This window comes from Hibiscus syriacus, unplaced genomic scaffold (assembly GCF_006381635.1).
Source record: "Hibiscus syriacus cultivar Baekdansim isolate YM2019G1 unplaced genomic scaffold, ASM638163v2 tig00110418_pilon, whole genome shotgun sequence".
Lineage (NCBI taxonomy): Eukaryota > Viridiplantae > Streptophyta > Magnoliopsida > Malvales > Malvaceae > Hibiscus > Hibiscus syriacus.
In genome coordinates, this window is record NW_024062730.1 from 1,442,359 (window position 1) to 1,513,081 (window position 70,723).

Below are 70,723 nucleotides of genomic sequence, written 5' to 3' on the forward strand. Positions count from 1 at the left end.
TGTAAGACAAAAACAAAGTGAGATATAAAACTTAGTGTCCCTTTAAGTACAAATAATTATTAATATAAAAATATAAAAGATCCAAACATGATATAATAAACAACATAGTAAATAGGCAATAGTAATAACATATACTTATCATTGAGAAATCATACAAAGTTTCTTACCACCTTACCTTAAGTTATAGATAAACATAATAGAGAACGATACCTTCTAAAAGGAATTGAGACATTCGAAGATGGATCTAGAACAGAAAATATAAATCGGGATGGGAACTTTACCTTCCGAAGAGGAACTCGAGTTAACCTCTAAAGAGGATGTAACACCCCCGACCTGTATCCGACCCAGATACAAATTCGAGGTGTCACAATGACTTTTCAAATCATTTACTTTTACAAGATAATTGAAAATTCAAACTTTCATTAAAATAAAATTGAATAATTTACATAAATATAATCAAAAAGGTTTACAAAACCGATCAAAGCATATTTGATTTAAACTTTTCATTTACATGCCAACAAAATAACATATAACAAAAGTACATACAACTTAAATCAATTCTGATATGATCTTTGGTTAATATATATTATCTCGCTGACTTGTCCTAGCTTGGATCTTCTTGTTTCTTTGAACCTACGTGTGAAACACTCACACGCTAAGTCACGGACTTAGTGAGACATATAAAGCAATAATGAAATAATGAAACATGCAATCACATACTTTCATAATGTACAGGAATCATCATATATCTAATCAACAAGAACATACATCATCATGTATTTAACCAATAATAACACATCCCATTATGCAATGTTAATTCATGTTATATCTTTTAATAGTGTAATATCCCAAATAATAGGTTAGTGGTTGAATTAAAAAGTTGGAGGACTGAATTGATTAATTTATAAAGATGAGAATAAATTGAGAATAGTAAGTTAGACTTAATTGTAGTGATGAAGGATTAAAAAGGGCATTTTGAGTAATTGGAGTAAAATGAATTAAAAATTTATTTCTTTACATGGTATATTAAGTAGAGAAATAAAGATAAATGGGAAAAGAAAAGTTAATACTCTCTTCTTTTTCCTCTTTCACGTGAAAAGCCTTCAACCCTAGCTAAAAGTAAGATCTCAATTTGATGGTTTGTTATTTTATGTTAGGTTGGTTATTGAAGATTGTAGTTTGATAGAAGTTTAAGGAATGATTAAATGAGATTAAAACTAACAAATGGTGGAAATAATTGAGATTTTAGAAAATGGGTTTTGAGATGATATGTTAATATAGGAGTGTTTATGGATGTTTTATAGTAAATTTGACTTGTCATAGAGGCCAATGAGAGATTAGAAGCATTGGATAGGATTAAAAACACATTAGAAGAAGTGGTGTGATTCTTAGAACTTAATGTTCTTGATAGATGTTGGATGTTTTATGAAACAAGATGAAGGGAAATTGGTATGGATAAGTAGAGAAGAGTTAAATATCATTGTGCGTGTAAATATAAAGGAATTTGGCCCCATTTGACTAATAATCGAGTTAAAAACTGGAAAATCTGGACAAGGGTATCGACACTGATAGAACAATATTGATACTATAGGCAAAAAAGGGACGGATTTGCTGTATAGTATCGATATTGATTCAATCAATATCGATACCGTTGAGGTAGTATTTATACCATTATAAGGGTATCGATACCAAGCAAACATCGAATCTAATTTTGGTATCGATACCGTAAGGGGGTACCGGTACCATAGTATAGTAGTATTGATACCATGGTAAGGGTATCGATACCATGCAACATCGAAGCTAATTTCGGTATCGATACCGAAAGATGGTATTGGTACTCTAGTATAGAAGTATCAGTACTAGGGTAGTAGTATCGATACTATGGAGCCTGTGTAATACCCTAATTTTGTCCGGGCCATTAAATTTTCTTGAAGATGTTCGATAATTAATTTGGCGATAATCATGCTTAAATGAAGATCTATTTCAAGTGATGAAGCGTGGAAGTTTGAGTTTGGAAGTTTTGGTGCTCAATTGGAATTGTAACCGTATATGGAAAATGAGACACAAATTGAGATCCAAAATCCAAATTAAATGTCTAGTGTCCCTTTACATCGAACCCAAACTAAATTAAAACACTAGACTAGCTAGACCCAAATAATTACGGTCCAAATTACATATAGCCCAGGACCCGACCTAAGTTTAAGGCCCGATTCAGCAGCTTGATCCAGACCCAGTTGCAACTCGACCCGGTCACCAGCAGCCTCACGTGAGGCTCCTTTGCCCATACGAGCACCAAGCCCGAGCTCCAGCAGCCCATGCTCCCATGTTTTATCCCCCACATGAATCACACAACCGAGACATCACTCTGCCCGAGCGCACAATACCCGCTGCTGTCTCTCGTGCGCCCATGTGGACCACTGCACCCGATCAGATAGAGCTCGGTTCCCCATTCCCACTAGCACCACGCCCGAGCATTCCTCGGCTCCCACATACTTGTGCACCCATGTGAAGCACTGCAACCGAGCATCCCTCGTGAAGACCCTTGCCATCAGCTGCCCATGCTTCACGAGCACACCAACCAGGGCTGTCACCCACGTTTTGCTGGCTCCACTCCCCGAGTGGCCATCATCCAGCAGTCAACAGACAAGGGGAGGGGACCGATGTTGTTGCCTCTGCCACCCATACTCTGCACCATCGAAGACATCAAATGGAACCATTAACGAGGAATATAAAAATAGTAATGAGGAATCAGGTATGAAAAATCCAGAGCAAAACAGGACAGAGGGTCACGGGCAGCGGGGGAGGACAGAACAAAAAAAAAACCAACAAGGGAGAGGGGGGCAGATTAAAGGCAACAATAGACAGCAAACACCGAGGCCCTTCGAAACAGAAATCATTAACAATAGGGGAATCTTCTTTTACAAAATGAAAAACAGAGAAACGAGGTAAAGATGAGGGTTTTGCTCCCAATTTTCGATTCAAGCAGTGTAAGCCAAGGGTATTATTCCCTTCATTTTTGAATGAACGAAAAGGAAATCAATAGAACCAATTCAAATCAGAGGTATCTCAATTAATCTTTTGTCTTTTTTTACATGCATGTTCTTAACTCTAAAAAGAAAAAAAATAAAAACAGTAAGGGGGACGAGACATTTTACCTCGTTGTTGGTCCCTCGTCGGAGCCCAGGTTACCGTTGAATCACGAGTCAGAGCGTCTAGAGGGAGCAGTGTTGGTTTGATTCCGAGAGAGGCTGGCTTAAGGTTATCTTGTTAGTAAGTTTTAGCCTTGGTCGAATAGAGAAGGGTTTAGGCTCAGTTCAGGGTTAGTTTTAGTAGGTTCCTCCCCCACGGTCTAGGTGGTTATCGGGTGAAGATGGCCACCAAGGCCTGGTGGCCAGCCGACGGTGTTGATTGATGAAGGCGATGTCTCGGTTGAACCATATGGAGAAAGAGAGTAGATATGGGATGAGAGGAGCGACTCCTTGGTGAGGGAGAAGAGAAGAGAACGGCTGATGGGGTAGATGAGGGTTAGGTTTAGTCAAAAGTAGGTTTTATATTAGGCTTTTAGGATTAATTCCTTTAAGGTCACTACGATTTTGCCCATATTTTCGTTTTGGTCATGGAATCGAGTCTTGTTTGTTAGTAATTTGGACTTCATCTTTTATGCACATTTGATTTTAGTCCCAAATGTTGGTGCATGTTAGTTTTTCGTATATTATTTATTAATTAGATAATTTTTAATATTGTATGTTAACCTCGTGTGCATGACCCGACGTCGTTACATAATCAGATTAAGGGTAATATTCTTTTAATTTAAAATTGTCGTAATGGCTTCTCCTAACTTACTAGAGAGTTGTTTTGGTAATTTTAAATTAAAATTGTATCCCATCAGTAACACCTAATTAAATTTGGATTAATCACTTTAAAATTTGGGAATGAAAGAAAAAAAAATATTCGATTATTTAAATTATTTGAGAAAAGATCGTTAGAACTCACCTAAATATCTGATCTCGATATTTCTAAATAATCGAATATCATTTATCTTTCTAATGACTTGGAAATTTTAAATCAACATATTTTGTTGCTTTTCAAAGTTACAAATTTGCATTTTTGTTGTTTAAAGGGATCATTAATCAAATTAAATTTGAACTTGTGAAATTCGTTGCAAAGACATTAATTAATCGACTAGGTACCGATTTAGGGCGTTGTGGGGGTGCTAATCCTTCCCCACACGTAACCGACTCCCGAACTCGGATTTTGGTAACGTAGACCGTAAATTTGTCGTTTTAATTAAAATTAATTTTTATTTAAAATGACAACGTTTTTGGGTGCCCAATCACACCCTAATCAAAGATTGGTGGCGACTCCTCGAACCATATGTTTTTATCGTAAAAGGAATTCCAAATTTTCGAAACGAGAGGTTTTCTAAAATTGCATTGTTTTTAATTAAAATTTAATTGAAAAGAGAATAATTAAAGATGATGCGGTTTTCAAAATCTCGCCCCCACCCCGTCCCATTAAAAATCGTTTCGACAGCTTGGCGACTCCGCTGGGGACTTTTTAGAGAGTCAGGCCTATAGTCGATTAATTAATTGTCTTTGCAAACGAAAGTTGTAAGTTCACTTTAATTTGATTTTTAATCCCTGATTTGTTTTAAATTGTTGTTTGCATTTTAATTTGCGTTTTAATTAACAAATAAATAGTTGTACTAACGTGTGATTTACATGTTTCAGTTTTTTGACCTTCACTTTAGTTTGTTGTGTTTCTTGGATCGAGGGAAAGGATTATAGGTTTCTCCTTTACTGTCGCAACAACCATTTTGATATTTAGAGCCTTCTAACTGTGCTCTGTCCCGTTAGGTAGGGGTGAACGCTACGCTTATGCGAGAAAAATTACTTTTCTCCGCATGGGCTTTAGCAAGTAACCTCTGGGGTGCATTCCTTATGTTTACGAGTGAAACATTGAGTTTCCTCGCATGGACATAGGGAAATGTATCCTCTTGAATTGAACTTGATCCGTTTTAAGCCTATAATGGGTGAGGATCGAGGGTCTGGCAAGCCCAAGGGGGCACCAGCAAAGGATAATTCGAGGACCCTTTTTAGTGATACCGAAACTCTACCCGTTTTATACTGAATCTCTGTCCGTGGTTCTTCAAAAGTCACAGAGGGGAAACTCATTCTATCCTTTTTCCTCAAATTTATTTATTTTTTTTGCAAGAAGTATGAGAACTAGAAAAACATGCGGTTAGGTTTCATATGAAGCCTGCGAACTAGATATCATGCGATTAGGATTTTCTGTGAATAACAAAACATGTGGGTAGATATCATGTTGGGTAGGATCTGTTAAAGCATGATTGGGTAGCCAGCATATGAGGGTAGGTTTTATTTGATGTTTACTTTACCTACTATTTTGTTGTTTATCTTATGTGTACTAACCTGTGTTTGTTCTATGTCTATTTTATTTTGATTTTATTGCATTTGCATCCTCATGTCATCAAGGGGTATTAATTCGCAAGTGATTGACAAAGAAGAAGGCTGAACATATTGTGGCAAGAAATTCTCCACTATGTAGTCAAAACCGGGAGATCCAGAGACGTTCAAACGATCCATGAAGGAGGACATCCGATGAACGAAGAGATCTGAAGCTGATTGAAGAATTCCTTTAAAGCTGCAAAGGCTAAGATGTTGACTCAAGGGATAGATACAATCATACCAAGGACGAGAAGACCCTTCATAACAACATGAAGACCACTTCACATTGGAGATCCAATGAAGAGTATGACTCAAGGAAATGAAGAGATGAAGAACCGCAGTTGAATTTTGACTATATGGTGTACTTACTGAATTCTTGTTGTCTAAGTGAACGGTTGTTCTTAAGTGGTCACTTTTGGAATTAACACCTCGTGCATTTGTATTTGCATTTGCATTTTGCATTGCATGTATTTGTTTAAGTATTTTACATGCATTAATTATGAAAACCTGGAAATAACTTGTGGGAGGTTATGTGACAGTAATAACAAGATCATTCATTCATACTAATTCAACATCATCATGGAAGCAATGGAGCAATCTAATCGGGAATCACAAGATCAACTGCAAGAACAGTTACTCGGGTTACAACAAGATAAGAGGAATCAAGCATCGGGTTATCTGCAAAGCGCATCGAATCAAATGATCCAGGTGCTGGAAACCAAGGCTGTTGGCAGAGAGAAAGTGGAGGATAAAGGAAATCAATCTCATCAGACTAATGCACCAAGAGTAATAATTCACCCTGGAGCATCTAACTCAAACCAAGGGAAGAGCCTCGTCAATTATGGGCAGTATGAGAACGAATTCAAGTGGTTGAATGAAGCCGTTAAAAATATGAAGGTTGTTAATGCCACTCACAAGGAGTTAGAAGCCAGAGAACTCAGTTTGGTCCCTGACTTGGTCATCCCACATGAATTTAGGGTGCCTAATTTTGAGAAATATGATGGCACCAGTTGCCCCCTAATTCATCTGAGGATGTTTTGTAGAAAGATAGAAGGGTACTTAAATGATGATAATTTGTTGATTCATTTCTTCCATGACAGTCTTGCTGGTCCAGCTGTAGTATGGTATAATTGTTTGAACAAAGAGCAGATCCAGACATGGGTCAACCTAGCTGATGCTTTTCTGGGGCAATATCAATATGTTAAAGGCTTAGCCCCAAAACGTCATCACCTTCAAAAGATAAGGATGAAAGCTACTGAGAGCTTTAAAGAGTATGCCCTAAGATGGAGGGGAGTGGCAGCACAAGTTCAACCTCCTTTGGTAAAAGAGGAAATATCACATATGTTTCACGATTCTCTTCCGGCTCCTTTTTTTGAGTTAATGTTGGGAAATTCGATGAATGACTTTAAGGATCTTATGCTGGCTGGAGAGTCAATTGAAGATGCAATCAGTAAGGGAAACTTGAAAGTCACTTCCAAAAGCTCAAGAAATGAAGAGCGAAGGGCTGGTGAGGTGAACGAATGTCACATCCAGAGCTCTCATAACCGTAAAAGAAAAAGGGCGGTGAGTTGCTCTAGTCGCCCAAAGAAGGTCCTACGATCAAAAGGTACTCTGAAGGTGTTCCAAATTCCTATCTCAGATTTGTACCCACCTTTGATTAAATATCAACATCTCAAACCGAAACCAATGAAATTACCACCAAACCCTTCTGGCCACAATTACGATCCAGATAGTGTCTGTAATTTCCACTTAGGGGCATTGGGGCATGCTACGGAGAATTGCAGGATGTTGTTCAAGGAGATAGAGATGCTCGTTGAAAATGGGACATTGACACAAGAATTGGTGGAACAATGGATGACGAGCTCGAGTGAAGCACCACAGCCCAATATGTAGCACCTGATCGAATCAAACACCACTGCATCAGAAGAATAATGGGGACATCCTGACTGCACAGAAATCATTTTGTTCATCGTGAAACTTTTTGTCATTTGCAACATCTTGTTTGAACATGTTTTTGTCATTTTTCTCAATTTTTTAAAAGGATTTTTAAATGAACTTACGTCATTTTCCAAAGGTCATGGGCAATGAATCAAGTTTTAATCTTGTAATTCTTTGAATATCAAATGAGTTAAAGGTTGTTTTGCTACTTCATTAATTATATGCTTTTGAAAAAAGGCAAAATTAGACCTTTCATGTCCCATCCAAAGCCAAAAGAACCATTAGTGGACTCTTTACCCGAAACAACACAGAGACTAATCATTGACATCAATTCCCCAACCTCAATAAATCCCAGGGGCATGACGAGGACCTTTCCTGCAAGAAAGACAAGATGGAGCGCAACAAATCAAGGGCATGCGAGGACTCCGAAGAAGAAGAAGAAATAAAGGGAATCATTGAAATAATTCTATCATGCATTAATTATATTGTTTTCATGTAGATAAGGTTAATCCTGAAAATTCGTCCCCCTGGGGATACCTCTTTTATGAAGACTTCCATGTATGAGATGATGAACGGCTTTGTTTCATTTATCCCTTCAAATATATGTATATATACCCCTTGTTGTCCCCTTTTGAGCCTATAGTAATTTTCTTCGGATTCAACCCAAACCAAGGATCACCCTCCACACTGGAGGGCAAAGGTGAATAACTTCTGCTCGCACGGGTGAAGATTATCAGTCCGGATTTTGCTACAGAAGAAAGTCATGACACCATGAGGCAGACCAAATACAAAGCGCTCTAAGATCAAATTGAGCTGACATCATAAAGAGAAAGAAGAGAAATATAGAAAGAGAAAAAGAAAAGATAAAAAAAATGAAATGAAAAAGAAAATAAAAAAGGAAAAGAAAGAGAAAATGAGAAAATGAGAAAAATGAAAAAAAGAATGAAAGAAAATCGATCAAACACCTCAAGAAGAGTGGTTCAAACATTTCAATTTTATTCACCCGAAGATCGTGAAACATTGAGAAAAAAGAAGAAGAAGAGAATATGCACGAGCAGATTCAAATCAGGCAGAGCAAGGTTGAAGACAGCAGAACAAATTGATCCTTGGTTTGATAACCCTTAAACACTTGTTTGAGCCTATTTATCCTTTTCTTTCATAACCGTGAGCCATAGCCTACGTTACGTGCCTGAAAAGTCCCTTCTAATCATACATGGATTTCTAAGTGGAGAGACTATCTTCAGATTTCAATCCGCCCCATCAGGGTTAATTTTATTTGTAAATAATTCTTTTAAAATCTTTAATGCATGATAGGAAGAACAATAAAATGAGGGTTCAAGACGTAAAATTTTAGATCAAGTCTTGAAACCAAAGGAGAATTCGAGTTGAAAACCTGAAAAGGCAACTCGAACACAAAGATTGTCGACCATTGTACAAAAGGATGATCTTATACATCTCTTGATAAAGCATCTCACAGTCCAAAAGCGCTCACGAAGACTGAGAACCAGTGAACATTTCCAGAAGAGAAGCAAAATGGTTGCCTCATCACATCAATAAAACACCAGGATCAAGGATGCAGGAAGCTAACCTGAAACACATTACCTTCCCAAGTTAGCCTAAGCCTTTTGTCAGTATTAATCTTTACTCTTTTCAAATGTATATAATTTTTGAAGGATTAAAAGAGAATTTGCCTTATTTGATATTTATTGAACTCTTGTTTTACAATTTGTTTTGATTGCGAGCCTGAAGAAAATGACAGTATTTTTGAAATTTCTTCATAATTTTTTTCACATTCCCTAAAAATAAGAGAAGGGATAAAAACATTTTCAAACAGGACAAGTTTCAAACGTGAAAAGTCCTTGCAGCTGGAGAGGCTCATTATGCCTCTATTGGAAGAAAGAGAATAAGCGGGGCCATAACATGAAGCATTCCGCGACCTTGAAGCAGAAGGTCTAAGAGAACAGAATGGATGAAGATAAGAGCTTTTAGCATTTCCAGATGACGTTGTCAATAACCCATCAAGGAGTAGATGCTCGCCATATTTGAAAGGGGCACATATCTCAGTCCGAATGAAAATGCAAGACATTTGTTAGAAGGGTTGATCACTTCTTAAGTAGCACGAAGAAATGCCCTCAAACTATTTGACAACACTACTGTGTAGTGACACCAGAATGAGAACATTCAAGTTGTGATATGTTGGGGCACGAATGAACCCACATAATTTTGAAATGACAAGATCCAGACGAAGAAGACATTGAGAATGAGCCTTACAAATTGAGGTGTTGGCATTTTGAAGGCCCGTATCAATATAAGATAATGTTGCGGCACAAGTGACAACATGTTTCAACTGGAGGTATTAATGTGGGGCATCTTTGGAAACCTATGAAGTCCTGTGGCAAGATCATTTAATTGGACAAATAGTTTCCAATGAGATAGAAAAATACGAAGAAGAAAAATGGATAAACTATGACAGTGGAGTTTACCATAAATGATCATTTTGTCCATTATCAATTGCATTATTCTGGTGATTGCACGTGCATTAAGGTTGGCGAGCCTAAGCATCCCACTTTAATCTCCATTGAATTTTGGTATCATTGTAATATCGTACGAAAACTCTGAATGCTATGAAGAGCTTCTCCAGTTGAAAGATATAAGCATAAGCCACATGAAAAGATGAATATGTTGTCAAATGTTTTACGAACCAGTAAATATGGTGTAGAACCAGTGTTGCGGTCATGTGTTGTTTCTGCTACCAAGATGAAGGTTGTTTTCTACAACAACCCCAAGGTTAAAAGGAGAAGTGAGGAAGTTTTCTTCCAGCTGAAAAGGCGATGGAATGTTAAACATCAAGAAACTAGTGGAGCCAACTAAGGTTCATTGATGAGTTGTTGTTAACCTCTCGGCAAGAAATAGTATAAACAAGCCTTATTTGATTAAATGTGAGGAACAGAAGATTTGATCTGATCCTCTTGGCGTCGTGTTTCAAGAGTCAAATCAGAATGGACGCAACTTTCCTTTTGATCTTTGTGGGGTTTGGCGCAGTCATATACATAGTCTCCGAGAATGGGGCAATACATTTATGCTTCTAACCATAGCAAGAAGTCGAGAGAGAAAATGATTTCTCCAAAATGAAGACAGAAGACAAAGGCGAAAAGAGGATAAAAGAAGATCAGATGGCTCTTCAAAGATGCAAGTTGGAAACTATGAGTTGTTACACGAGCATATGAAGTATACCCTTAACAGAATGATCAAATAGAAGAAGACCGAGCTCACCACTTTGGAGTCAAGTGAAGATTGATTCAACATTTATGCATTCATGATAACATCATTTGCATAAAAGAAAATGCATTACACTGATACGTTGAATTGCATTCGTGTTTCTTGCATAAATACATGATTTTGACAGATCTTCCGGCGCAAAGAGAAGATGCAGAATGTTAAAATCCCAATGATCGAAAGGAATATTTTAAACCTCAAATGCAAAGTGTTAAAGAGGCATACCCGGAAAAACAGAGAGGTCTAATCCATAGAAGGAGCATTGCTTTGAAGTGAAGGCCATCAGATGTAGAAGAAAAACGAAGATTTTCGTGTATGAAGAAAGACTTGCACACATGAGATTGGAGCAAAGTCAATCTTAAGCCTTCACCGAAGAGAAGTGAAGCAAACCATCTGAAGCCTTCACTGGAGAATAGTGAAGCAAACCATCCTAAGCCTTCACCGGAGAATAGTGAAGCAAACCATCTGAAGCCTTCACCGGAGAATAGTGAAGCAATCAATCTGAAGCCTTCACCGGAGAATAGTGAAGCAAACCATCATAAGTCTTCACCAGAGAGTAGTGAAGCAAACCATCTTAAGTCTTCACCAAAAAGTAGTGAAGCAGATCCATTTTAAGCCTTCTCAGAAGAGTGTTGGAACAAACCATCCGACCATCAGATGTAGGAGAAAAAGAAAAAGTTTTCAAGTACAAAGAAGCTGATCAAGTGATTAAAAGGAAACATGTTCGAGGAGTCATTAACCGATTCAAGGTCCCAGAAAGGGAGAGGTTCAAATGGCAGTCAAGTCAAGAAAGACTCTCGTATTCAATTGTGGCGAGACAAGCTCTCACAAGAGAAATGATTTCGAAAAGATTCTCTTAAATTCTAAATTTTTGAGTATAATGTTTTTCAAATCTTCAAGCATACATTAATGATTGATAATGTTTGATTTTCAGGTTCGACCTTTAAAGCAAATCAAACTCAAGCCTTCACAATAAAGTAGTGAAGCAAATGAAGATTATTTGAGTTCCATACTCCCTAGAGAAAGAGGGAGCGAACCCGTTTGAAGAGATGTCTGAGTTCCATACTCCCTAGAGAAAGAGGGAGCGAACCCGTATGAAGATATCCGAGTTCCATACTCCTTAATGAAAGAAGGAGCGAACCCGTTTGAAGATGTTCGAGTTCTATACTCTTTAAAGAGAGAAGGAGCGAACCCGTAAGAAGAAGATTTTTGAGTTCTATACTCCCTGAAGAAAGAGGGAGCGAACCCAGTTGAAGATGTTCGAGTTCTATACTCCCTAAAGAAAGAGGGAGCGAACCCGTTTGAAGATGTTCGAGTTCTATACTCCTTAAAGAAAGAAGGAGCGAACCCGTTTGAAGATGTTCGAGTTCTATACTCCTTAAAGAAAGAAGGAGCGAACTAGTTTGAAGAGATGTTCAAGTTCTATACTCCCTAGAGAAAGGGGGAGCGAACCCGTTTGAAGAATATGTCTGAGTTCCATACTCCCTAGAGAAATAGGGAGTGAACCCATTTGTTGAAGATTGTTCGAGTCTTATACTCTCTGAAGAAATAGGGGGCAGACGCGATCGTTGAAGATTGTTTGAGTCTTATACTCTTTGAAGATATAGGGGGCAGACACGATCGTTGAAGATTGTTCGAGTCTTATACTCTCTAAAGAAATAGGGGGCAGATGCGATTGATGAAGATTGTGGGTCTTATACTCTCTGAAGATATAGGGGGCAGACACGATCGTGGAAGCAATAGGGAGCGAACCTGTTTTTAGAAGATTCTTTTCAAGACTCACCCTGAAATAGCAGTGAAGCAAACCATCCATAAGACCTTCGGGTAGGATGTTTTCACAAGAATTTGAAAATGAAAAAATGATGTTTTAAGAAGATGAAATTTTTGAAAACAAAGAATGCGATTTTCAAAATTTCATGATTTGTAAGTCCTTCGGGCCATCAGTAAGTCTTTCGAGCGTGATGAATAAATCCTTCGGGTCATCCATAAGACCTTCGGGCAAGATGTTTTTCACCAGGATAATACGTTATCCGAGCCGTTTTTAGTTTATTTCATAATGGTGTCGGAGCAAACCATCAGATCATCAGATGTGGGATGAAATCGAAGATTCTCGGGTACGAAGCAACGGAGCAATCGATTAAAAGGGCTTATGCACGTGAGATGAAGACAAAAGTCAAGAAGAAGATTGAAAAAGGAAAAATGACGCTGCAATCGGACAAAATTAGGTCATTAATTGTCTTTGCTACATTCTTGTGTTTACAACAACGAGCAAAGAGGGGCAGCTGTAATACCCTAATTTTGTCCGGGCCATTAAATTTTCTTGAAGATGTTCGATAATTAATTTGGCGATAATCATGCTTAAATGAAGATCTATTTCAAGTGATGAAGCGTGGAAGTTTGAGTTTGGAAGTTTTGGTGCTCAATTGGAATTGTAACCGTATATGGAAAATGAGACACAAATTAAGATCCAAAATCCAAATTAAATGTCTAGTGTCCCTTTACATCGAACCCAAACTAAATTAAAACACTAGACTAGCTAGACCCAAATAATTACGGTCCAAATTACATATAGCCCAAGACCCAACCTAAGTTTAAGGCCCGATTCAGCAGCTTGATCCAGACCCAGTTGCAACTCGACCCGGTCACCAGCAGCCTCACGTGAGGCTCCTTTGCCCATACGAGCACCAAGCCCGAGCTCCAGCAGCCCATGCTCCCATGTTTTACCCCCCGCGTGAATCACACAACCGAGACATCACTCTGCCCGAGCGCACAACACCCGCTGCTGTCTCTCGTGCGCCCATGTAGACCACTGCACCCGATCAGATAGAGCTCGGTTCCTCATTCCCACTAGCACCACGCCCGAGCATTCCTCGGCTCCCACATACTTTTGCACCCATGTGAAGCACTGCAACCGAGCATCCCTCGTGAAGACCCTTGCCATCAGCTGCCCATGCTCCACGAGCACACCAACCAGGGCTGTCACCCATGTTTTGCTGGCTCCACTCCCCGAGTGGCCATCATCCAGCAGTCAACAGACAAGGGGAGGGGACCGATGTTGTTGCCTCTGCCACCCATACTCTGCACCATCGAAGACATCAAATGGAACCATTAACGAGGAATATAAAAATAGTAATGAGGAATCAGGTATGAAAAATCCAGAGCAAAACAGGACAGAGGGTCACGGGCAGCGGGGGAGGACAGAACGAAAAAAAAAACCAACAAGGGAGAGGGGGGCAGATTAAAGGCAACAATAGACAGCAAACACCGAGGCCCTTCGAAACAGAAATCATCAACAATAGGGGAATCTTCTTTTACAAAATGAAAAATAGAGAAACGAGGTAAAGATGAGAGTTTTGCTCCCAATTTTCGATTCAAGCAGTGTAAGCCAAGGGTATTATTCCCTTCATTTTTGAATGAACGAAAAGGAAATCAATAGAACCAATTCAAATCAGAGGTATCTCAATTAATCTTTTGTCTTTTTTTACATGCATGTTCTTAATTCTAAAAAGAAAAAAAATAAAAACAGTAGGGGGACGAGACATTTTACCTCGTTGTTGGTCCCTCGTCGGAGCCCAGGTTACCGTTGAATCACGAGTCAGAGCGTCTAGAGGGAACAGTGTTGGTTTGATTCCGAGAGAGGCTGGCTTAAGGTTATCTTGTTAGTAAGTTTTAGCCTTGGTCGAATAGAGAAGGGTTTAGGCTCAGTTCAGGGTTGGTTTTAGTAGGTTCCTCCCCCACGGTCTAGGTGGTTATCGGGGTGAAGATGGCCACCAAGGCCTGGTGGCCAGCCGACGGTGTTGATTGATGAAGGCGATGTCTCGGTTGAACCATATGGAGAAAGAGAGTAGATATGGGATGAGAGGAGCGACTCCTTGGTGAGGGAGAAGAGAAGAGAACGGCTGATGGGGTAGATGAGGGTTAGGTTTAGTCAAAAGTAGGTTTTATATTAGGCTTTTAGGATTAATTCCTTTAAGGTCACTACGATTTTGCCCATATTTTCGTTTTGGTCATGGAATCGAGTCTTGTTTGTTAGTAATTTGGACTTCATCTTTTATGCACATTTGATTTTAGTCCCAAATGTTAGTGCATGTTAGTTTTTCGTATATTATTTATTAATTAGATAATTTTTAATATTGTATGTTAACCTCGTGTGCATGACCCGATGTCGTTACATAATCAGATTAAGGGTAATATTCTTTTAATTTAAAATTGTCGTAATGGCTTCTCCTAACTTACTAGAGAGTTGTTTTGGTAATTTTAAATTAAAATTGTATCCCATCAGTAACACCTAATTAAATTTGGATTAATCACTTTAAAATTTGGGAATGAAAGAAAAAGAAATATTCGATTATTTAAATTATTTGAGAAAAGATCGTTAGAACTCACCTAAAGATCTGGTCTCAATATTTCTAAATAATCGAATATCATTTATCTTTCTAATGACTTGGAAATTTTAAATCAACATATTTTGTTGCTTTTCAATGTTACAAATTTGCATTTTTGTTGTTTAAAGGGATCATTAATCAAATTAAATTTGAACTTGTGAAATTCGTTGCAAAGACATTAATTAATCGACTAGGTACCGATTTAGGGCGTTGTGGGGGTGCTAATCCTTCCCCACACGTAACCGACTCCCGAACTCGGATTTTGGTAACGTAGACCGTAAATTTGTCGTTTTAATTAAAATTAATTTTTATTTAAAATGACAACGTTTTTGGGTGCCCAATCACACCCTAATCAAAGATTGGTGGCGACTCCTCGAACCATATGTTTTTATCGTAAAAGGAATTCCAAATTTTCGAAACGAGAGGTTTTCTAAAATTGCATTGTTTTTAATTAAAATTTAATTGAAAAGAGAATAATTAAAGATGATGCGGTTTTCAAAATCTCGCCCCCACCCCGTCCCATTAAAAATCGTTTCGACAGCCTGAAAAGACTAATTAGGTTGAAATTGTTATAGAAATTAAGATAATGATATTTTAAATATGTTAAAGTATAAGGTTAAGGAGTATACTAACATTTGTATGTTATGTCTACTTAATGGGTAATTTGTATATCGGAACCAAGTTCCTGAATCAAGTAAAGCCAAAGGCAAAGGCCAAGTTCTGGAGTAGCAAATTGTGAATTTGGAATATCAAAGCAAGGCAATCCAGGTGAGTCTTTTAATAGTAAGTATGCGAGATGAAGAACATTCAAATTAGAATGCTTTAAATTTTCATATGTTTTATATTGTTGATTATGTTATCTTAATATGAATGGAAAGAATATTATGAATGAGCTTTGGAGTATTAACTGCTCTAAATCGAAACATAATTAAAATGCATGAAAGGATGCATGAAGGCATTAACGGATGCCATAACTAAAATGCATGAAAGGATGCATGAAGGTATGAACGAATGCAATAACTAAAATACATGAAATGATGTATGAAGGCATGAACAGATACCATAACTAAAATGCATGAAATGATGCATGAAGGCATGAACGGATGCCATAACTAAAATGCATGAAATGATGCATTAAGGCATGAAAGGATGTGGGATATAATTAAAGTTAATGAACTAAAATGAAGTATGTGGGATATATTAAAGGTTTTTATGAGGATAATATGACCAAAATTTGGTCATAATAAGAAGGACTCAACTAGCTTCTATGGATGTTCTAATTTAGTTTGATGTCAAACAACTATGAGATACTTATATATCCATTAATGTTCTTTACTATATTGTATCTCACTAAGTAATTACTTAACGTGTGTTGTTTCTCACGCGTAGGAAAAAGTAAAGATTAGTCGAGTAAGGAGAGCTTTTGTAGCGGTGGTGATCATCAACTAAGGTGGACTTATCCGTGACACCAAGACAATCTTGTTTATTTTGGAAAAACTTTGTTGGCATGTAATCACGATATTTAAATGTTTTATCTTTAATCAAGTAGAACTTATAACAGTTGAAATCAATGGTTTGTTTTATGTTATAATATTATGGTTATATATATATAATGTGACACCTATATCTCGTGTACAGAAGGGTATACTGGGAATGAGTGTTACAAATAGCCCATGGTACATTACTGAGAACTTAAGGTATGTGAGTGCATTGAGGTTATGCACAAATGTTGTCACCACAGCTCATATAAATTGCACCAAAGTGCCGCGTAGAAACTGCACCGAAGTGCCACATAGAAATGTCTCGAAGGACCACATAGTATTGTCCTAAAGATCCGCATAGAAATGTCCCGAAGGACCACATAGAATTGTCCCGAAGGACCGCGTAGAACCTTTGACTCTTGGCATACCAATTATACCCTCAACTCGCTTTACCACTTATATCATTTATTGTATCTTATGTCACATAGACAAGTAATCACGTAGGTCATGTCATATGACTTATATCTTATTCTCATATATTCACATAGATCATATAACACATAGAATAATATATAACACATAGCTCATGTATAACAGTGCATATAACATATAAGTATACGCATGTACTCATGTACACATAGAAATCATATCAACAATAGACTTGTATTAATGAAATCATGCAATCACACATTGAAAATAGACTCATCGCAAGTCTTCTTTCCATTTGATCATATTTCTTAGTAGCATGCACTCATCTTAGCCTCACTTAGTCCAATCAACACTTATAACTCGTTATCTCTCTCTTGCTCAATCTTATCTTGTTGACTAGTCCAATACTTGCTTGTGTTCTATATCTACACAAATATACGATTGACATAAATATCAGAATTCATATCACTATAATCAATTCTTACTAATATAAGCTAAACAAAGCACTTAATTTCACAAATTCCATATGAATAGTATCGGTTCCTAAGGACAATACCGATACTTCTTTACTTATAGTATCGATACTATACTTCAGTATCGATACCCATTCTCGGTTCTGGAATTTTATCTCTGAAAATGGTATCGATACTTATAACCTGGTATTGATACCTTTGGTATGGATACTACTACTTCGGTATCGATACTCATTGAATAATTCCTCAACTTTTGACTTATGGTATCGATATTGTTCATCCAATATCGATACCCAGACCCAATTATCACACTTTCAATTTGAAGTATCAATACTATTCATCTAGTACCGATACCCTATGCCCATAACTTATTCGTTTCAACTCGAAATTTGACCAAAACTACCTAAAACCTTCCACTATGACTTCCTTTCAAGCCTTCAAACTTAACTACACTTATAACATTCAACTTATATTACTCTAACACACTTAATTATCCAAATTCCCATAATATCACTTGAAACTAAGAATCTTACCAAACTTTCAACATGCTCTAAATCTATTTCTAACACTTTAGATTTCTTATTTTAGCTTATGACAAGTCAAATTTTACTTCAAAATTCATTTACTAACTATTTCTCAACAATTCACTTAAAAACCCTTTATGTTTAATCCCTCATAACTTGTAATTCTCTCAGTTTCTATTTCTCTTTAAGCTTTCTTAAGCTTTCCTAATACTCCAAGAATCAAAACTACTCATAACTTACAAGAAATAACCAACTGAAAACATTCTTACCTTAGCTATGGAACTCACGGTGGGGGAAGGAAGAAATGATGAAGAATGATTCTAGATTCCTTTCATTTTTCTCCCTTTCCCCTACTCCACGTGTAATATAATATACCCTAAATGAATTTTAATCTCATTCTTACTAAAAGACCTTTTTGTCCTTCTATCTTTCCATCTTTGCTAATTAACCTACACCAATAATTTCAAATTAACTCCGTAAACTTTTCAATTTATCTAATTTGATCACAAAATATTAAAATCTTACAATTTGTTCACTAACCCAATTTTTGGGATGTTACAGGGGAACTCAATAGAAATCTAGAAACATGATAGGATGCTACCATCCGAAGAGGATCTAGAGTTAACCTACAAAAAGGAACTCAAACAAAAATTAGAAAACAGGATGGGGATATACCCTCCAAAAATGATCTTGAGACCTCCGTAGATAATCTTAATGCAAAAATTATACCAGCTAACATATAATGTATAATACAACAACATTTAGGAATTACATATGCTTGCACAATATATATAACAAAGAAACAAAACACAATATAAAAAGTAAGCATATAGTACATATTAAGGAACACACCTATACCAGTTAAATGATACTAGGTAAGCCCTAGGCATTTCTCGATTCATCATACTATGTATTGCGGAATGAGAACCTAACAACAAGGTACTACCTTGTAAGCACTAACAACATATCTCATAGGAATAAACAAGTAACTTATTTAACAACACTTATGCGTACCTCAAGTCGAATAAGTAGAGTTGAATTGAGTTGAACGGTGATTGTCCAGATCTACTAAAGAATGGTGCAAAGATACATTATCACCTTCAGAGCACAACATCAAAGGGTAAGTCCTTAAATTCTAGAGTTTACTTAACATAATTATAACATAGTGCAATAAATGACACAAAATGGGACTTTTGGATTAGAATTTGGTAAAACGGACTCAAGTAGTCTAAAAACATAAAAAAATATTCAATGAAAAAGCCAATGACCAACGATAAAAGTCAATGATAAATGATTAACAATCAATGGTCAAAGTCAACGAGTCAAAGTGGTTTGATCCAGTTTGAGTATACGGTTTGGTTCGGGTCAGGGGTTCATACCACTTCGATTGGTTAGTAGGAAATTCATTTTCACACGTGCAACGACGACACATATGGCATGTGAGACGACCTCTAATGGTCGAACTATTCTTTCCATATTTACATTTTAGAGTACCATGAATCTCTTATTGAGGTTGATTTAGGACCGAGAACAACTAAGAGGTGACAATAAATAAACAAAAAAAGACTATTTTTTCCTTCATAATGCTCAAACAACGTGACGGAAAGAGTGAGGCTAGACCCGATCGAACCAAAACAAGGTGGATAATGTATTGATGTCAACGGTGCACTCCACGACAGCTCGACGACGGGCAATTATAAGAATAACCGAAAATGAGAGGTGATGGAGAGATATGTCAAATGCAATTGAAATTTTAAAATAAGGAAAAGAAAACCAATTAAAAAAAGGATATTTAAATACCTTAACTTGGGATAATTATAGAAGAAGTCCCTGCACTTATAGGGACCTTAGAAAATGATCCCAAAATTTAAAATACTTACAATTAACTCTATTTTGGGGTGTGACAATTTAATTTATTTAAATATTTTCTCACGTACAAATTAAACGATTTTAGTAATTAAAATATAATTATTGTTATTCTTAGAAGTATTAAATTCTAGCATAACATCAACAAAATTATAGAGAATATTTCAAACAAATATCATCTGTAATAAATAACTATATTTTTTAATTAATTATAGATACAATATTTATTTATTTCAACAATTGGCAGCGTCGCCTTTTCTTTCGCTCATTTATCCTCCCAGACATTTTCTATTGAATATTTTCCCATCGACGACCTTCAGCCAAACCCTTATTTTCTCTCTGCCTTGCCACTGCTGCATTTCCTCTTATTTTGATCCCTTCTCTCCCCTCCTCTCTTCTCTCTTACTATTCTTTACCCATTTTACTCTTAGTATTATTATATAGATTTATGCTTTCCATTCAACTCCAGCGAATCCACACCTCTTGGTCAAATCGGTAAGTTTTTTCATCATTTTCTAAGTTAGTATTCAATGACCCAGATTTTATTACTTCCGATATTTTTCTCAATTGATAGGCTATTGGACTTTATGATATTCATGTAAGGCTTACCTTGGAATTATTTGTGAATATTTTGAGTCCATTGAAGATCATGTTTAATGTTGCTTATCATTATTTGTTTTTTCTTTTGCACGTATTTTTCATTGTTTAAATTGATTAAATCTTTTATAGATTATGAATTAATCTTGTACATGATTCATCGATATAGGGCTTTGTCGTTCAAGAAAATGGAACTTTAGATGAGAGGGATTGGTTCGATAAGTTCAATGCTGCTAGACTCTGGTGAATATTCTATTTTTTGTAATGTGAAGTGTTAGTGCTTGCGTTTGGAGATTGGGTATTAAGTGGTCGAGTTCATGCTTGATTTGGGATTTTAATGAAGTTAAATTGTGACTCTTTTTATATCAATCGTTATTTTTCAATAATTTCAAGCTCTTTATATCAGGTTAACTTTGATGTCTTATTTTATTGTATATGCAGAGTACATTGGTTTACCAAATTTCGTATTCTTCATTTCCATGCCGGACACATGTTCTTAGCTTAAAGTATATTGTGTTAGTCAGAAGAAAATGATGTCTGAAGATGCTGGACAGATGTTGGTCATTTATGACGATCCTTCAGATCAACGGTCTTTGTCTTTAGATGAAACAAGTAGCACAGAGGAATCACCTGAAGAAACCCGACTTTCTCTGGAAACCACTAACGATGCCATTCCATATATCGGGCAAAGATTTGCAACTCATGATGCGGCATATGAATTTTATAGTGAATATGCAAAGCGATGTGGCTTTTCGATCCGTCGTCATCGCACAGAAGGAAAGGATGGGGTTGGAAAAGGGCTTACAAGACGTTATTTTGTCTGTCACCGTGCAGGAAATACACCTGTCAAGACCTTAAATGATAGTAAACCCCAAAGAAACAGGAAATCATCGAGATGTGGATGCCAAGCTTACTTGCGGATAAGCAAAGTAACAGACTTAGGAGCTGCAGAATGGCGTATCACAGGTTTTGTGAACCACCACAATCATGAACTTTTGGAACCAAATCAAGTTCGGTTCCTTCCTGCATATCGAACCATGTCAGATGCAGATAAGAACCGGATCCTTATGTTTGCCAAAACAGGAATCTCAGTACAGCAAATGATGAGGCTGATGGAACTTGAGAAGTGTGTGGAGCCAGGATATCTACCCTTCACTGAGAAGGATGTGAGAAATTTGGTTCAGTCATTCAGAAAATCATATCAAGAAGATGAAAACATAGATTTGTTAAGAATGTGTCGAAACAATAAGGAGAAGGACCCCTACTTCAAATTTGAGTATACACTTGATTCAAACAACAGGCTAGAAAACATTGCTTGGTCATATGCATCATCAATCCGGTCATATGATATCTATGGTGATGCTGTGGTGTTTGACACGACTCATCGTTTGACGGCATTCGACATGCCACTTGGGATATGGGTTGGAGTGAATAATTATGGCATGCCTTGCTTTTTTGGGTGCGTGCTTTTACGAGAAGAAAATTTGAGGTCATTTTCATGGGCCTTAAAGGTAATATAATATTTTTTTATATAGCTTTTTTCAGTCTATCAGATTGCATAGCTTATGGTTCCCAGTTTTCTGCCAGGCAGGTAAAGAGGGAAGGGAAACAATAATTCATTCAAATGAATGATTTAGTGTATTGGATAGACTAACAGAGTGCTGATAGGTTTACACAAGATGAAGACTTTTTTCTTTCTTCTAATTGTAGAGGGTTCCTTTCCTCTGTTGGGAGTATGGAAAAAAAAATCTATAGTATACAAGGATTGGTGAGTTCATATGCTCTATCACAACTGCAAAATGTTAGGCCATTTTGAGCATGAACCTACCTAATTTATACGCATTCAATTTTCATAAAATCAGGATTGGATGCAGGAACTTTCTGCAGTGACAAAGGGAGGATGGGTTGTAAGAACATTATTTTAATGAAAGTTTTCTTGTACAAAATATATATACACACATACATGATCTTTACCCTTATATTCTCATGGCTCTCAAATTTGCTACTGTTCCTTCTTTGTCTTGCTACTCTCCGGCCTCCCCGAATGGTTTTCCCTTTCTTCTTTATGGTTTTTGTTAGGGGCTTGCTAAATCGGTGTCTTTCTATTGTTCTTTTATGTGAAAGGCATTCTTAGGTTTCATGAATGGGAAGGCACCGCAGACGATATTAACTGACCAAAATATGTGTCTCAAAGAAGCCATAGCCATTGAACTGCCTACAACTAAACATGCACTCTGTATATGGATGATTGTGGCAAAATTTCCATCCTGGTTTAATGCTGTTTTGGGGGAGCGCTACAACGAGTGGAAGGCTGCGTTTTATCGACTCTACAATTTAGAGTCAATTGAGGATTTTGTATTGGGCTGGAGGGATATGGTCAACTCTTTTGGGTTACATACTAACAGACATATTGCCAACTTGTTTGCATTACGCTCGCAATGGGCTTTGCCATGCTTGAGAAGTCATTTTTTTGCTGGAATGACTACAACTGACCACTCGAAGGCAATCAATTCTTTCATTCAAAGGTTTTTAAATGCACAGACTCGGCTTGCACACTTTGTGGAACAAGTATGCTCTCTATCTATAATTTCCTTCAAAACCAATTGTGATATTTTATTGAATCTCCACTCATGATTCCTGAAGCACGTGCATCTAGAGTTTTCATTTAGCTGTTCCTCGAGGTATAGGAAAGAAATTGATTGTTTTAGGATATCAGAATATCTGTGTTAGTAAGTAGGCTTGTACAAACTTTTATTTGTCAAGTTGCCAGCCATTGCTTCTTTAATCAAGGTGGGAAGTAATGCTTCTCCTCTGTGTACCCTGAATCTGATTGACATGTAAAACTATTGCTCTTTGAAACATGGATAATGTTATCCATTAAACTTAAAGCCATCTTCATTATCACCTTAAGCTGAGCTTTACTCCATTTTATGTCTACCCGGTTTTAACCAAAGGAAAAAATTGTAGTAGAGAATTTTCAAGGTGTAGAAAAGCAATGAAATTTGTAAGAACACCTTTCGGAATTTATATCCAATTTGTTCTTTCTTTATTGTTACTGTTTATCTACATGATTAAACACTAAGAAGTCTACATTAAGATAATAGAGCCTAGATTAGATGCAGTTTGATCGACTTGCATCAATCTGAACTTATTTCTGATTCAGCAGTTAGGATTAAGATTTCTTTGTAAGTAAGCCTGTCAAGTTTATTTAACCATGCTTTTATCAGTTGATGGGTTCAAATCTTCCCCGGGGTAACCTTGGGCTTGGAAGACGATCTCTTCCAATTAACGTATAAACCTGAACCTCATGCTGCTAAATTAAATTTGATTATCTTGTCATTTCGCACCGTCATCATGGTGGGGTTGGAAATTGGCTTCTATTTGGGATCAGCATTTATCTTGACACCTATTTTCTTTTTTGTGACTGTGGTACTTGTTTTTGCTTGTAATGCATCAAAAATGTGGTTGGCTCCCTTTTTAATCCAACTTTGCAATCAGGTTGCTGTTGCTGTGGATTTTAAAGATCAAGCAGCAGAACAACAGACAATGCAGCAGAACCTTCAAAACATTTGCCTAAAAACTGGAGCTCCTATGGAATCTCATGCTGCCTCTATCCTCACTCCTTTCGCCTTCTCGAAGCTTCAAGAACAACTAGTTTTAGCTGCTCACTATGCATCATTTCAGATGGATGATGGTTTTCTTATAAGACATCATACAAAACTCGAGGGAGGACGAAAAGTGTATTGGGTTCCTCAAGAAGGCATTATAAGTTGCAGCTGCCATCAGTTTGAGTTCTCAGGAATTCTTTGCCGTCATGCCCTTCGAGTTCTCTCCACGGGAAATTGCTTTCAGATTCCAGACAGATATCTTCCTTTGCGCTGGAGAAGGATCAACACATCACCCACAAAGCTTCTACAAGGTTCTTCCAGTGATCACGCTGAGCGGATTCAGTTGTTGCAGAGTAAGGTATCAACACTTGTAGCCGAATCCGCCAAATCAAAGGAGAGGTTGGATATGGCTATGGAACAAGTCTCCATTCTTTTATCTCACGTAAGAGAGCTGCCGGTTACATCACAAGGTGCGTCTGATATTTCCCCTATTCGTAGAAATCTTTAAAGACTCTGCCGGTTACATCACAAGGTGCTTCTAATATTTAATATTTCCCCTATTCATAGAAATCTTTAAAGACCCTAACTCGGAACAATTAGTGCAGAAAGGCAAGATGAGAAATTTCGACTAAAAAGAAGGGAGGGGGGAATCAGATTGAGGTTAGAAATGCAAGAGTTGATGAATGGTTCAGCATTTGCAAACTAATTTTGTAATTATGTAATGCAATCAAGATATACAAGTTGCACTCCATAGGCATAGTTGTTGCCTGTTCCTTTTAATGTTTTGCTTGCTTATACTTTGGTCAAAAAAAGGGAGGGGATGTTCTTGGTGTGTAAAATATTTACAGACAAGGCCGCTTATTTTGTGCTGTATGAAATTCATGGTAATTTTAGGGTGAAATGGGTGAGAAAAAAGAAGAGAAAATTACCCATTTTGCTTTTGCTCTCATTGCATAACAAGAAATTGTTCAAAATGGACTTTAATTCTTTCTTTTGTAAGGCAACTGAATAGTTTAGGTCAATAATCAAATGTATTATTTTTGTTGCGCGCTTAAATGCATTTAAATTAACGTCCTCTTTATAATAAAAAAAACATATCCTCCTATAGATCTTAATTGAGTTAAGATTTAATCGATAAACACATGAGATGCGCATCTCATTGGGTTATTATTATTTTGGTATAACCACTTATATCTGATCTGTTGATCGATTAATCTATATTAGATATTAAAGAGGCAAGGGCGATTTTTTCAATTCAGTTTACTTCATTCTTAATCATTAGGATTCGAATTCCTGATCTTACTTAAATGATCTAATGTCTCATCATACTATACCAACTGATCGTTGGTATTTATTATTATTATTATCATTAAATAAAATATTTAAAAAATATTTCAAGAATTGTATAACCAAAATATGTTTTAACACATTTATTTTTTAAAAAGGAAAAAAAGGTAAGAGAGAAATTAACAATCGTATAGACTATTGACAAAAGAGAGGAGCAACAATGGAAGAGGGAAAGGTTTAAAATATTTAAAATACTTTTATAAAATTATTGTAGATAAATAATTTAATTTTTTTTAAATCGAATCATGCCGATAAACAATAGATATACGGCTAAAATATTAAGCTAAGTAGAATTTAAGATTTAATCTATAATTTTATACATTATAAATTAAATGTTAAATGTTTTATCAAGAGGATTGATTTAAGTGGTAAGCAGTTTGATATCACTTAAGTAAGGTCTTATGTTCGAATTTTTGTATATGAAAAAAATCCCTGTTGAAAGACTCATCCAAAACCAAGTTTGCGACGTGAGTCGATCAGGATTAATCACGGCGATACTTTGAAACTAGGAGGACAACAAAAAAAAAAGTTAAATGTTTTATGTTTTCTTGATTTAAAAATTTTAATTCAATTATTATTATTATTGTGAATACTTTTATAAAAATGAACAATTTTAATATATTTATTCTTTTGTCACATTCAATCGTATGTTACGTCATACGAGAGTAGTTTAACAATGAAAATAGAAATTTTATTCAAACTAAAAAATAAAGGAAATTAGTTTTTTTATAATTTAACCGTGCAGTTGTATAATTTAAATAAAATTCAAAGTACAATATTATAATTGATAAAATTAAAAGTTCAATTGTATAAATGGTATAATATCTAAAGTTCGGTAATATCTATAGTTTACTCTTACACTTTTTATTTACTTTAAGTATGGGACTAAATCTCAAACAATGTTAATGTACAGGGAGTGATTACATATTTTATCTTAAATATACTGATTTGTATATGAGAAAACATTTAGAAAAGAAAAAAAAATCCTATAAACCTAAGTCCTCAAAAATTAAAGGGGGAAAAAGGTTATTGTCGGAGAGACGAAAAAGGCGAGGAGATGGCGACGACGGTTGTGAAGAGCGCTTTGCAGCGATCCGTGAGAGAGGTCTCCGTACTTTGTTGAGGGGCCTCAAGGATGAAGGCCTCACGTTCGTAATCCCACTCTCTTCCCTTCTTTCCATTGCGATTTCTGTAAACGTCTCTTAATTATTCGATTAAAAGTGTGAACAACCCCCTTTTTTTTTACATTATTTTTCTATCTGTGATTCATCATTTTTACTGATTATTCCTTTTCTTTCCCTTCAGGAAATGCTTCTTGGATGGAAACCTTCTGTACGTCAGATTCTCTTTCATAATAATCTCCGGTTCTTTTTTACTTGGGACGTTATAATTAAAAGCTCGTTTCATTTGGAAAAAAAAAGGGGGAATTAGGAGGTTGTTGAAATTGAAATTTTAGATAATTTCTAAATAGAATATGTTGTATGTTACCAGAATATAATTTGAATTCGGCATTCCATTTCTTTTGTTTTGTTTTCTCGAGATTTGAATGAATAGAAAACCTGAAACTTTAGCAAAACATGACTGTAAATCCGCTTGATTTGGGGGTGGGGTGGGGGAGGGGAATGGATCTGGAAATATTATCCAGCTTCAGTGAGATGTTTCTGATTTAAATAATGATTCTAAAATCTACTACTTGCAAAGACATTCAGTGGCTTCTGGGCAAGGATAAAGGGAGAAAAGATTTTGTAATTAGAAACTGATTCACAGATAAACAATGTTAATAATTTTGAGCTATTAAGTGTTTAGAAATCTTAAGATTTAAACCCCAACTCCCTTGGGTCTAATCCATTGACAGGAGGAAACAATTTTCCACTTTTTTATTTTTATTGGTTGTGTGGAAGTTTTGAGCATAGACTTGAATTCAAGTTAGGAAACGAGTGGTATCTGCAGTTTTAGTGATTTTTTCAATGGCACTAAATAAAATTGCCATGGATTTTGCTTCCTTTTAATTAGGATATAGTTTGCCTACGCATACCACTTATTGCCTAACTTGAATTCAAGGTTCTGATCTTAAACCTGCATGGCATTTTCGTGACAAAGCTAATAGATTTCTAACTAATCTCTTTGATTTTCTGGTCTCATACGACATGTTTGTTTGCTGCAATGCAAAGTCAAGAAGCATTGCTTGTGAGTTATAACCAATGGGCCATGAATGTCATATGCAATTTTTATGCTAATTGCTTTCTTTACCTTTATGGTGGCAAATGAATAGGGCGTAATTGTGAGGGAAGGCTATCTAATCTAGATATCTTCTGTTGGTTCCAGGAAGTTGTGAAACTGGAGTAGAAAAATATTTTCAGTCCATTGTTTTTTTTTAAGATAAAAAAGAGGATGCACTTGGCCTTCTGTGAAGATTATGTTCTCTTAATATTTGATAGTTAGCCTGCTGCTAATTGTGTCGTTTCTAATTATGAGAGCAAACTATATAGGGGATTTTGTTTTCTCATATGGGCTTGACACGCATCTTCCTATAGATTAGTTGCATTTTTTTTTCACTTTTCCTATTTTTACCATTTTTTCTATATATTGTGTTTACAATAAAGGATTTTTCTTTTTTATCTGATTCGTCCAGCTCTTCAAACCTCGGGAGTTCTGGAATCACCTTCTGTTAGATCTAAATAATGCACAAGTCTGAATTTAATTTCGGATATGCATATCATTGTTATTTATTTCGTCTGTGATAATAAATTGACTGGTTAATCCAGGCAAACCAAAATCCACGGCATTGAAGCAACACTTGTGGGTGTTGATAAATTCGGCAATAAGTATTATGAGTAGCTCGGAGATACACAAATTGGTTAGATTTCCTCCCTTTTTTATATGTACATGTTGAAGATGCCAGAAGGAAAATTAGGTGATTTTAAGTCTGCATGCTCGAGCTTTTAAGTACGCAAAATGCACAAGATTTTCCCTTCAGCTGTATTTTTGATATTGTTGTTTTTCATATTTCCTTGCCTTGCATGCATATGGATGTATTTACTTATTACAATCAACTATGTGCAACAATAACCACTGCCACTATGAATGTACCTTACAAGATCGCAGTGCTTTGATTTATGGTTATTACCGACATATACCATTCATGGCATTTGTAGGAAGACACAGGTGGGTTGAATATGCGAAAAAGAATCGTTATGATGCTTCTCAGGTACCGCCGGAATGGCATGGTTGGCTTCACTGCATAACCGATCACGCTGGTGATGAGGCAAGTCTCGATTTCACTATGTTGCCTTACACACATATATGTATTTGCAGCTTTTGATGCTAAAACCCAAGAGGTATGGGGTTGAGCACAAGGAAAATTTATCTGGCCAAGGTAGCGAGTTTATCTACCATTCGAAAGGGCACGCGCTTAACCCGGGCCAGAGAGACTGGACAAGGTACCAATCATGGCAACTAACCAAGACAGAGTAGTCCGAGGAACCAACCAACCTCTTGAGTTTGCAAGTTCTGGGATGTTTGACTTTGTTTTTGATGAATAATATTGTGTTCGTCTTAAAGAATAGCTTTTGCTGCAAACTATCAACTTGATATTTGGGTGTTGTCAATAAATTTCAGATCATCATCTGATATTGTTGAATTTTAATCTGAATTGATGTTTTAGTTTGTGTTCTAGAGTGAGGATATGGTAAGATTGTAAAAATTCAGACCGGATTGGTCGGTTCAACCATACAAGTTAAACCGGAAAATTAAAAAGTTGATTGGAACCAGTAAAAACTGCAAAGCAGAAACTTGGAATTTTGTATTATTTATTTATTTTTAACAAAAAGGTTTTTAAAATACGTTTTGGTTTATTCTCATTCTTCTTTTGATATATTTTTTCTTTTTTTCTTTTCTTTTTATTAATATCTTCTATGTTTTTCGGCCTCAATTATTAATTTATTTATACAAGACTGTCCAAACAGAAAGGGTTGGGCCCACGAGCCCAAACCAAGAAATTTCCAAAATTTGGAGTGGGTCCAATATAAAGGAGCTACGATCACTTTAAAATAAAAGGTAAATCACACTCTTTTATCACTGAACTTTAATCAGTTTTCTATTTTAGTCATTTATCTTTAAAACATTTCAATTTCATCATTACAATTTTGAATTACAGCTACTTCAGTCCTTCAAACATTAAATATAAAACAATACGGTGATGAGGCATGCTATATATTGATGCGAATGTCACATATTGTCCATCTATTTTTTTTTCTTTTTTTCATTTTCATTTCTTCTCAATAAAAACAAAATTTTTGTTTTACCTTTATGTATCTTCTTCATTAAAATAATCATTTTTTAGTATTTTATTTGATCACTTCAGATACAAGTGAACTTATTTCATTATCTTCAATTACTATATGAATTTATTTTTTAAAAAAACTCCCTTTATAATCCTTTAAATTTAACTCTAAATCTAAAAAATAACTCTAACCTACAATCTTCGTCATTCGTTCAAGATCAAAATATATTTTCTGTCTCCTCCTTATGTACCTTCTATTGTTGAGATTTGGACAAAAATTATTCTCTAGTATAAGAAAATAAAAAGGAATCAAAATATTTAATTATTGTTAACGACAGTTAACTTGAGGTGACCAAATTTTATTTAAATAAACATGTAAGTGACCATATCTTATGTATTTTGAAATCAGTGACCAGTAGAGGATAAAACTTAAAGATAAGTGATCAACCGTGTAGTTAAACCTAAAATAAAAGATTAAACACTTTAAAGTTGAGTGGCGAAGTACAAACGAGTTTTAGGTTTTGGTAGACAGAAAAAGAAAATAATGGCGAAGTGTTTCAACGTAGTTCAGAAGCAGAAGAGAGCACAAAGAGCGGAGAGAAAAAGAGCAACCCATGGCGACCCTTCAACTAAGAAGCTTAAGAACAAATCTCAATCGCTCTCCATCTCTGGCAAGCGTAAACGCAAGCTTCTCAAAAAATGGCGCAGGGTATGATTCACTTGCTCCAATGGCTTCCCACGGAAATATATTTTTTTCTTCTATATTGAATCTGTTCTTTGCTTTAATGGATTCTTTTATTTCTCTTTGGAAATAATCATCTGGGTTTTTTATGGTAATGACTAATAGGATCAAAAAGAAGTTATAGAAAAGGGGTTGGTGACTATGGAAGATGTGGAGATGGTGGCTGCTGAAGGTATTTTAATTTTATTTTTTCATTTTAGTGTTTGATTTCTCGACTGTTCTGTTCTTCAAAAACTGCAATTATTCTTCTAAATTATCATTTGAGTTGGGTGTTGATTGATAAACTGAATTTAAATACTTAAGCTTAAATTCTTAAAGATGTTTGATGTATTTACCTTATAATTACTATGCAATTAAGCAGCTCATAAGTGGATCCTTACATAATTTGGTGTTGTGCTTGGATAATCGCTAGCTAAATGATCCTGGAAATTTGGTTTTACTGTTTTAACTTTTAAGAAAAGCTATCTGAAGGTCAGTTTAATGGTTGACCATTACCTCTGGTTTGCATTTTAAATCCCATTATGTTTGCTTAATACAGGTACATCTCAAGATGCCAACAACAAGGCACCAACAAAATTCCACATGAAGAAGAATTTGAAGCTCAATTGTGTTAAGCGAAAAGGTTAGATAGCTTATCCTCTGAAATGCAGCATTCTCTCTTTGTATGTTATCCGGATTTTGGGTACTTGTTGGATAGGGGTTTGTTTCCAACATGGATAGAGGGAAATTGTCTAAAATTTAGACTCCACGAGTATGATTACTTGGATGTCATCCGACTTATTTAAATGTATCTGAACCTTAGGTTCTAAACCCTAAACAGGACATATAACATCAATACAACCCTGCTTGTAGAATTTTTTTCGGGGGATCATATCCATTATCTATGTGTCCATGGTGCCCTTTATGAATTTTAGTTTAGGGTTGAGTTTCTTTTTCCGAACAAATATTCATGGAACATAATTCATTCATTGTAAATACAGGTAAAAAGAAGGTTTCTAAGCCTGCCAATGAAGCTTCAGTGGATTCCATGGTAGAATAAGTTTTGATGAAGGAAACCAACATTACTCTGGGGGACTTGGCTTCGTACGATATTGTCTTGGAATCAACTTGGCAAGGATATTTGATAGGCTAATGCTTGTTTTATTTATATATTTTGTGGTAACATCTATGTTCTGCATACAATTGTTCTAACCAGTTGATAGTAACGAGTTAAACTTGTTGGATTTTAATCATTGAACTGAAATGTTTTTATTTATTTATTTATTTATTTATTTATTTTATAATAGAAAAATAAACATCACTCAAATATTTTTTGATTTAACTCTTGGGGAGTTTAAAAATTATGATTAATCATAATCTTTTTAATTGACCCTAATCTTAATCTTAAAGTTGGATTTGGCTCGACTCATATTGTATTTGGTTTCTGTTTATTTGAAATTTAGAATGTCAAACTGAACGCAGTTACAAAAATTTTATAAAAAAAGCTTGATGTACCAATAAGAGATGCCTAACTATTTTGCACCCACAAGTTACTATATTATATGCCAATAATGAGTAAAAAAGGGAATCTTGATCTCTTTAGAAGTCTTGAATTTGAGGTTTTGAATTTGAACGGTGTTGTTTGTAAGATTATCTTGTTAATAGGTTAAGTTCTAAACTGATTCTATCTTGTTATTACCCTAGACCATTCGATACGTATATGTATAATTACACATTTAATATGTTTAGTTAATAATTATAATTACTTTTCATTAAGGAAAGGTGAAATTAAACTAAGTACATGTTAAGTGCATAATTAATTTGTAATGCCTCGAATCCTGAGTTAGAAGTTTTGGGCTAACCCGAGATGGGCCTTGGATTAATTTCTAGCTTGTGGGAAGGTTTGACCCAAGTTGAAGTGAATTTGGGCTTGAATTTAGCCCAATAGTGAGCAAAGAGAGTGTTTTTTTAATATGCAGGATTAGAGGGACCAAAGAAACAATTATACCCTTATTCAAAAATAAAGTTGAATTCCATTAAAATTGGGTGATATCACTGTCTGAGCAAGCCTCTCTTTTTCTTCATTGCCTTTGTCTTCTTCCAAGCTTTCATCCTTTGTTCTTCTTTTTCTTCCTTCAAGTAAGATAGTTAAAGGAGGTAACTTGGTAGCCTTTCAACCCTAGCTCAGCAACACAAGGTATTAAACAAATTTAGCATCTTTAGAGCTTTCATTTGAGCCCTAAACTCCACCTTTTCACTATGGGAATGGAGAACAAGTTTTGTGGGGTTTAAGAGTTTTCAAGATTTCAGCCCGTTTTCAATAATATGTAGGCTTAAGAAGTGTTCTTGTTACCTTCTTAACCATTTTATTCAGCTAGTAATACATCCTTTTATGTTTGTCTAGAGAGAGATTGGAGAAAGCTCCAAGGCTAAGGGGAAGGAGAAACTCACCTTGGGTCGAGCTTTTGACATTTCCTGTCACACCCCAATTTACGGGTTAAAATTTCATATGATATTTATAGAAGTAGTTTGATTAAAATGTTGGGTTAACAAAGAATTTTGAAAAAGATTAAGGACTTTAAGTATAATTTTACCTTTTTAGGGTTTAGTTTTTCTAGAATTCACGTGAATTCTATCTATCATTGATGTGAATTTATTATTTTATCCAAAATGTTTAGAACCATAAATTGATGAGATTTTTTTATAATATTCATTTTTAAATCTGGGAACATTTGGTCTGTTCTAAAAACTCCATTATATACAATAATTTTTGTAATGGTAATGGACATGCCAACTTTTCTGCAATCTTTACAGCAACATGAAATCTTGTTGAATTCATGTCGCTTGTTCTTCTCATTTTTGGTCATCGTCTTCATCGTCTTGATTCATCCAACTGGCAAAAGAAAACTAATTTTATCGCTGTCGCCGTCGAAACTGCCTATCATCGGAAATCTCTACTACAACGGTCGCTACCTCATCGCTCACTCCATGTCTTATCTCGACGATTCGGCCCTCTCATGTCGTTCCACTTCGGCAATGTCCCCGTACTCGTCGTGTCCTCCGTCGAAGTTGCCCGTGAGATCACCAAAACTCATGATCTCACATTCGTAAACAGACCAAACGCAGCTTCTTGCATATACTTCTATACGAATACAAAGACGTCGCGTCCGCACGTTACTGTAAATATTGGAGGCAGATGAGAAGTATATGCGTATTAAATATTCTAAGTAACAAAAAGGGTTCAATCTTATCGGGCTATAAGAGAAGAAGAAACAACTCTAAGTTCTGTGGTGGTCATGGTTACCAACAAGCAAACCGGGGTGGTTGAGGCTGTGGAGGAAGATGATCAGGGGTGGATCATGACAAAAATTCAGGGGTTGTACAAAAAAATTCTTATAAATTTTTTTAGGAGTTGCACAATATTAAAGGTGACACTTGTATTAATTAAAAAAAATTAACACTAAGTAGATAATTTTATTGTATAAATTTTTTTTATAAGAATTTATCTAAAATATAGAGATTCTATCTAAAAATCATAAAAAATATATATAAAAATATTAAAATAATATCATTTGATCAATGTTCCTAATAATTTGAGAGATTATATGGACTATCCCTGGTAACCCCTAGGTCCGCCCCTGAAGATGATGGAGCTGCTAACGGTGGCTCTGTTACGGTTACTATTACTGCCCCGTCAAAACCCAAGAAAGGATAAGTGGTATTGCCTTTTAAGAGAGACAAAACGAGATCCAGGAGATTCTTGGAAATTTAAAAATCAAGGGAAAACAAAAAGGAATGTGATATGAAGATAAAGGAAAAAGGGGTTATGATTTCAATATGAAAAATCACGTGGGTTTTGGTGAAAAGTTAATAAAGGATGAAGGCTAAATCATAATATGGGTCATCCAATTTTGGTGAGAATTCAACCTTGTCTTCTAGTTCTATATAGTTATTAATGTTGTCTAATGGTTTGAATAAGATTTATTTTGGTCACTTACCTTGGTAGCTAAGTATTAAATTGGCCTTTGAGTTTTTAATTTTGTCATTTATGTCCCTCTATTATAGAAATGATTTATAATAAGTTATTTTTATGGTGACAGAAATTTATTTGGATTCAAATTCAAATTTTAGATGGTGTGGGATCGTGAGAGAAAGAATTGGAAGCTCGAAAGTCAAAATTTTCGAAAAATCATATTTTATGTTTTTTGACGTACTGAATCCGAATCCGAAGTCTGTTTCGTCAAATTCAAACTCGGTAAGCTGTTTTTCACTTATTTATCACCCGATTCGATTCGTTTTTCAGAATTAAGTCTCGTTTTTTTTTATGAAATTTCTATTATTATGTATTTGAGGAATTATTGGAAGTTGAATCAAAGATCGAGGGTATTCGAATAGAATTTATATGGTCGATCAGTATGGCACGGAAATTGAGGTAATACATTACTACCTTTTCATGCTTTATGGAACATGTTGGTATTGGTAAATGCATGAATGGAAATGTTTGGTCTCATATGTATAATTAATGAAGTTCAACACACGATTCAAATACAGTAAAAATTCGGTAAATGAATATGGCCCAGATGACTGATATAAGAAATGGATGGATTGTTAGAATTAAACTATGAGTTCTGTGATTAGTGATAAAGGTGTTACCATGGATTTATAGCATATAAATTATTTCATCAAAGGTACTTGGATGAGAAATTATGAGAATATTCCGGTAGGGTAAAATTACGAAAATACCCTTATGTTGTAAGATGACAAGAATTATCCCTGGAAGTTGACTAATAACTTTGAAATGATATATTGATCTGAGAAAACTATAGATGTGCATAAGAAATGCTAGTTTTCTTAGAAAATTTGGATAACGGGTTTTAATCCAATAGGTTTTATGTAAGATACTAAAAGTATGTTAAGGAATCATTTCGAGATCAAAGAATGTTCGGGAAAGTAATTAACCATTTGATCTCTAAAGTATAATTATTTTTGTTAAGAGTTAATACCGAAATTATCTGGTTAAAAAATTACGAAAATACCCTTGAGAGGTAAAAATAGTCCGAGTTGACTCTGAATGAGGTAGTAACATGAGAATTTGTTTTAAACCGATAAATTATTGATTTGATTGTTGAGATCCTATTTTTGAATGGAAAATTCTGATAATCCGTTAGTAATATCTGAGAAGGCATTTAACCTGGAAATCTCCGACTTGAGTAAGTACATGAAGAATAATAATTTATCGATGGTGATATTTTGTCGGAATAATTCGAAGGGATTGACATAAATGATAAGTTGGAATTAAATAATAAGACCGGACGGAAGGAAATGATTGTAATATTCTAGATCTGTGAGATAACCATAATACCCCTGTAATGGAAATGATTAAAGAATATCACCAAGCTAGGACTGAATAGATATCCTCAAGCTTTAAAATGAATGGAAGATCATTGAGCATAAAAAAAGACCAAAATACCCTTATGTCCTAGACTAAGTAAATGTCTTGGATTATTTAAGAAATTCAAATAAACATGGATGTTGTACTGCTCTTAAAGATTATGGAACATAATTTAAGCCGGCCAAACAATGCTAGTGCTATATTAGTACTTGAATGGCATAGGTACCACTTGAATGCTAGTTCGTTTCCCCAAGTTTGGATTTATGAAAATTATGGAAGTACTCAGTTCAGCTTAACGTTAGAGCGCATTCGATATTAAGAAGTGGCTATTCGTGAGATAAATCAATCATGAATAGCAAAACGATTTTAGTATATGGCTAAATTGAACTGAAAGGAAGTACAACATGTATTTGAAATTCAGAAACGTCTGAATTATTCTGGAAAACTCTAAAGAAACGGGGATAGACTTGCTTACTAAACGAACTAAGTAACCTCAATGACTGAGGATTAAATAGTTGATTGGATGAGTTTGGAAACACTGTTGAACTTACATGATGAATTGTCCTTATGGGTTGTACCATGAATCAAGTACGTCCGTATTTCCTGATATCGTTGAAACGTGGAAATGAAATAAAGACCGTTGGAAGATCTATTAAGCGATGATTATGGGGATGATCTATGGATATGCATTATGGTATTAAAGAGTGAATACACTGGAAGGATAATGAATTGACTTGTTGACATGCATCAGTTTGAGAGTTGTGTAACTCGAGTTGTTTGATAATACGATCGATAGTCATAGATTGTAATTGACTTGAATCTTCGATTCTATATTTTCATCTAAAATCACTTCGGTCATGTTTGAAAACGCAAGTAACGCAGAATGAAAAGATTTTGAATACCTCGTTTGGTTCAATTGGGCTAAAATCCTATGAATTCAAAGTATATTCCTGAATACCCCTGATTGTTTGGGTAATGGAATCACTTGCAGTAAATCTGAATTTAGAATTATTATGTATAAAGGTTCCTGATCGTTTTCCTGATGCACATGAAAACTTAGTGGAATTCTAAAGTATCAATCTGAAATGTCTGATTAGATCGGTTATAAATCGATTCTCTTCAATAAGATCTTATTCCTGAAATCTAATCAAATTGCACAAGTTCATGTTATCCTTATTGATAACTTCAAAATGCATCTGAAAAATATTTGGATCCTCTAGTGTGTTCCATATATTTTGAAAAATTATTTTATTGTTTTAACATGTGGTACACTGAAATATATGGTTACTGTTTTATGGATGCACCGACTTAACGGTGATGGCTTATGGATTTGAATCATTGTATAAACTGTATCTTGGAGATACAGATTTGTAAAGTACAACTCTGATCAAGGTGGAAAATTTTTATGGACCTAATGTGACTCTTAGGTAGGCTCTGCGGCCCTAAGATCATTCTCGGGTAGGCCCTACGGCCCTAAGATGTGTTCTTAGGTAGGCCCCGTAGCCCCGAACTTTCTTGGGTAGGCTCTCAGGCCCTAAGATATTCCCTTAGGTTAACTCTTTGTAAGATGTTTTTAAAATACGAGTTTAAAAAGCTCCACTACAATATGGTTTATGAGATTTTACTGAACTATCATATGATTAGTGTACCTATTATGATTTTATCGTACTGATGGAACACACTAGACATCCTTTTCGACCTCATGAAAATGTGATAGTATGAAAGGTTTCTTATGAATTGAGATTCATGGCTTCTACTTGATGAACTACTAATGGAACTCCAGATTATTCCGCAATTGGTATACATTTGATTCAATAAGGAAATTATGGTTTCCCATTTATCTGCATGTCATGTAGCATCATCTGGTAGTTTTGTATTACTGAGCTTTCCAAAGATCACTCTATTACTCACCATTGCATGTTAAAAGAATTGTACCAGTGCATCTATCGAATTCAGTAAGAGAGATATTCTGGCGTTGTTGCAGAGTATGGTACATGTGATTATGGGGCATGTAATTGTATTTTGTTTTATATACGAGTCTAAAAATTTGTTTTATTTCGAATACTGATAAATTTTATTTTGTACTCATAAATGATTTTATGAGTTTACATGTTTTAAGAAAAGTTTTAAATTTTCCGCTATTTTTTTCGGTGGGTCGCTCCGGTGGCCCTAATGTGACACTCCAGATCGGATCGGGCTATCCGCATCGGTCTGAGGGGGTTACATTTCCAGCAACCTAGAATCACCAGGTAATTCACTTGTAACTCAACTATACCATGTGTAGGTCATTTAGATGAAATTGGTAGGTTGCATGAGCTTGAAGCAATTTGGGTGTTTCAGCATGTTTTCAGACTTATTTATTACCCCTAATATCAAATAAATATCTAAACATCAGTTGGGGACCTCACTAGGGGTTTTGGTAGAAATATAGGATTTTTCATGCCAAAATAGGGCACCCCGTAACAGTACAATATCAATATTGTTCTTCAACCAAGTATAAAACAAGTAAACTTTAAAGGGTAGTATCGATACTCATCCTTAGAGTATCGATATTGATGCCCCGGTCTCGATATCGGATGGCTTGGTATCGAGATCAATAGAGCAGTAAACAATTTGGGTATCGATACTCACATAGAGTATCGATACCAGGGCAGGGGTATCGATACTCCAGTAAGGGTATCGATACTGGGGGTATTTTCAAAACATCGAATCCAATTTTAGTAACGATACTCAGTCTAGTATCGATACCCTAGCACCAGAGTATCGATACTCAGCCTAGAGTATTGATACTTCCTCAATCAGACAACCTTATTCAGTCAGGGGATATCGATACCAACAGGTGGGTATCGATACCAAGTGTCTAATATCGATACTGAAGGTTAGTATCAGTACCAACGAGTAGATTTTGTTAAATAAGCTAGGGATAAGGGATCAGACTCGAGGTACTCCAAATACACTTGAATAACAACAAATAAAACTTCAAGCGATAATAGTAATTAATATCAGTACAATAGAAAAGTAACAGTTAGGTCTATATAAAACTAGTCTTGTTTGACGCTGGGGAAACAGTCAGGACACCCGAGTTACTCTTAGCAGAAACACGATAGTCAATGGATCCAAGTCAGTGCCACAGCACTTCAGCAGTCGACTAGTCGCCAGATGCCCCAAGACTCGACGGAGTGGTTGGCGGGTGTAAGTTTCCGATGATAGAATTTCGGATTCCCACTCGATAGGCTAGAGGGGTGTGAGTTCTGAGATGACAAGATCCCTCCACTGCGCCGCACCATGATGCCTACCCTAGTTTAGCATATTAGGTTTTTAATATATTATGTCTTCACATGTTTCAGACCTGTGTCGTTAGTCAGCTCTTTAAATGAATGCATATAGTATAATATAGTTATTAGTGAGGCACTGAGCTTGTAAGCTCGGTGTTCGAAATGTGTTTCTGTGCACAAATTCATAGGGGCAGATCGTGGGGAGTTATCGTTAGCAGATACTCCAGTGCAGCAGTGCAGACCATTAAAGTACTTCTTGAGTCATCTTTAGAGGGCATAAACTATTATGAACCCTTTATGTATTCAGTCGTAACTCTATTTGATACTCAATATTTGTATTACTTTTGGATGAATTTTGAGAGTTCTCCATATTTTTTAAACTCATATTATTACATTTTATTTTCATCACTATGGACAGATCATTTTCAGTGATTATAAACAATTTTAAAATAAAAATTTTGGGTCACTATTTCAGTAGTCCCATGTAATATTGTAATCCATGGATCTTCGTGTCAAACTGGATTAGTGTGTTACATAATTATTATAATATCAAGAAAATGTGTTCACTTCTTTTAATTAATGAGCCCCTAAATTGTATAATATTATATTTGACAACAAAAAAATATATAACAAATTATTATTTCTTATAATTAAAAGAGGATATAACTACTTGCAATTATTGCACGAATCAACTCACCTCAGTGGTTAAAGGAATTGTTGTTATTCTCAGAGGTTATGAGTTCGAACACCAACGATTGTGACAGGGTGATTGAGTGATAATTATCAAATGATTGAGAGTATTTAGAACATATACTATTTTGCAATAACCTTACTTAATAATAATAATAATAATAATAATAATAATAATAATAATAATACTAATAATAACTTACAATTATTATTATTATTATCTATGGTGTGTCCAATCACACCCTTAATTATAAACTCATCGTTATCAAAAGAGTGATAAAAAGAAAACGTTAGACTTAATCTATATAATAAAATCATATTATGAACTACTCTCAAAAAGATTAATTCAAATTAGATCTCAAAAAGATTAATTATGAGAGTAATACTCTCAATTCAATTATACTCTCAATTCAATTTTATCCATTTACAATGTCGGGATTTGAACTACTTATCTTTGTTTGATTGAGGGTGACCAATTGGTAATTTGTAAAAATCATTGATCTAAAATAAAATTTGCAGTCGCAAATGAAGCTAAAATCTGAATCAAAATTGTACACCCACTAAATCAATTTTGTATATCACTCTCCCTTCACTACATTTCTAGAGTTCAGATATTAAATTCCAGCATTGCACCACAACCACAAGTACACTCCCTGGAGCTAAATCCAGTAATTTACAGAATATAGCAAAAGGGAACACAAATCTAATATAACCCAAGGTTGTGTTCATCCACAATAAATTTGTTTTCATTACCTGATATTACCAATTCAATCAAACATACTGGGAAGGGGTCTCACAGCCATAAATGCATCAACCATCTGGGAAGAAAGATAACAAAAGAGTTCCCCATCAGTTCTTGATCTTCAATTTGATGATTGAATTTACTTTTCGGATGAGAAGTTCCATGATATATATCAATGGAGTTACTAGAGAGCCTTACCTCATCTGTTACTGCTGCCCGAGCCCTTCGATGTCTTTCTACTAGTTGAGTCAAAACTTCAGTGAGTCGCTTTTTCACCTCGCCTGTAAGCATGCGCCCCGCACCATACTCCTAGCAAATGATGAGGAGTATGAAATACCAAGAAATGAGAAGAACCCGACAGTTACAGGCAAAGCATCGAAACTAACGAAGGCAGCAAGTTTACCTTCTTTATGTGCTCAAGTTCAGCATCGTCCTCAAGGAAAAAATTAAGATACTTGATTGGTATATCTACCTGAAAAACAAATCCAGTTTTTTAGTAGCATACTAACGATAAAACAAAGAGAAAAAAGGAACATTAAAATGATGGAACCAAAATGCTAATATCAATAGTTTCAGCAAAATTAAAAGACTAGTGTGTTTATGTGGATGCATGTGCATTTGGACCTGTGTGAATGTCTGCATTTTCACGCGGCTAATATGCATCTAAATGAGGTCTGAATGTCCGATCACCATCCTTGAATGGTGATAACATTACCGTTGAAAGTAATGAAATTCTCTGTAAAACTCGTATATTTCTGCTGTAGGTAGCGTTACATATTTATATACAAGTAGAAGCCTTAACTTAGGAAACTCTTAAGCTAGGAAAGTAACTAATTCTAAGGAATATGCAATCCCTTAAAGTAAGGGATTATAACTACTAAAAATATTCATAGAATCCCACCTTAATTGCTCATAATATTCCTAATTTAGGAATCTAATTTCTGACACTCCCCTTCAAACTGGAGAATGGATGTCTTCCATCTTCAGCTTGCCTGCTAACTTCTGAAAAAGCTTCCCAGATAGTCCCTTGGTAAGTATATATGTAACTTGATCTCCAGTGGACACATAGGGAGTACAAACTAGCCCATTGTCGAGTTTCTCTTTTATGAAATGTCTATCCATTTCAACATGTTTTGTTCTGTCATGTTGAATTGGGTTATGAGAAATATTAATTGTTGATTTATTATCACAATACAACTTCATTGGGCCTTCCCACTCGATCTTTAAATCCTCCAAAATAATCTTTAGCCACAACAATTCGCAGATTCCAAGTGTCATTGCTCTAAACTCAGCTTTTGCACTGGACCTAGCTATAGCATTCTGTTTCTTGATTTTCCATGTCTCTAGATTTTTCCCCAAAAAGTATAGTACCCTGAGGTTTATCTTCTATCAACCATGGATCCTACATAGTCAGCATCAATATAGGCTTCCAATGTCAAATTTCCTCCTTTTTTAAACAAAATTCCCTTGCCATGTGTACCCTTAAAATACTGCAGAATTTGAGTCACAACCCTTAAGTGTGATTCTTTAGGGTTGTGCATAAATTGGCTCACAACTCCAACAACATAGGCAATGTCTGGTCTGGTATGTGATAGATAAATTAGTCTCCCCACAAGCCTCTAGTATGAGCTTCTGTCACCTGTTGCATCCTCCATTGTATCTCCAAGCTTGTGGTTCACTTCTATTGGCGTTTCTGCTAGTTTGTACCCTAGTTTTCCAGTATCTTCTAACAAGTCTTTAGTGTATTTCTGTTGAGATATGAAGATCCCTTTCTGTGAATGTGCCACTTCAATACCTAGGAAGTATTTTAGCCTTCCAAGATCTTTGACTTCAAACTTCTTCACCAAACACTTCTTTAGATCATCAATTCCTTTCAAATCATCCCCTGTAACTATAATATCATCTACATACACTAATAAAGCAGTAACTCCCCCTGTAACAGAATGTTTCACGAATAAAGTGTGATCACCTTGACTTTGTTTGTAGCCTAGCTTCAGCATCACTTTAGTAAACCTTCCAAACCAGGCTCTTGGAGACTGCTTCAATCCATATAAAGCCTTCTTTCATTACCAAGGTCTTTGGTTATTTTTTGATAAATATAGTGAGGTGGTTGATTCTTTCATCCCTAATAAAAGAAGCAAGGGAGGAAGTAGGTTTGGATTTGTTCGTTTCACCAGACTGGAGGACGCGAGGAAGGCTATCAACTGTGTTGATAGTTCTTGGATTCAAGGTAACAAAGTTAGAGTTTTCATGGCGAGATATCATCCTCGTGATGTTTTCTGGAGGAAGAAGTTCTCTGGTCCATATCCAGTTGAGGGCAAGAGTGTGGTGAAGGAGGTTTGTCATACGGAGGCTCCCTTTGTTGGTTCTGTTGACGAAAGTAAGCTTTCAACTCTCAAAAATAGCTTGGTAGAATGGTGCAGAATTTTTATTAAGTGGGTAGAGTCGTCTTCGTTGGAAGAGGCAGTCGTATCCCCCGTTATCCAAGGTGGGGGAGCTCGTTGGTGTCTCTCCAGTTAAGTTCCCCGAGTTGGAGGTGTGTGCTGAAGAAGCTGGTAGAAACGTTAACTCATCGGAGGTGCAGTGTCCCGGGAGGTGTTCTGAGGAAGAAGAAAATGCTTTCTGTTGTATGGGGAATGGGTCTAGAGGTTGCTTCTTGTCGGGTGAGGGCGAGGACGACAGGAACATAGGCGAGGAAATGATGATGGGTCTGAGGAGCGCTGTTGTGGGTCAGGGGACGGTTCATTCGCAAATTGAGGAGGTGGGGGAACACGAGAAAGAGCTGGTGCACGATGGAGAGAGAAGCAGTGGATGTCTATAAGGATAGGTGTTTGTCTGCACGTGGCTATGAGGGTTCGAAGGATTATTTTTCAGATTTCCCCATGTTGGATGGTCGAGTTGAGTCAAAGGTGGTGGCGGATTTGCTTAAAGAGGGCCTTAAAAATAATAGTGCATTCAATAGATTAAATGGTGAGGCCATGCTGAACCGGGGAACAAAGGAGGTGGAACACGAGATAGTGCTGGTTTTTTAGGGGAGTGAGGCAGAAAATGCCAGCAATAATTATTGTATGACAGCACGTGCTAAGGAGGGAATGAAGGATTTTTTAATTGATTTGCCCATCAAAGGTGCACGATCTTTGAGGGAATGATTCATTCTCGCACATTTCCAGGCAGAAACACAGAGTTAAGGAGGGGAATTATAATAATTTTGCCTCTCTCCATTCTTTTCATGACAAAAATTCGGCTCCTCAAAGGAAGAATTATCACTGCCGAAGCAAGTTTAAACAGAATAAGGTGCAACGCAAGGATCCTGCAGGCAGATTCCTTTATGATTTGGAATTTCCAGCATTGGGGCAAAAGCTAAAGAAGGTAGAGACAGACTCCTTAATGTTAGGGAAAGATCTGGATTTTGAGTCTGGAGGCTCAGTAGTGGTTCTGTTTCTGGATGATTACGGCAGTGGTAGTTTTGGCAGATGAATTACATATGATCTTTGTTTTTGGAGTTGGAAGTTTGGTTGCTCTCCATCGACAAGATGAGCAATATGTGGCAGTTAGGAGGAGATTCAATGCTTGCTCCTCTGCATCCGTTTTATGTGGAAACTCTTGGCCTTTGTGGTTGATCTTGGTGTATATGGATTGAGTCGTTTGTTTTATTTGGCTTATATTATAGTTGTTTGGTGTTGTGGTGTCTTTCGGGACAAGCTTAGGTTTTAAGTGTGGTCAGTCCTATTTGAGGCTGTTGTTCTAGCTAAGGTGGATTAGGTAGAGTTTTTGCTGTTTTTTAGGTTTATTTTTGAATGTTTCTGGTGTTCTGTTTATGTTGGGGTGGATTTCTGGTTGTATCTGGTAATTTCTTATGTTCAATGAAGTCCTAAGGCACTCTTTTCCTCCTTCCGATGATTAAGGAGTTTGTTTAAAACTCTTTTAATCAAGAAGGGGGTTTTTAACGAGGCCTTCAATTCTTATCAAAAAGAAAATATAAAGCCTTCTTTAATCTACACACTTTCTGCCTAGCACTTGAACTAAATCCATGTGGGATGTCTATATAAACTTCTTCCTCGAGATCTCCATGTAAAAAGGCATTTTTATTGTCATATTGCTGTAATTTCCATCCTTGATTGGCAGCTAATGACAGTAAAATTCTCACAGTATTCATCTTTGCAACAGGGGCAAACGTTTCAAGGTAATCTATTCTCTAGGTTTGAGAATACCCCTTAACCACTAACTTTGCCTTGTACCTCTCTAATGATCTATATGACTTGTATCTTACCGTAAACACCCACCTGCGCCCTATTGTTTTCTTCCCTTTTAACAGTTTCACCAAGTTTCATGTCTTGTTATTCTCTAGTGCTTCCATCTCAACATGCATGGCATTCTTCCAATTCTCATTTTCCAATGCATCAGACACGGTTTTGGGATGGTGATGGTGTTTAGGCTCGTAAGGAAGGCTTTGTGATTGTGAGACAAATTTTTACAAGAGAAAAATAGATAATGAGGGTTTTTTTATGGTACAAGTCCTTTTTCCTTTTCTAATTGCAATAGAAAAATCAAAATCCCTGCGATCAGAGGTAGAATCGTATTTTTCAGTGTTATTTGGATCAAAGATAGGTTCAGTAGTTACCTTAGTTTGTATAGGAGAGGAAGAGGATGATTGAGCCTGCACAGATGTTTTTCTCCTTGAGTAGACCAGCAGAGGACGAGTAATGTCCTGAATTTTTGGCCGAGTATTAGGATCAGGTTGGTCAACAATAAGAGGTTGTTGGATTGGCTGTTGGGAAGAAACAAGTTGTTGAGGCTGAGTTTGAGCTGGTGCAGGAAAGTCAATGAGAGGATGAAGGAGGAAACAATATTTGTCCTTATTTTCCTTGAATGAAATCTCCCCTTGAAAATAGGGACGAGTAAAATAATTTTCCTTTTCTGCAAAAGTGAAATCAGCTGAATTAAAGTGTTTCCTTATAGGTGGATGATAACACTTGTACCCCTGTTGAGTGGAAGAGTAGCCAATAAAAATACACCTTAGCCCTTGGTCATGTGGTTTGTAGCCCCTGTGTCAATTACCCAAGAGCTTTGGGTGGGTAAATCCAAGGCCTTAGAGTCCAGAGAAGAGGACATACCTAAGAAGACCAGACTACATATACCTGCAGAGGGGGTTTTGTCCAGAGACCCCAGCAAATCTCTCAGTTTCTCTATCTCTTTTTTGTTGAACTCACAGGTTGTTCTTGAGAGTCCTCAACCAACTGTTTGGTTGTATACGCTCTTCCTTGACCCCTTGATGATCCCTCCTTCTCTGGAAACTTCTTACTTTTTGTCTGTGGCTTTCCATGAAGTTTCCAGCACTTCTCCTTTGTGTGGCGAGGTTTCTTGCAGTAGGTGCACCATAGAGAGTCTCTGTTTACTGTTTTTGTTGTCTTTTTTGTACTTCGCTGTTCCAGACCCGTTTTTCTCTCGGTTACAACTTTAGTGATCAAGGCTAAACTTTCCTCTTGATTGCTTTCAATCATAACTTCTCTCCTTTCTTAACACGAATGATTGCAATAGCTTCATTCAGTGATGACGGGTCTTCTTTTCCAAGAATCTAGACCCTTACTACATCAAACTCAAAGTTTAGTCTAGCAAGAAAATCATAAATTATGTATTTTTCAACAAACCTCTTTAGGGCAACTGCATCTTCGTTATATCTCATTTGGATACACTGGTAGTGGTCCATTTCTTGCCAAAGATTCTGTAGTAGGTTAGAGTATTTTGTGATTGACTTCTTCCCTATTTGGTGGATGAAATCTTGGTCTTGATTTCAAAAATCTGGGCAACATCTCTAACCTTTGAGTAAGTTTGTTTTACAGTCACCCATATCTCTTTGGATGTATTAAGGAACATGCATGTATCGCTAATCTCTGGCACCATGAAATTCCACAACCAGGACATTACTAATGAATCATGTTCATCCCAAGAATCAAACCTAGGATCTCCCTCCCTAGGTCCAGTTCCAAGAAGATAACTTAACTTGCCTCTACCCTTTAGGAACGTGCGAACAAGCTGAGACCATTTGAGGTAAAAAAAAATTCCATTCAACCTATACGCAACATGTATATTTTGCAAGTCACCTACGGAATTTGAATAACTCCCTTCACTCACATTGACTCCTTGGACTGTCTCAGTGTTGCTGGTATCGACCACTTCAACCATCTTTTTTTGTTGGAATAACAGTAAGCACTCAAGGGAAGGATCAAATAAAGAGAAAGGGTTGCTAAACCGAAATTAACAGGACCCAAGAATGAGCTAAAATAGGTTTGATACCAAGTTGAAAGTAATGAAATTCTCTGTAAAACTCATATATTTTTGCTGTAGGTAGTGTTACATATTTATATACAAGTAGCAACCTTAACTTAGGAAACTCTTAAGCGAGGAAAGTAACTAACTCTAAGGAATATACAATCCCTTAAAGGGATTATAACTACTAAAAATATTCACAGAATCCTATCTTAATTACTCATAATATTCCTATTTTAGGAATCTATTTTCTGACAATTACAAGGAGTAACCTCACTCGTAGTGGTAACATGTGATGTGATAGTTAAAAAACTGAAGCACAAAATGGCAAGAAAATTCAACTGATATGTCACAAGGGAACAACAAATTCATTACCTCAAGATTTGCCCCATATTGTCTGTGTTTTTCAATGGATTCTTGGCCACCAGTGAAAGCATGCTTGTTTACCTAAAGACGAATGCAAATCACATTATGTCGAGAAATCAATTGAAGCAAGTAACTTATTTGATCTTTCAACTTGCTGTAAGCTTTCCTTCTAATGATCAGTTATAAAATATGTGAAACAAGTCACACTATATGGGAGTGCAGAATTTGCAATAATGCAGCTAAACTAAAGCAAGAAACAAGCACAAGAAAAGCAAATCTAATATAAAGAATCACTATATCCAGTTCCAACATATTAATCTGAAGTACACAAAACCCGACAGCAACTGGATTGACAGTCCTGTAACAAGTGCTTGAGAATAAGTGAACAGAAATAATAAAATAATTAAAAGTTCATGCGTTGGTAAAATATTGCTACAACTTCTTTAATGAACCACCACGAGGGCGTTAAAAGTCTTGTGATATATCCATGAGGCTCATGATGCATCTATTTTAGTTCAATGAAAATTAGGTAAACTTCCCATCACAAAATATTTGAAAGGTCTACCAGTTGCACTAACAAGATGGATAAGGCCAAACATGTAGCATTTTCTGTCAACATAATTAGAAATTAGAAAATTAGAATGATGAAAAAATTTCATGAACCTACCTTGTGTTTGATATCCTTCACAGAATCAGTCACGTAAATAGCAGAATTTGGATCACTAGCTGACATCTTCCCTGTTTCTCCCTGAGATTACATGTGCAAAAAATGTTGAAGCTATTATTTAAACTAGAGAATGATTACAAATTATACGATTCTATAAAGGCAAATATTGCACATTTTGGAATGAACATGACATCAAATTCAAAATTGATGTGTAAACTCATATATGGTTATCCAATTTAAAGCACATTTGAAGTCAACCAAATGGCGAACAAAAATACTAGATGGTAGAGCACTGACATATATTCTGTGATGATCCTCCTAGCGACAAAAGTCTCTACCATATGCATACAGAACTTGAAACATAAATTTTTTTAAAGCAAATACAGAATCATAATATAGAGTATATGCACTTTGTAAGCTTCCAGCCTCAAATGAAATGTCTAAATAGTCAAATGAAGCAGCTCAGAGTTAACACGTCAAGATTGCTTTATGAGTAAAATGAAACCATAGTAAGTATTTATTTTCTTAAAAGTTACAATAACTTAACAAACCATTAAACTTGTGTGAACTATCAAAGACAAAGAAGATAAAGCAAATCAAACCAAATAGTTGGGCACAACATCAAACTTTGGCCCACATATATGCAACGTTGTTTATTTGCAAAGCTATGGGCTATAATATAATGTGCAAACATTATGTAACAGGAAATAACCTGATTGTCAATAACAGATCTTTACCAACAAACACAAACTTACGACAATTAACAAATTCTGTACAGTATTATCCTGATAATGTTTCTATGCCTACAAAAATACCTGGAGAGCAGGGAAGAACAGTGATTCAATCAATGCAGGCTTATGATACCCAATCCGAGGAGCAACATCTCGTGTCATTCTGAAATATGGATCCTGAGCAACAGCAACAAATTTTAGAAAAAATGAAAAATATACCTGCAGACAAACAGAGCTAGAGAGAAAAATCCCAAGGGAAAGGATTGGTGAGGTAATTATTTAAAATAACCAAGGTAATCATTAGTTTTTACCAATAGTAAACAAAAAATTAATAAAATAAATTGACAAATTTCAGAATCACTTTGACTTAAGGCTTCCTTTAAGTTGTAAAGCAACAAGGCCAAAAGACCCAACATCCAAACTAGCACCAATTATAACCGTTTCAGAAATGAAAGGAACAATGAAAAACCATTGTAGCATATTTTTAAAGTTAGCAATGAGCAATAATGTGTGTGGAGTAATACATAAAACTAAGGATTAACATTCGGAAACCACAGTTATCACTTACAAAACCATATACTCCTTAATTATAATTAAGAGTTAATATGCTATCATTATATGATAAAACTAAGAAGAGTCTAACAAACACTGAACCTGGTCAATTGCACATGGAATTAGACAACGTAGATTATCCTTGCCAGAGAATAGATGTGGGAATGATGAAGGAAATGATGGAACAGCCTGCACCAACAGAATATAAGCACACTCATCAACACAAGCATATATTTGGCACAAGAAAAGGCTAAAAGAGACCAAATCAGTTACTAGATTTCCTCGTACGTGGCCAGTAGCCAAAATTTAAAGAATATATAATCATGAACAACACCTAAGTTCACATCGACGCATAAACAGTATAAAAGCATAGAAATTTTAGATAACATCACTTCAACTGTAGTCATCACAAAACCGGTAAATGCTAGGGAAAAGAAGCATACCTGCACAGGTGGAAAGCTAACTTTTCCAATATGATCCTCACCTGTGAATCCAAATATGCCAACAACCTAAATATCACCAGATAGGAATATAGTTATTCAAACAATAAGGTCAAAGGCTCTTCCACTCACAAAGCAAAGAATACAAATAGCACCTTGTTGTAAGTAACACACTTGGCAACCTTGACCATATTTTTATAGAAGGCACTGCAAATCAAAACATCAACAAAATTATAATTAGAATCCAAAGATTAGTCCCAGCAAATGTTAAAAAGAAGCTTAAAAAATCCTCTGGTGTTTCCTTACCCTCCGACATAATCGAAGTCTGAGAATATGAAGGTCTTTGATATGTCAAAACCACAAGCAATGATATCTTTAGCGTTCTCACGGGCGAGTCTTTGGCTCTCCTCCACAGAAAGATTTTTCCACATGCATTTTTCATCATCAGTTAGTTGTATAACAAGAGGGACTTTGAAGGCATCTTGAAGGTATCTGCAAGAAACATCAAACATTGTCCAAAATGTATAGAATTAAGTGTATGACCAAAACTCAAACATACAACAACATTTCTTTTCCTTCCAATTATCTCTTAAGACCACAAAAGCAATTAAACCTGATGCATTTAAGAGTAATTACTAGAACCTGTGAGCAAGCTTCCAATAACATTTTCTCTATTTAAGAAATGGCAGAGGAAATAACAACAGAAATTAATCTACAAGGACTAAACTCATAGAAATTTAGTAACTATTGTAGAGCTATAAATTCAAAAACTATTTCTATGTATAGATAATGTGAATCACTGTTCTTTTGCAATATCAATTCATAAATTATACTAAATTGCACAAATTTCAGTCCTTTTGTTCATTTATGCCAACTAATTAACAAAGAAAAAGGAAAAAGAAGTTACTTTGTGAACATAAAAGGAATCAAATGGCCCAAATGCAAAGCTTCAGAAGAAGGTCCACGGCCGGTATACAGATAAAACTTCTCCCCTCGCTCATAGGCATCCAAAATGTCGTTGAAATCTCGATGCGCAAAGAATACTCCACGGCGGAGGAAGACGTGAGGAGGACGAGAAGTGAGGCGTTGAACGCGGTCGACAAAGGATTGATCCAGCCTTTGGCAACCGAATTTGTCGATGAGCTTATCGTAATCAATCTTACCGCCTTCTTTGGCCGACACTTCCCAAGGATTCACCACTTGTTCCTCTTCTTGCTGCTGGTTCTTATCCTCTATCTTCTCCATTGTGGCTTCGTTATCGTCACTTAGAAGTGGAATGAATTTATGCTTTTGCTATATACTAGGTTACGGCGACGTCTATATGAAACTGTCCTTTGTCCGATAGACGGCGTATCGGATCTGAAACTAAGTTTTCAAACTTCGAGTTTCATCCGATCCGGTTTGCTACGGTTTTAATTTGTTTTTAATGTTAGGGTAAAATATAGAAATGGTCCCCTGACTATAAGGAAGTGTTTTTTGAGTACCCTAACTATTAAAACTTATAAAATGACCTCTCAATTATAGGGTGTTGTTTGGTTTAGTCCATCTATTATTAAAAATTATAAAATGGTCACTCGGCTATTCATATGTTCCAAACTCATCCTTTTCTGTTAAAAAATTGAGCTGGAAGTTAACATATTAATTGTAATATGATAAAATCATATTTTAATGATGTGTAATGGTATCGTCGTTGCTTTCAAGCACGGACTCAGTGACACAATGTTTCAAGCACTGGCTCGACGACATAATGTAAATAGAGAGTTGATTCACATAAGACAACTCAAATGATTATGAGGTTAGATTTTATAATATCCTAGTCAACAGGTTAACGTCCAGCTTAGACAGTAACCAATTTTTTAATGAAAAAGGACGGGTTTGAAACATATGAATAATCGAGTGACTATTTTGTAACTTTTAATAGTCGGAGAACTTAACAAAGTAATATTCTATACTAAGGGGAATATTTTATAACTTTTAATAGTTGAAAGACTCAACAAAATATTGTCCTATAATTAGAGGATCATTTGTTTACTTTACCCTTAATTTTAAATGTTTTATTAATTTTAATTAAAATATATTTAGTACTGAAATATATATTTTTAAAAGTCTCACGAGTAAGGTTGGCGGAAATTTTTCCACCTTCAATTTGTTTGATTATAAAAAAAAGTTTGGAGGGAATATTATACCAATAATACTCTTTTCTTTCTTATTTATTCAAATGATAGTCAAATAACATTTTAAAAAATCGATGTCAAATCGCCTTCGATCGGTCAATAATGTATGTTTAAAAGATTATATTTATACACTTTAAAAATTCATACAGATACTGTGAGATTTGAGAATCTCGTGATCGAATTTATTTGATTTTGAACTGTTAAAGATATATCTTGAAATTCGAGCCATGTCAGTATGAAAATCAAAGATAATTATTTTTTATTAGTTTAGAGTGATTATAATGCAGTAAATGTCCAGAACGTAATTATCGAACACAGAACTTCTAGAAATAACAACATTTTCTTTCTCCAGTAAGACCACTTCTTAAGTTTAAGACAATTGTTATCGTTTTAAATTTTTGTTATAATAGATTTAATTTTTAATAAATATGATTTAAATATATAAAAAATATTTTTTAGTTAGAATCATGGATATAGTTCATCATAATCATCAAAGATACGTAAGACAATTATATTGAAAAATAAAAATAAAAAGCATCAGAAAAAGCTTTAGATCAATATAATTAATCTATTGTAAAAAAGGATCAGTATATAAATATACATTAAATATTATTAGTGTTTTTTAATTAATCACTGATATCCAATCTATTGGCCAACTAATATAGATCGGGTATTGCAGAGGCGAGAGCGACCCTCCCAACCCAATTTGCTTCATTCGCAAACGCCAGGATTCGAATATCTGACCTTACTTAAGGGACAGTGATTCATCCCGCTAAACTAACTGATTGTTGGTAAATATTATTAGTGTTTAGCCATTTATCCATAAAACTAAGAGTCTAAATATTTTAGAACAAGTCCTACAATTTTTTTTAACAAAATATGTTATTTTTTTAATTGAAGCGAGTAATTAAACAATTAATTAATTAGGCACAATATTGTCCAATACACGCTCTTCCCATACCATTTGAAGCTTCCTCTAAAATTGCAATGACGACATAAAAGGATGGCCTTTTTGAAGGATCATTACCAGTGCATTCTCGTATAAGCCTACAAATTACAAACTCCAACATGATTAAGGAAATGAAATAAACAACAGGAACTAAAGTAAAACTAAGGCATAGTTGACAATTTAACACTTAAATGTATAGTCTAGTTCTTATTTCGACCCTTAAAATTTTTGTCAGATGTGATATTTTACATTATGTCCCATCAATCTTTTTATTCGATAACATTAAAAAAAATAGTACGAATGTGATCCTTCTAATCAATTAACGAGTGACACATGAATGACCGAATTAAGAATAAGCTATAGTTTACGAGTCAGACTAAGAATAAACCTTAAATTATAGTAACTTATTTCTAGTTTGGTCATTCACATGCCATTAATTGACTTGAAGGGCCACACCATTTTTAACAGTGTCATGGGAGGGGTTAAAACCATTGTCGAAACAAAACTTTAAGAGCCAAAATTAAAATAAAATTATACTTAAGGGGCTAAATTATCTATTAAGCCTAAAGTTGACGTAATTTAAACTTTAAATATTAATAAAAGAACTTACTCTTGAATTCTTCTAGGGCATCGAGTAACTGGAAGCTTGATTTCCAAATCAAGAGAATTATTTTTTTCACAGTTAAAGTTGATGACATCTCTTCCTTCTAACATCTGCGGCACACGCATGTCAGTTGCCACAAAATGTCAATTCATGTCACCGTTTCGTTACAGATTTAACGGTTGAATTAAATTAAAATTCAGAATAAAAATCAAATAATTTAAAATTCAGAATAAAAATCAAATAATTTAAAATTCAATGCCGAAACCGATACGCGACATAAATTCAAGGACTATTAAAACAATTCACCTTAATTATTATTAGAATGATATTTTTATTTTTCGTACTTCTATATAATTTTCAAATGGAATAACTAAATAGCTTCATTTATTTAAATTAAGTATTATAGAAAAGATGTTAAAGAAGAAACCTGGTAAAGTATGTACCCAAATGCAAGAACATCTTTCTTGGTATCATAATTTTCTTCTATTTGAGCTGTGAAAAAAAAAACGAATAAAGTATAGGCTAAATCAACCATAAAATCTGAAGATTGAGGTTTAGGGTTTAAGGTCTAAATCAGCTATGAAATCTGAAGATTGAAGTTGGGGGAATGGTACAACGTACGACTCTCTTGATTTGGTTGTATTTGATCATACAACATTTGAACCCAATACTCCCCGATTTTCAAGTGCCCACTCTCATCCTGCAATAGATTTCTAAAAATAAAATAAAAAAATTACTTGTTTATAATCTAATTAAATGTAGGTTATGAGGTTAGCTATATTAAATAGTTATTATTTTTGTCGATCGAATTGAATTCAATTAGTATTGTTATCGATATATTATATAGGAAGATATAAGATCAAGTACGTTTAAACGTTTATTATCCTCTAATTTAAAAATCAAAGAATAAATATCGTAACTATAAGTATCTTTGCCAAATTGGGGGTAGAACTTACCTTGGATCCAAATTATTGTGTACTATTGGTTTTGGCTTGTGCTGGTGAAGATAATTCATCCCCCTATGGAATATTTTAGACCATGCCATATTAGTGCCTACATTTTTTCCCACCAATTTGATACTTAAATTATCATTTTGTCTAATTTTATTTTTAAAAAATTATGTTAACAAACAATGTTGTTAACCAATAAAAATATGAAACGGTACAAATAGAATCATCCATAACATGGAAAAGTAAATAATGCCACATAACATGGATAACTAATTCAATACTTAAATCTGAACCTATTGAGTGATATCAGTGATTAAATGGAGCGTTGTTTTTCTTTAAGGTTCTGGGTTCGAGCAATTGCGTCTGCAATATGTGTGCATTGTTAATTATCAAGAAAGATTATGAACAGATACTACCTTACAATCATCCCGGATTATTAAAAAACCAAATACTTAAATATGTTAAACATTATAAATTTGACATCTAAATTTATTACTTTTTCACAAATGTGGTACTTATATTCTTTTAAATTAATTTCAAATGTTATCTTTCGAAATATTATACATATAACGAGAAAGAAAGGAAGAGTACAGTTACCTAGCAATATCAAGTGCATAACGCAAGGCAGTGGGGAAGTCAAGCCGACCTTTCTTTTCCAGTATGAGATCCAAGATATCCTTATTTACCATTAAAAAAGAAAATCGATTAATGTATTTACAGGGACAGACGCAAGATTTTATGTTGGAGAACGAACTTGAATTTATAAAACTTTAGGGGAACGAATTTGAACTTATGAAATTTCAGGAGAACGAAAACAGATTTTCAATAATAAATACATAGAAAAATCTAAAATATATAGTAATTTTAAAATTTCAAGAGGACGATTGCCCCACCCGCTCCCTCGATCCATCCGTATGTATTAGTTTACGAAGGAAAAAATTCATTTTAAAGTTAATGAAATTACTTTTGGTAGATATTCGGTAATCAAAATCATTTCCTCCCCTTGCACGATCGAACCCAGGAACTGTAATATATTGGGATGTCGAAGTTCGTGCAACAATGTGTTATCCTTTGAAGATAATATCCTGACCAAAATAAATCAATTTAATTTTATAACTCAATGGTTTAATTAAATGTAAAACAAATTAATTAAAAGCTTTATTTAACGTAACCTCCCTAAGCCTTAATTTAATCATATAGAATGCATACATTTTGTCAGGGTGTTGAATCTGGCTTTTGATCACTGTTTTAACGACCCATGTTCCACGCCATCTCACCTTCTCGGATTCACCGTATACGCCCTATAGAACACCGTCCACATTCAAATCAAATGCATAATATTTTATGGACAACACATTATTATGTCCCTATATTAACCTAACCCGCGGTTTGATTACTGATGATTTGTCGACATCCAGTTCTGAGATAGCGATCACTTCATTTGAATCCGGTTCATGTCGAACCGTCTGCAGCACAGCATGGATAAGTTGTTCTGGATTCAAACCATAATTTTTCTCGTTGGAGTAATTAGTAAATAAATTGCTGTACCACTGGAGCTTGATCATTCATGGTTGGCTGATTATTGATGAATTCTTTATCATCTATATCTTTGCCTCCATTTGCTTCTAGGACTCTGCATATATCTCGGTGTCTATAAAGTCTTGCATCTGTTAAAGGCTTCAAAAACAAAAACCAAAGTTATTTGTTGGATGCCGACTCAAAGGTTTACAAATCACTTGTGTTAAACTCGAGTTTCGTAACGTATTATTGACGGTAATAAGATGATTATATCAATTTGAAGAGTTTATCTTTCTTGATTTGGACGGAGAGTCACTACCGATGATCGATAAGTAGATAATATTAGGAGAGAATAGAGAGCGAGAATAAAATCTAGAAGAAATTGTTCCAGAAGAAGACCCTTTTTATCTGTCACTAGGGTTTATAAACTCATCTCTCGTCATGTTTGTGTCAGGTCTAGAATCATCATTATTATATGTATGATTATAATTATCAGTCAGATTAACCTTTGATAAATCCTTTGGATTTATCAAAGGTTTATGATCACTCAGAAGATTTTTTTTATATAAAAAAGTTATATTTCCGGAGGTATAGCATGCATGATAATCTTACGAACAAGAAGAAAAAAAACATTAATGCAAAGAAGGTGATGAAGTTGGTGCATACAGTACGGTTCCATCGATCAATGAGGTTGACGTTGGCCTTGTAAAGCAGAAGCAGCTCGACGATATGGGCATGGCCTTCACTGGCGGCGAGATGCAAAGCGGTTCTCCGATCATAGTCTTGAACGTCCGGCGAAATACCGTCCCTCAACATCTGGTTCAGTCCGACCCTATCTCCCCTCGATGCGAAGCTCAGAAAGTTACCGATCAATTGCATGTCAAATCCACTTGAAACATTCTGAAGATCATCGTTCTGCCTTTGACCCATCTTTTTTATCTCAATTACTGGAAGGAAGGGCGATGTAGGTGTAAGAAAACAGCTCAAATTAATGGCGGAATTAGGAGAGTTGGGGTTTGAAAGACGGGCGATTATGTCTAGGACTAGGACAAAAAGAGGGTTTGGTCTTAACGTCAACTACGAGTATGACTTTGTTACTGTAAAAGTTTGTAAAAATCTAGTTTTTAGGATACAAAAAGACAAGGATATTTCATTGCAAATTTCAACGGGTACGTGTGTTTATGCCTGTTGTATTTGTACTTCGCTACCTCATCGACCAACTTGAAAGATGTATTTTTCTTCACGTACAATGATAAATTAAATATTTAATATTTATCAAGGTTAACATGACATTGTCTTTGGACGATACATCAACATTATTATTAATTTTACGATGAATAATAAAAACGGAACTAAAACGTAATACTAGTTATAATTTTGAAAAAAAATAATTATAAGATAATTTTGGCATTTTTTAGCATTTTGACTTTCAAGTCAACATTTTATTTTTGAAAAAAAAACCATACGTGGATGAAACTGTTAGTTAACAAACAAATGATTAACGATCTTTTTTCCTTAAAATGAAATGTTAGGAGTTGAAATGCTTCAAAAGAGAAGAATAAAGGTTACAGTGGCTATTTAATCAAAATGCTAGTGGTCTTTTTATCCTAAAATAAAATTTGGGACCAAAATGCTTCCAAAAAAATAATGGGGATAAAATGATTATGTGGTTAATCGTAAGGGGAATTTTTTTGGTATTACGCCTTATTTTTTTTTATCCTTAGCTCTATTGAATTTGTTGGGAAAGAAAGTTTTTGCTTAATTATGTTTGTCGAGTTGCTAATTTTTCTTCCATTCTTGTGCTGCAGCTCGGAGTCGACACCATCCCTGTCCTTGTAGGACCTGTTTCTTATTTGTTGCTATCATAACTAGCAAAGGGTGTGAATAAATACTTCTCTCTTCTTTCCCTACTAGGCAAGATCCTGCCAATTTACAAGTAAGGCACTAAAATGCTTGCTTGGCCTTTGTAAAACTGCAAATATGTGTAGCCATATTGTCTCGAGTGCTTTGTAATATTTGTTACTTGACAGGGAAGTTATTGATGAACTAAAGGCAGTAGGTGCAACATGGATCAGCTCGATGAGCCGACCCTTGTGTTGGACCTTGAATCGCATCAATTGCAAGCGTCCACTCATGCTTACTCAGAGCTAGGATCATCTTTATATGGACTCAATGTTCTCGTTCAAACTTATTTTGCTGATGTTCCTGCTGAGACATACAAAACACTTACTGAAAGTTAAGAACAGTTTTTTGTTTTGCTGTTCTACAGGCAGAGTTGTGGTCTCTACATCATGCTCGCTTCTCCATTCTGCGGTCGACCTTGTGCACGAAACTAAGTTGGACAAAGAAGCTCAAGTCCTTGGCAAAAGCATTGGTCGGAGAAAAGGACGAGGTATTTCTTTCTTACTAGTTTTGACAGGTTAATGCTAAAGCCTATAGGCTGTTGCTAGTTTTACATATAAGTGGTGTTGATAAACAACTATTGAACTCTATAGAAGCCAAGCTTGCACATTTCTCTTTCTTTTTTTTCTTGATGGTCACTCTACTAGTCTGAGAACCTATCTATAACTTTGAATATTCTGTTTATGATCTAAGTATTCATGTGGAATGCTCTGGGCATCTTATTATTATTTTGTCCTCTCTCCCCCCCCCCCCCTTCAGGTATTTTTCACTTCCAATGCTGTGGCTCATGCTTCACGGAAATCCTCTCCTAGAGTGACAAATGAGGCTGTGCAGAAGGCTGTATGTAATAGAACCTTCATTTTTCAATCTTTTTCCGAAATGGTGTACATGACCTTTTTACTTAAATTTTGATCTGTTCATAGGCTGCTGGCTTGAGGGGCTCCAATCACCGTCGAGCCACGGATGTGAGTGTTAGACTGGATGCTCAGCAGAAGAAGTTGAACCTACCGATTCTTCCTACCACCACCTGTGGTTTTTTTTTTAAATATCAATTTTTGTGGATGATTTTTTTTTTTATTAATTGTGGATGAAATTAGAAGCTTCACGATAGGGACAATAATGCTTTTCCTCCTGCTACATTTCCAACTTTTCATCTGATGCCTACCAAAATTCCACTTTAATGGGTGAATATATTCTGAGCACAGCACGCTACGCCAACTCTAGAAACTCATGGCCCTCTATTAATTATCTATGGAGGTCTCAAATAAGATATCAACAATCACCATTCTCTATTTTCATTTAAATTATCTAATCTATTTTATTTATTTATATTATTTTTTAAATTTTTTACCTACATTAATAGCAGATTATTCGAGTTTAGAACTTTACAAGTATTAGTTGTATTGATGTATTTAGATATGCTATACTATTATGAAGAAAGTTTATTTCAAGATTATTCATAAAATAGATTAGATTGTTTTATCTACTGATCAATAATCAACAATCTTGTAGTCTGATATTGTATCTCGTTTCATAAATGAAAGATCACATAATTATCAAGTATTCGAAGTATATATATATATATATAGGCATTTTATCTCATTTTACAGATTAATGACCATATAAATAATTATCAAATATTCGAAGTATATAACTCACTTTTTTCCTCTCTCTCTCTCCCTCTTCAGGATGTCATTCTCATGGGCGATAGGCAGTCGGTTGACCCTATCTGGTTGCCATTGTCCAGTTCCCCAGCCATCGGCCATATTTTCAAATCGAAGAGACTACATGAAAATAATAAAATTATAATTTTGATTTCCACACTATTTCAGTTAAGGGTTCATCCAGGGGGAATCTCCATAAAAGGACTCTTTGTATGAATAGTAAACAACTCGTCTAAATCCATGGTCACACAACCTCTCAAGTCTCTAGTGATTTGATTTCTCAATTTTCCTCGAAACTTAGTAAACCGTGAAGCAAAAAATATTAGAATCTTTCAGGTCGTTCCACTTCCCGCTCCAATAATTCGAATGAAAACAGCATAAAAATATTAACGCTAAAGCACCACTACTGAACAAAAAACAGAGAACCATCCAACAGAAGCCAATAACATTAAAAAAACACCATAGACGTCCTATTCTTTAATAGAAATCGTAGCAAACTCAATAGCCCTGTTCCCATCCCCCCCCCCCCATTTTTTGGATCCTGGTGAGAGGCCCTTTACTTGGCCATCATCACTTTGACAAACTCCTCATAGTTGATCTGTCCATCACCATCAACATCGGCTTCACGGATCATTTCGTCAACTTCCTCATCTGTAAGCTTTTCACCAAGGTTTGTCATGACATGGCGAAGCTCGGAAGCAGATATAAAACCATTCTGATCCTTGTCAAACACCCTGAACGCCTCTTTAAGCTCCTCCTCTGAGTCAGTGTCTTTCATCTTCCTAGCCATCAGGTTAAGGAATTCAGGAAAATCAATGGTCCCATTTCCATCAGCATCAACTTCATTGATCATATCTTGGAGTTCCGCCTCAGTGGGGTTCTGACCAAGTGATCGCATCACAGTCCCCAACTCCTTGGTAGTAATGCAACCTGTAGCAATGATAAAAGTAAATAAAAGTACAACAAAATCAGACTACAATATTGGTTATCAAACAATCAACATGACTAAATACACTCGGCCAAAAACCAGCAAAGCATTATTGTAATGCTTTTCCAATGCAATAAAATTTCGCTCAGCATACACCATGATGACAAACAGATAACCAAACAAGAACTGGGGAGGATACAGAACATATTTCCTATGTGCCAAGAATACAGAAAATATGTACTCTAAATAACTACTTGTTCTACAAAAAACAAATACATCAAAAAGTGTGCTCATGGATCAGCTAAGAACATGTAATTGCAGAAAAACAATAGTGCATGTCTACAGATCATAAACTAATTCGATAACCTTCAAAGTAATGATCACAAACAAAATAATTTACTGTTTAGGATTACATATCACAATATTAATTGCTTGAATCATCCATAGAAGGTCTTGAATTCTCATGACTTGCCAAAGCCATCCACATTGTGAATTTGTGATCCTAGATTCATAACAATCAAGTATACTAAATGCAACCTTAATAGCTCAGTTGGTAAGAGCGCAAAGCTCTTATCCTTGTGGTCGTGGGATCGAGTTTTACGGTAGGCAATTCATAATTCTCACTGACGTTGGGAGCCAGCCTACTATACTACATCCTTACACCATGAATAGGGTCAGCTAATTTATTATAAGTTGAAAATGCGGAATCAATCAAAGGGAATCACATCCAAAATCCAAGGAAGCTTTGCCAATCAGATTAAAAAATTTACACAAAGGGAATGAAACATTTAATCATGATTAAATAACAATTAAATTCTCAAACCAGCAAATCCCAGGCATAAATTACGCAATACTCACCACATAAAAAGCCAATCTATCCAGGTTATGCTTGCATCTAAAAGATCAAACACTAACAAGTCATACAATAAATTCAAAGAGAAGCCCCAGAAAGGTCAACAGTAATGAAAATGAAAAAAATACCATAAAAATACGATCCAAATCCATCAAAATCAAAGAAATGAAATGGAAATAGACGATCGAGGTCCATAATGAATTCATAAATAGTAACCTAGATCCATCATTTCATTAAAATAACAAAAAACAACGATTGTAAAATTAATAAAATTAAGAGAAAAAAATTAGAACCAGAAACAAAAACGAAGCTTAGATCTATGAATCCGAGCTGAACCGAATGAAGAAAATTATTAAACCGTGAGCCAATAATTACAACATAAAAATTAGAAGAAAATAAAAGAGAGATGAGAGGAAGGACCATCTCCGTCCTTGTCGAACAGGCTAAAGGCCTCCTTGAATTCAGAGATCTGATCGTCGGTAAGTTGATCGGCCATTTTCTTATTCTCTTGAGTTTGTTATTTTTCTTCTCGGGAAGATCTGTTTGGATTGAGAGAAAGTAGCGGAGAAAACTGATGAGAATGTGGAAAATATAGAAGGGAATGCCAGTGCTATATATAGGGCCCATATTTGAGCCCAACACAAATTAAGGCATCTGATTTTCTCTCCTCCGCTAGCATTTTGCTCGCCTTTTCAAAATTAAAAAAAAAATATCAATAAACAATTGTATTTTTCTTTTTCTTTTTTTATATAAAAAAGTACATCTTCTTTGAATACTTTTTCTTTTGCTCCCTCCCCCTTTAAAGAGTTCATGCATCTTCTCAACCTCTAATGAAATTAATTTAGGGTTAATCCTATAAGAAGTCCTCGAACTGTTTAGAAATAATAGATTTAGTTTAAGTAGACTCGAAAATTGTTTGGTTTTGTAAGGATTAACGAACAACTTTAAAAGTTAAATCATTATTTAAGCATTTAACAATTAAAATATAAATATAATTTTTAAAATGAAAATCATAAAATATATGGATAAATTACGTTATCAATGACTAATTTATTATCAATTATTTACTTTAATTACCAAATTATTTTTTAAGAAATGTCAGTAACAATTCGAGACTAAATTGGAACCTGAGAAAAAGTAAAATAAATAATCAAATTCTTTAAAAATAAAAGAGAATTAAAAAGGAAATAAAATACTCTTTATATTTGATCTTGTGATCGGAATCAGTTAAGGCATGTCGCTACACAGTTTCCTTAAGACAAATTTTAGGCCACTACTTAGTGCTCAAAGTCCTTTGGTCGTCTGTCTTCCAGTATATAACAACTAGATGATCAGCTAGAGTAGCACAATAGTAGAGATCATGAACTTTCCTTGACTTCGACTATTACCGGAAAACTAAAGGAAAAAGAATATTTTATGAGAATGAGAGAAAAAAATTTCAAGAGAATAAAACTTCTTGAATTATGAGTTGTGTAAAATCTGAGAGATTTGCTTAGTATTTATATGAGAATTTCGATAGAGTTTTACACCAACTAAAACTCTTTTAATATCTAAATTTAAATAGATAATAATATCTTTTAAATTTAAAATATTAAAAATGAGAGTTTTACTCCAACTAAATATCTTTTAATATCTAAATTTAAGCAGATAATAATATCTTTTAAATTTAAAATATTAAACAGATATACACTCCTTTTATTATTCAAATTAAATAAATATTAATTTAATTTGAAATATACAAAAGTATATAATTATCTTTAATATTCAAAGTTACAAAGATAACAAATATGTTTTTAAATTGACATATTCAAAGAGTAATTATTCGAACTAATATTCAAATTTGTAATATTTAAGGACTCTAAATTTAATATAAATATTAATAAATATTAAATACATCAAAGTAATTCACTTTTTTCCAACAATCCCCCACTTTAATAAAATTGATGACATTTTGACTCGATGTGGTGATAGTATCTACAATCGATAGTTGCATAGGATAGGTAGATGTCCTTTTTTTAACCTTCCCTTGTGACAGTATATTTACTTTACTGGTTAAACAGTAGACGCGGTGTCTTGAATTGTTTTGCCGTTTGTGTAAACGATGGCATACTTTACACAAATACCCCTCTGACGATAATTTGGTTGTCATGGGTATGTCCTTAAAGCCATGTACATTGTTTGGTTCTATAAGAGTTTGAGATAACTATGCCCCAATATTCTCCTTGAAGCGGCCTCACTTTACTATCACATAGGTGACTTATGTTGCTCGATTCATAACAACACACAATCGTCATTAAAAGTCTTGCTTAGCCTATTCTACTTTGATCAATGTTTACATCATAGGAACAAACTTATGATAAGAAATCCCCACAATGACCGTACACGGGTTATACAATTAGGTTGTTCATTTAAACATAGATCCTGGGATATCCAATCAACAAGGTAGAGTTTTCCTTCACATAACACCTTTAAATTTTATGGTCTTTAGTCACATTCCTTTAGATATTTTCTCAACTTGATCTCGATTTAAAACATTGGTTAGCGGATCCGCGATATTATCCTTTGATCTTACATAATCAATAGAGATATCCATTTGAGATCAGTTGTCTAATGGTATTATATTGACGACATATACCATTATACATGAAATTTTGTGTTTCAAAAATCGTTGCTTGATTGTCACAATATCTATATACCATGGGCACAGGTTTTGGCCATTTTGGAATATCCTCAAGAAAATTTCGAAGACATTAAGCTTCTTCTCTATATTTTTCTAGAACTTCAAACTCATATTCCATTGTGGATTTAGGTATTATCTTTTGTCTTGAGGATTTTCTAGACACGGCTTATCCTTCTAAGTGAATATGTATCCACTTATACCTTTGGTATCTTGAATATCAGATATCCAACTGGCATCGAAGTATCCTTCTAAGAAAGCAGGATCTATAGAATAATGCAAACCGTGATCACTAGTATATATAAGATATCTTAATATCATTGTTATCATTTTTAGTGATTTTCACTTGGATTGCTCGTGAATCTACTTAAACTGTTCACAGTAAAAACGATGTCTAGTCACGTACAACTCATGAGATACATTAGGTTGCCTATGACCCTTGCATATTCCACCTGGATTTTTAGACAAATGTGAACAAGAGTCTAGTAGAGTTATGACTATACCATTATCACCCTTGTTAAAATTTTCAAGGATCATGTCCATATAGTGTGATTGTGTTAATATAAGGCATTAAGGTGACATTTTAATTTGGATGCCAAGAATCGTATCGGTCAATCCTATATCTTTCAAGTCAAATATTGAATTTAACATGTCTTTAGTACATTTTACCATCTCATTGTTACTTCCAACAATGAATATGTCATCAATATATAAGCATAAAACAATATATCATATGTTTTTTTTACATTTACACACTTTTTACACTTATTTATCTTGAACTCGTTTGTCATCATGACACTATCGAAATTCTCATGCCATTATTTTGGTGCTTGTTTAAGTCCATACAAAGACTTCACCAACCTACAAATTTTTCTTTCTTGACCTAAAATTATATGACCCTTAGGTTGTTCAATGTAAATTTCTTCTTCGAGATCCCCATTCAAGAAAGTTATTTTAACATCTATTTGATGTACTTCTAGATTTTGCAAAGCGGTAATCGCTAGTATCATTCTTATGGATGTTATTCTTGATACAGGATAGTATGTATCAAAGTAGTAAAGTACCTCATTTTTCGTTATCCTTTTATTATCAATCTAGTCTTTACTTATCAATTGTTTTATATGCTTTCATTTTCTATTTGAAAATTCATTTAGAATTTAGTGGTTTAATCCTCAAAGGAAGATCCACTAATTCTCATGTATGGTTCTGCATGATAGAATCTATTTCGTTTTTAATGGCTTCCTTCCATAAGGTGTCTTCAGAGGATCGTATAGCATTACTATACGTTTGAGGTTTAGTCTCAACATAAAGTTTAAAAAGTATGGCCCAAAGGATTTTCCAACACTTTCCCGTTTACTCCTTCTTGGCTTTATTTCAATTTTAGCCTCTTGTTGATCATCCAAAATATCCTCATTATTAGTCTCTAAAGTTCGTTTTAAACTTTGATCAACCTATTAAGATTTATAAAGGAAAATATTTTCAAAGAATATTGCATTCTTTGATTCTATTATCGTATTCTTGTGAATCTCATGATTCTTTGATTCATGCACAAGAAATCAATACGTATTGTTATGTTATGCATAGTCAATGAAAATACAATCCATAGTTTTAGGACCTATTTTCATTTCCTTTGGTAATGGGGTCATTACCTTGGCAAGATACCCCTCGTATTTTCAAATGTTTGTGGAAGGTTTACGACCTTTCCATAATTCGTATGGTGTCTTGTCTTTTTCCTTTCGATGTACCTTTTTTAAAAAGTAATTAGCTAAAAGGAAAGTTTCTCCCTACATGTTATGTGATAACCCATAACTGCTTAACGAGGCATTCATTATTTCTTTTAGAGTTTGATTTTTTCCGCTCAGATAATCCATTTGATTGAGGAGAATAAGGTGGTGTTACTTCGTGAATAATACCATGTTGTGAACAGAATTCACCGAATGATTCAAAATATTCACCACCACGATCAGTTTTTACCATCTTAATCTTTTTATTAAGTTGGTTTTCAACTTCATGTTAATAGAAAACAAATTTCTCTACAACATCAATTTTGCTCTTTTAGCAAATACACATAGCAATACTTTTGCTATCATCATTGGAGGTAATAAAATATTTACTCGCCCTCTTCTGTGCCATTATTATGAATTTTAAGAACTTGATCACTAATAATTCATTAGTACCAGCATCTTCCGTTTCGTAGTTACGGTTTAACATCATACATAATTCTTTAGCCATTTTAAATGTTGTACACTTCATAATATGCATCAGATAAGGCTTTGAGAATGTGATTACATCTTAGAAAACCATGTTTTCCAATATTTGATTCTAGACTTTCAAGAAATAAAGTAAACACTTTATTTCTTTTTACAAGATATAATCATACTTGATTCGTAAGAAATAAATCCAACAATTGAATTTATTTTTAAAAACAGAATCATACAAGATTCTGTGAAAATAAATTTAACAATTTATTTTCTTCTACAAGATGAAATCGATATAGATTTCTAAGGAAATAAATTTGACGTTTTATTTTTTTACCAAACAGAATCATATAAGATTCATAGGAAAATAAATTCAATAATTTATTTCTTTTTCAAAGTTAGAATCAACGCAAGATTCTAAGGTGAAATAAATTCAAAATTTATTTATCTTTTTCTAGTGTTATATATTTCAAAACAAATATATCAAAGCAACCTAATTCTGCTTAACAACTAGAAATAACATGAACTAATCCTTTAACTTTGACAAGTTAATATTCAAGAGTCTTTGATTAAACTTTGAATCTATTTGTATCTATAAAATTTCTAAAAGGAAATTAATAACACTGTGTTTCCAAACACAAGCTATAATTATTATAATAGTTTATAATAATTATATATATCAGACGATATTTTTTTCATGCCATATTTAATATTCTATATTAAAATGTCATGATTAATGCTTACTCATTTTAATGTGTTAACAATGTTTACCTTATCCTCTCTAATAGTAGGAGGACCATCTCACATTTGGTCAAATTCACCATGACCAAATAAAATAACATTTTATGTTATCATATCTTGAAATTTCATCTTTAAAATTGTACAAGCTTCTCGTTGTGGCTTACAACCATCAACACCATTGAATTTAAATTCAAAATTTGAGTTGGATCCAGTGTTCCAAATCATGAATTAGGTGAATCACTGAGATTACCCATTATTTCATTTAACATAAGATAATTCCAACAATAAACTAAAATTAAATTTTGATTTATTTAATCAACAAAATTTATTATTGAACTAAAATTATAAAACAAACCAGTAACAGAGTTGTTACTACCCACGATTTCTTTTAATAGAAATCAAATAATTATATTACGCAACAGAATTAAAATCCGAATTGATTTCAAAAACGAAATCAAAAGTTCCAATAAATAGAAAATTAATTCTCATTTATTTTAAATTTTGTTATCGGAAAAATAAAATATTCTGAAACAAAATCAATAATTGTAGTTACTTTCACGACAATTTCTGTTACACAGATTTGTCCACTTTGAGATTTTAGTAAGCCCATTAAGACGACATAATAATACTCGAAACCAATTTGTTTACTATCTCGTTTTCCCACAATTCCGAATTATCTCAGATCAAGAAAGGTAGAATGTAAAACCCCAACTCGTATCTAACCTGAATACGAGTCCGAGATGTCGCATTAACTTTTTGAAACAATATTCTTGTAAAATAGCAAAACATTTGAACTTATTTTAAGAAAATGCAGTAAAATACTATTAAATTATGCTTTATTATAAAAATTTGAAAAAAATATATATTTATGAACAGTATTATACGGTATGAACAATACCATAAACAGTGAAAATTTCGAATATAAATTGTGTATCGATGCACTGTTACAGTAACTTTCGTAAAACGTTCATAAAACTCGTAAAAATTTAACCGTTCATTACTATACATTTACCATATACATATATACTTTAAAACATTACAAAATTCAATCATATAATTTTTACAAAACCGATTAGAGCATATCGGATTCAAATATTTATTTACATGCCAACCACTATCATTATTACAAAATACATACTATTTAATTCTTTTCTGATCTGATCTTTAGAAAGGATAACTAACCTGTCTTGCTTAGCTTTTATCATTCTTCCTCTTCTCGAAACCTACGTGTGAAATAATCACACGCTAAATCGTTGATTTAGTGAGGAATATAAAACATATAATAAAAATAATGAATTTAATATTCATATGAACATATCATCTACTCATTCAATCATGTCACATATGATTCCATGTAAATAATAATAGCATGATAACATGTAATAATGCAAACACTTTTATACCTTTTCGTAAGCCCATGTACATTATTGAGAACTCAAGTTATTCGATTACATTGAGGTTGTGCATTATTACTGTCACCACAGCTCGTATGGGGTTCCACTAGGGGCTATGAAATTTTGTCCCGAAGGACCTATGTACTGTATTTGTCCCAAAAGACCACTCCTTAAGAACCATATACATATTCCAATGGATCAAATGTGTCTCCAAAGACCTTGTAAATGTTCCAAATAATACATATATGTCCCGAAAGACCACTTAGAACCCTCGACTCTTGGCATGCCAACTATACCTATAGCTCTCGTATCATATACCATGGGCATTATTCTTGTTTTTCATATGATCATGTAAGCATGTAGATCATGTAATATTTTTATATAGTCACATAGCTTATCTCATCTCACATTGGTCATGTCTCATAGCATATATCACATATGCATATAATCATGTATATCATATATCTTATGTTTTATGTTCTTATGTTTATGCAGATCATGTAACATATATAATAACCTATACCCATTTCATGTATTCATGCACATATAAGAATAACAAATCAAATAACATTTTAGGAGTCACTTTTTACCATAGTAACTCCACCACTGGCTAATCGCAAGCCAATGTTCGTTCAATACCATAAGTACAATTAAAATTTGCACTCACCTTAGCCTTGCTTTGATTCGATCCTAATTCATTGCTTGTTCTGAAACTTGTTTAAGCTCAATCTCTACATAAACATAATTTCCGAGACGATTATTAGAAGCCTTAACCTTATACTTTATGTTAATAACTCAAGCTAGTTTAATGAACCAAAATTCCATTTTTCCTTTAGGGGTGTATCGATGCACTATGGGTGCATCGGTACACAGAATAGCTTCGAGATTCCCATGCATCGATGCACTCCTTAATGTATCGATGCATCTTCAAAATTTATCATAGTGCATCGGTACACACTCATAGTGCATCGATGCACCTACCCAGAATAGACTATTTCATCCGAAAATCATCAACACTTCTCCCAAATTTTCATGTATAAAATCCTTAGTATGCTACTAAATTCATCTATAACAACTTTAACAAATTCATATTATTCCAACACCTTATAATCTTCCATATTTCATCAAAATTCTTAAGGCTAAGAATCATACCAAATTTTCCATGTTATCCAAACTTTTATTTAACACTTATAACTTCTTATTCACACCTATGACAAGTCAAATTTAGTTTCAAATTCAACTTATCAACTCTATTCCAAAAACCCACTTAAAAACCCATTTTCTTTAATCTTTCATAACTTCTTCATCTTTTGATTATAAGATAACTTAAGCTTTACTTAAGCTTAGTTATCATCTAATGATCAAAACTCAACCATAAAATCAACAAATAATTAACTAATAAAGAAACTCACCTTTGCCTTTGGGGGTTCACGGTGAAGAAGAAAGAAAGAAAGAAAGAAAGAATATGAAGAAAAGTTTTGGAGAAAATATCTCCTTCATCTTATCCTCATATCCTTATCAATCCCATTTTTAATTAATTTCTAAGTCAAATGACCATTTTGCCATTCACTTCATTTAATAATTACTAATAACTTTCAGGAAATATCTCCACATAAATCATTAAACTATTCAACTATTTTATTTTAATCACTAAATTCTGAAATTTTACAATTTTATCACTAACCCGGTATTGAGGATGTTACAAATCTCCCCTGCTTTTAAGAAAATTCATCCTCAAATTTTCATTACACACATTGATAAGAACATATCTTCTAATGTTCTTATGTTGTCTCCTTTACTTACTATTTTCTTCCTTTAGTTCTCCAACTAACTTTTTCCTTTATTCATTCATCTACTGTCGATTATCATATAAACAATAATCAATAACCTCATCCATTTCTGTCTTTTTTTTCTTCTTTTGATTCTACATTTTCCTTTGATCTTTCTAAAATCCATATAATGTCACTCGTTATATAGACAATAGCCTTCATTCTCATCACTCCATATCATAAATCAAACTATTTCTTCATTAATCTTTAATTACCTTATCACAATACCAAACTTTTATTCCATCATTATTTGACCGAAACCCGAATTTAAATCTTCTTCAATTGTGATTAAACATATATTTATGGAATTAAACAATCTTTTCACATCACCTTGTACACTTTTTCGTATTTCTATCTCGAACTTATCATCTACACTTCTATATAACCTTTATCATACTTAACCCTTTAATTTCTTTATCCTTTTACTCCTCCACAATTCAAAATATCCTTGTAACATAGATCATATCTTTTCTAAATCTAACAACTCTATCACCTTTACTATTACATTTAATAAACATCAACTGTTTAATCTAGGGCACAAGCCCTAATCATCCAATCATATACCTTCTTTTCCATCGAAATTTTCCTTCACGGTATCGTACTCAATTTTTCAAACTCAGACTTTTATTCACACATAGTACTTTTCCACTGTTTAAAAATCAAACGTTGTAACTTTCTTTGTCTTATAAACTGATCACCAATATATTCATTCTTAAACTCTTCTTTTCAATCCTCAGCTTTACTCAACCATACAAATCCTCACTTTCTTCACTATATCACATTACTATGATCAAAATATACCACTGTATCCAATACATTTTCATC

At 34.6% G+C, this 70,723-nt stretch overlaps 4 protein-coding genes, 1 long non-coding RNA gene and 1 pseudogene across 6 annotated transcripts; 4 read left to right on the forward strand and 2 right to left on the reverse strand.

Moving 5' to 3' along the window:
* Positions 1 to 20,136: 20,136 nt before the first annotated feature.
* Positions 20,137 to 24,822, forward strand: LOC120124325 (protein FAR1-RELATED SEQUENCE 11-like). Of its 2 annotated transcripts, XM_039143030.1 has the most exons (6): positions 20,137 to 20,335; positions 20,607 to 20,680; positions 20,879 to 21,948; positions 22,562 to 23,005; positions 23,936 to 24,515; positions 24,651 to 24,822. In XM_039143030.1, the coding sequence occupies exons 3-6, from the start codon at positions 20,968 to 20,970 to the stop codon at positions 24,749 to 24,751; spliced, it is 2,106 nt and encodes a 701-aa protein (XP_038998961.1). In that variant the 5' UTR covers positions 20,137 to 20,335; positions 20,607 to 20,680; positions 20,879 to 20,967; the 3' UTR covers positions 24,752 to 24,822. The 2 variants fall into 2 exon arrangements, with proteins under 2 accessions (XP_038998961.1, XP_038998960.1); XM_039143029.1 differs by lacking the exon at positions 20,607 to 20,680.
* Positions 24,823 to 26,434: 1,612 nt separating this feature from the next.
* Positions 26,435 to 29,059, forward strand: LOC120124333 (annotated as a pseudogene).
* A 1,121-nt stretch (positions 29,060 to 30,180) lies between these two features.
* LOC120124334 lies at positions 30,181 to 31,653 on the forward strand. Its single transcript, XM_039143037.1, has 4 exons — positions 30,181 to 30,383; positions 30,522 to 30,588; positions 30,955 to 31,038; positions 31,397 to 31,653. The coding sequence occupies exons 1-4, from the start codon at positions 30,219 to 30,221 to the stop codon at positions 31,453 to 31,455; spliced, it is 375 nt and encodes a 124-aa protein (XP_038998968.1). The 5' UTR covers positions 30,181 to 30,218; the 3' UTR covers positions 31,456 to 31,653.
* An 8,648-nt stretch (positions 31,654 to 40,301) lies between these two features.
* LOC120124324 (tryptophan--tRNA ligase, cytoplasmic) lies at positions 40,302 to 50,904 on the reverse strand. The gene is made up of 11 exons (XM_039143027.1): positions 50,425 to 50,904; positions 49,824 to 50,009; positions 49,673 to 49,724; positions 49,521 to 49,586; positions 49,180 to 49,266; positions 48,610 to 48,702; positions 47,795 to 47,875; positions 47,137 to 47,208; positions 40,898 to 40,966; positions 40,693 to 40,803; positions 40,302 to 40,570 (listed from the first exon to the last, which is right to left on the reverse strand). Exons 1-11 carry the CDS (start codon positions 50,760 to 50,762, stop codon positions 40,520 to 40,522), a joined length of 1,206 nt encoding a protein of 401 aa, XP_038998958.1. The 5' UTR covers positions 50,763 to 50,904; the 3' UTR covers positions 40,302 to 40,519.
* Positions 50,905 to 58,059: 7,155 nt separating this feature from the next.
* LOC120124331 lies at positions 58,060 to 58,647 on the forward strand. Its single transcript, XR_005516267.1, has 3 exons — positions 58,060 to 58,104; positions 58,374 to 58,454; positions 58,538 to 58,647. It is a non-coding gene; the product is annotated as an uncharacterized LOC120124331 (long non-coding RNA).
* Positions 58,648 to 59,802: 1,155 nt separating this feature from the next.
* LOC120124330 (calmodulin-7-like) lies at positions 59,803 to 61,647 on the reverse strand. The gene is made up of 2 exons (XM_039143034.1): positions 61,480 to 61,647; positions 59,803 to 60,208 (listed from the first exon to the last, which is right to left on the reverse strand). Exons 1-2 carry the CDS (start codon positions 61,553 to 61,555, stop codon positions 59,835 to 59,837), a joined length of 450 nt encoding a protein of 149 aa, XP_038998965.1. The 5' UTR covers positions 61,556 to 61,647; the 3' UTR covers positions 59,803 to 59,834.
* Between the last annotated feature and the right edge of the window lie 9,076 nt (positions 61,648 to 70,723).

Bases quoted from the DNA above. Each gene is read 5' to 3' on its own strand.
- LOC120124325 (XM_039143030.1), top strand. From the start codon at position 20,968: ATGATGTCTGAAGATGCTGGACAGATGTTGGTCATTTATGACGATCCT. The intron at 23,006-23,935 runs GTATGCTCTCTA...CTTTGCAATCAG, and splicing joins TTGCACACTTTGTGGAACAA to GTTGCTGTTGCTGTGGATTT. The intron at 24,516-24,650 runs GTGCGTCTGATA...CAATTAGTGCAG, and splicing joins GCTGCCGGTTACATCACAAG to AAAGGCAAGATGAGAAATTT.
- LOC120124334 (XM_039143037.1), top strand. From the start codon at position 30,219: ATGGCGAAGTGTTTCAACGTAGTTCAGAAGCAGAAGAGAGCACAAAGA. The intron at 30,384-30,521 runs GTATGATTCACT...AATGACTAATAG, and splicing joins TTCTCAAAAAATGGCGCAGG to GATCAAAAAGAAGTTATAGA. The intron at 30,589-30,954 runs GTATTTTAATTT...TGCTTAATACAG, and splicing joins GGAGATGGTGGCTGCTGAAG to GTACATCTCAAGATGCCAAC.
- LOC120124324 (XM_039143027.1), bottom strand. From the start codon at position 50,762: ATGGAGAAGATAGAGGATAAGAACCAGCAGCAAGAAGAGGAACAAGTG. The intron at 49,725-49,823 runs GTAAGGAAACAC...TTTGATTTGCAG, and splicing joins GACTTCGATTATGTCGGAGG to TGCCTTCTATAAAAATATGG. The intron at 40,804-40,897 runs GTAAACTTGCTG...ATCATTTGCTAG, and splicing joins AACTTGAGCACATAAAGAAG to GAGTATGGTGCGGGGCGCAT.
- LOC120124330 (XM_039143034.1), bottom strand. From the start codon at position 61,555: ATGGCCGATCAACTTACCGACGATCAGATCTCTGAATTCAAGGAGGCC. The intron at 60,209-61,479 runs GTCCTTCCTCTC...TCATTGCTACAG, and splicing joins GTTCGACAAGGACGGAGATG to GTTGCATTACTACCAAGGAG.